Genomic DNA, 72,089 nt, shown 5'->3' with positions numbered 1-72,089 from the left:
TGTAGCTTAGTCACCGCAGGCTGCGCAAAACCTGCCGCTTCAGTGGCTTTCAACCGGGTCTCAAGTAGATGCTGCTGTTCTCCCTTCTGTCATTTCCGGCTCGCTGAATAGGAAATAGGTAATCCCCTAGCAAAGGCCTTCGCTCTCTCCCACAGCATAGATGGACTACTAGCCATGCCTGAGTCTCCGTCAAAAAGTATTCCACAAATTTGGAATCCTTAAGGAGAAAAGGTTCCAAACGCCAGTGCCGCAAACCTAGCCCTTCACTCTTGGCGTTAACCTTCAAATATACTGCCGCATGATCAGAGATACCTATATTCCCAATTTTACAACCCATAATCGAATCCAAAAGGGCCAAGGGAGCCAGAAAGAGGTCAATCCTCGTGTGACATTCATGTGGGTTTGAAAAAAATGTGAAGTCCCTGCCGGTAGGGTGAAGACATCTCCAAATATCCACCAGCCCAAATCCTCGCATAAGTCAACCACTTGCTTGGCCTGTGAAGAAATAGGTAGGGGCCAACAAGGCATCCTGTCCACTGTTGGATCCAAAAGATACTTAAAATGCCCCCCATCCTCATGTGCCGTGTTCCAAAGGCAATCAGTTTAGAGAAAGCACGAATCAGAAATTTGAGAGGATGCGCCGGAGGACAGTAGACATTTAAAATGCCATATTCCTCCCCATGTATCAGGACCTTAAGTATCACAAACTGTCCCTGCTCATCTTTCACCTGCTCTAATAATGTGAGCGGAAGATTTATCTGGATAAGTACCGCCACTCCCCTACTTTTAGTGGTAAAGGGTGAAAAAAAAATACCTGGTCATAAACCCCTGTTGTAATTTCAGAAAATCAAGATGGATTTCCTGCAACAAATCGATATCAACCCTTTCCCTCTTAGGGCTAGAGAATACCTTTTGTTCTTTTTAACAGGCTAATGACTTCCCTTGATATTCCAGGTACACCATTTAATAGGACACTTCGCCATATCCCCTTTCAGAGACCCTTGAACCCCTGGGAGAGTGAACCCTGCTTAAAAAGCGCTGAGCACAAGTAAATAAAGACTCAGAGTCAAAGAATTATGTATACATAAACTACTCTGTCTTGACTACAAAGAACTATTACTCCCAAAAAATTAGCCAGCCCGGAGTCAGTGCTCTTACCAAGGAGACTCTAAATTTTCTGGTTATGTATATTAAGCCAGCCAGCAGAGAATCAGTGCCCTAAACTGAGGAGACTCTAAATGTTCTGGTTTTATATATATTTCACCAGCCGGCAAAGAGACAGTGCCCAAAACTGAGGAGACTCTAAATCTCCTGGATAACTATATTTATTTAACTAGCCAGCACAGAGTCAGTGCCCTAAACTGAGGAGACTCTAAATCACCTGGTTATATCTGCATTTATCCATCCAGAACACAGTCACATCCCTGAGCTGTGGAGATTCTAAATCTCCTAGTTATGTATATTTATTTAACCCCCCAGGCAGTGCCCTAAACTGAGAAGACTCCAAGATTCCTTTTAATATACACCTAAACAGTCAGCACAGAATCAGTTCCCTTAACTGAGGAGAGTCTCAATCTCTTGCTTGTGTATATTTATTTAACCAGTCAACCCAGAATCAGTGCCCTAAACTGTGGAGACTAAATCTCCTGGATAAATATATTTATTTAACCAGCCAGCACAGGGTCAGTGCCCTCAGCTGATGAGACTCTAAGTCTGCTGGTTTCGGGCACTGACTGTGTGCTGGCGGGTTAAGATTTAGAGTCTCCGCAGCTGAAGGCTCAGTCTATGTGCTGGATGGATAAATACATATTAATAACCAGGAGATTTAGAGTCTCCTCAGTTTAGGGCACTGACTGTGTGGTGGCTGGTTAAATAAAGGGATACATCCTGGAGATTTAAGGTCTCTTCAGCTTAGGGCATTGACTCTGTGCTGGCTGGTTAAAGATACATAACCGGGGGATTTGGAGTCTGCCCATGTTAGGGCACTGACTCTCTGCTGGTGATTAAATAAATATACATAACCAGGAGATTTAGAGCCTGCTCATTGTTGGGCACTGACTCTCTGCTAGCTGGTTAAATAAATATATATAACCAGGAGATTTAGAGTCTCCTCCGTTTGGGGCACTGACTTTTTGCTGGCTAGTTGAATAAATCTATACAAACAGGAGATTTGGAATCTCCTCAGGTTAGGGCATTGACATTCTGCTGGCTGGTTAAATAAATATATATAACCATTAGATTCAGATTCTCCTCAGTTTAGGGCACTGACTCGGTGTTGGCTGGTTAAATATATTGAAGCAGGAGAATTGAAGCACCGACTCTCAACTCTACATTTTAGTAGTTACATATAGCGAGGAAATTTAGAGTTTCCTCATTTTAGAGCACTGACTCTGTTGGCTGGTTAAATATATATGACCTGTAGATTCAGAGCCCCGTAAATATATATATAAAAAGCTGATTCAGATTCTCCTCTGTTTACAGCATTGACTCTGTGCTGGGTATGTATAACTAGGAGATTTACAGTCTCCCCAGTTTAGGGTTCAGACTCTGTGCTGGATGGATTAATACATATATATAGCCAGGAGATTTCAAGTCTCCTCAGTTTAGGGCACTGCCTCTTTGCTGTCTGTTTAAATATATATATGCAGGATATTTAGAGTCTCCTCAGTTTGGAGCACTGACTCTGGGCTGGCTGGGTCAATATACATAACCAGGAGATGTAGCGAATCCTCACTTTAGGTCACTGACTCTGTGCTGGCTGGTTAAATAAATATATATACCCAGAACATTTAGGGTCTCCTCATGTTTAGGTGACTGACTCTGTGCTGGCTGATTAAATGAATATATGTAACCAGGAGATGTAGAGTCAGCTCATTATAGGGCACTATCTCTATGCTGGCTGGTTAAATACATGTTTACATCCAGGGGATTTAGTGTCTCCTCAGTTTAATGCACTGACTCTATGCTGTTCAGGAGATTTAAAGTCTCCTCAGCTAAGGGCATTAACTCTGTGCTGTCTGTTTAAATAAATAGATATAACCAGGAGATTTAGAGTCTCCTCAGGCTAGGGCATTGACATTCTGCTGGCTGGTTAAATAAATATATATAACCATTAGATTCAGATTCTCCACAGTTTAGGGCACTCACTCATTGTTGGCTGGCTAAATATATAGAACCAGGAGAATTACAGTCTCCTCAGTTTAGGGCACTGACTTGCTGCTGGCTGCTTAAGTAAGTATATATAACCAGACGATTTAGGGTCTCCTCAGTTTAGGGCACTGACTCTGTGCTTGCTGGTTAAATAAATAAATATAACCAGCACATTTAAACTCTGCTCATTATACGGCATTGACCCTGTACTGGCTGCTTAAATACTGACATATAACCAGGATATTTAGAGTCTCCTCAGTTTGGGGCACTGATTCAGTGCTCGCAGGTTAATATATATATATAACCAGGAGATTTAGAGTCTCCTCATTTTAAGGCCCCGACTCGGTGCGAGATGGTTAATTAAATATAACCTGGAGATTTAGAGACTCTTCATTTTAAGGCACTGACTGTGTGGTGGCTGGTTAAAACTTTTATAACCAGAATATTTAGAATCTCCACAATTTGGGGCACTGACTCTGGGCTAGCTGGTCAAATGAATAGATATAACCAGGAGATTTAGAACCTGTTCAGTAAAGGGCACTGACTCTGTGCCTGCTTGGTAAATATATAAAACCAGTATATTTAGCGTCTCCTCAGTTTTGGGCACTCTCTCAGGTCTGACTGATTAAATAAATATATATATTCAGGAGCTTTAGAGTCTCCTCAGTTTAGGGCACAGACTCGGTGGTGGCTGGTTAAATATATATAACCAGGAGACTGAGAGTCTCCTCAGTTTATGGCACTGACTGTGGGCTGGCGACATAAATAAATATGTATAACTAGGAGATTTACAGTCTCCCCAGTTTAGGGTTCAGACTCTGTGCTGGATGGATTAATACATATATATAGCCAGGAGATTTCAAGTCTCCTCAGTTTAGGGCACTGCCTCTTTGCTGTCTGTTTAAATATATATATGCAGGATATTTAGAGTCTCCTCAGTTTGGAGCACTGACTCTGGGCTGGCTGGGTCAATATACATAACCAGGAGATGTAGCGAATCCTCACTTTAGGTCACTGACTCTGTGCTGGCTGGTTAAATATACATAACCTCAAGATTCAGATTCTCCTCAGTCAAGGCAGTTAAATTCTCCACACGTTAGGGCACTGACATTGTGCTGCCTGGTTACATAAATATATATATTCAGGAGATTTAGAATCTCCTCAGTTTAGAGCACTGACTCTGTGTTAGCTGGTTTAACAAATATATAAAACCTGAAGATTTAGAGTCTCCTCTGGTGAGGGCACTGACTCTGTGCGGTCTGTTTAAATATAGTTAAAAATCACCCAACACCAGGTTCTCGTCCAACAGGTTTAATTGGAAGCACACTAGCTTTCGGAGCGACACTCCTTCATCAGGTGATCAGGAATCACGTGGTTAAATATACATAACCACATGATTCAGATTCTCCTCAGTCGAGGCAGAGACTCTGTGCTGGATGGTTAAATAAACATGCATATCCAGGAGATTTAAATTCTCCACAATTTAGGGCACTGACTCTGTGCTGGCTGGTTAAATAAATATATATAACCAGGAGATTTAGATTCTCCTCAGTTTAGGGCTCAGACTACGTGCAAGATGGATAAATAGATATTAATAACCTGGAGATTTAGAGTCTCCTCAGTTTAGGGCACTGATTGTATGGTGGCTGGTTAAAATTTTTTATAACGAGAATATTTAGAGTCTCCTCAGTTTGGGACACTGACTCTGTGCTGGCTGATTAAATAAATAGATACAACCAGGTGATTTAGAGTCTCTAGTTTAGGGCACTGACTGTGTGTTGGCTGGTTTAATATATATAACCTGGAGATTTAGAGTCTCCTCAGTTAAGGGCACTAATTCTGTGATGTCTGGTTAAATATGAATAACCAGAATATTTATAGATTCCTCAGATTAGGGCACTGACATTGTGCTGGCTGGTTAAATAAATATATATAATCAGGAGATTTAGTGTCTCCTCAGATTAGGGCACTGACTCTGTGCTGGCTGGTTAAATAAATATATATAATCAGGAGATTTAGTGTCTCCTCAGATTAGGGCACTGACTCTGTGCTGGCTGGTTAAATAAATATATATAATCAGGCGATTTCGAGTCTCCTCAGTTTAGGGCACTGACTCTGTGCTGGCTGGTCTAATATATATAACCAGGAGATTTAGAGTCTGCTCATTCTAGGGCACTGACTCTGTGCTGTGTAGTTAAATATACATAACCAGGAGATTTAGAGTCTCCTCAGTTATGGGCACTGACTCTGTTCTGTCTGTTTAATATATATAACCAGCTGGTTAATTAAATATAACCAGGAGATTTAGAGTCTCCTCATTTTCGGGCACTGACTCTGTGCTGACTGACTAAATAAATAAATGTAACCAGGAGATTTAGTGTCTGCTCATTGTAGGGCACTGACTCTGTGCTGGCTGGTTAAATAAAAACATATAACCAAGATATTTAGAGTCTCCTTAGTTTCAGACAATGACTGAGGTTGGCGGGTTAAATAAATATATATAACAAGGAGATTTACTGTCACCTCGGTTTAGGGCTCAGACTATGTGCTGAATTTATAAATACATATAAACTACCAGGAGATTTAAAGTCTCCTCAGTTAAGGGCACTGACCCTGTGCTGTCGGCTAAATATATATAACCAGGAAATTTAGAGTCTCTGCAGGTTAGTGCACTGACTGTGTTGGCTGGTTAAATATATATACCCAGGAGATTTAGAGTCTCCTCAGGTGAGGGCAGTGACTGTGGGCTGGCGGGTTTAATAAATTATATAACCAGGATATTTAGAGTCTCCTCTGTTTGGAGCACTGACTCTGTGTCGGCTGGTTAAATATATATATAACCAGGATATTTGGAGTCTTCTCAGTTTTGGGCACTGACTTTTTGCTGGCTAGTTAAATAAATATATATATAACCAGAACAATTAGAGTCTCCTCAGTCAAGGGCATTGACTCTGCTGTTTGTTTAAATATATATAACCACGAGATTCAGATTCTCCTCAGTCTATGGCACAGACTCTGTGCTGGATGGTTAAATAAACATGCATATCCAGAAGATTTAAATTCTCCACAGTTTAGGGCACTGACTCTGTGCTGGCTGTCTTATATATATAAAACCAGGAGATGTAGAGTCTGCTCATTCTAGGGCACTGACTCTGTGCTGTGTATTTAAATATACATAACCAGGAGATTTAGACTACACTATTATGGGCACTGACTCTGTTCTGTCTGTTTAATATATATCACGAGCTGGTTAATTAAATATAACCAGGAGATTTAGAGTCTCCTCATTTTCGGGAACTGACTGTGGTGGCGGCTGTTTAAAACTATTATAACCAGAGTATTTAGACTCTCTTCAGTTTGGGGCACTGACTCAGGGCTGACTGGTTAAAAAAACAGATATAACTAGGAGATTTAGAGTCTCCTCAGTTTAGGGCACTGACTTTCTACTGGCTAGTTAAATAAATATGTCAAACCATGAGATTCAGATTCTCCTCAGTCTGGAGCACTGACACTGTGCTGGCTGGTTAAATAAATATCCATAACCAGGAGATTTAGAGTCTCCTCAGGTTAGGGCACTGATTGTATGGTGGCTGTTCAATTTTTTTTATAACGAGAATATTTAGAGTCTCCTCAGTTTGCTGGCTAGTTAAATAAATAGATACAACCAGGAAATTTAGAGTCTCTAGTTTAGGGCACTGACAGTGTGTTGGCTGGTTTAATATATATAACCAGGAGATTTAGAGTCTCTAGTTTAGGGCACTGACTTTCTGCTGGTGAGTTAAATAAATATATGTAGTCACGGCATTTAGACTCTGCTCATTTTAGGGCACTGACGCTGTGCTGGCTGGTTATATGTAACCAGGAGATTTAGAGACTCCTCAGTTAAGGGCACTGGTTAACTATATATAACCCGAATATTTATAGACTATGCAGATTAGGCCACTGACTGTGGGCTGGCCGGTTAAATAAATTTATATAACTAGGAGATTTACAGTTTCCTCAGTTTAAGGCTCAGACAATGTGCTGTTGTTTAAATATATTCAACCAGGAGATTTAGTGTCTCCTCAGGTTAGGGCACTGACTGTGTTGCCTGGTTAAATATTTTAGGTCTCAGACTATGTGATGGATGAATAAATACATATATATATAACCAGGAGAAAGTCAGGAAACTGAGGAGACTCTAAATCTCCTGGCTATATATAATTAACCAGACAGCACAGAGTCAGTGCCTTAACTGAGGAGACTCTAAATCACCTGGTTATATATATTTAAACAAACAGCACTCAGTCAGTTCCTTGAATTGAGGAGACTCTAAATCTCCTGGTAATCAACCAGCCAGCACAGAGTCAGTGCCTTAAAATAAGGAGACTCTAAAACCCCAGGTAATTTATGTGTATTTATCCATCCAGCACGTAGTGTGAGCCCTAAACTGAGGAGATTCTAAATCTCTTAGTAATATATATATTTAATTAATCCACCAGCACAAAGTCAGTGTCCTAAACTGAGGAGACTCTAAATTTCTGGTTATATATATTTAAACAGACAGCACAGAGACAGTGCCCTTTACTGAGGAGAATCTAAATCTCCTGTTGTTTTGAAATTAGTCAACCAGCATAAAGTCAGTGCTGACTCTGTGTTGGCTGGTTAAATAAATATATGTAACCAGGACATTTAGAGTCTCCTCAGTTTGGGGCACTGACTCTGGACTGGCTGGGTAAATCGATATATAACCAGGAGATATAGAGTCTGCTCATTTTAGGGTTCAGACAATGTGCTGGCTGTGCTCATAACTGAGTAGAGTCTAAATCTCCTGGTTATGTATATTTAAATACACAGCACAGAGTCAGTGCCCCAGAATGAGCAGACTCTAAATCCCCTGGTTATGTATATTTAAATACACAGCACAGAGTCAGTGCCCTAGAAAGAGCAGACTCTAAATCTCCTGATTATATATATTAGACAGCCAGAACAGAGTCAGTGCCCATAACTGAGGAGACTCTAAATCTCCTGGTTATGTATATTTAAATACACAGCACAGAGTCAGTGCCCTAGAATGAGCAGACTCTTAACCCCCTGGTTATATATATTAAACCAGCTAACACAGAGTCAGTGCCCTTACCAGAGGAGACTCTAAATCTCCAGGTTATATATATTTGTTTAACCAGCTAACACAGAGTCAGTGCCCTAAACTGAGGAGACACTAAATCCCATGGTTATATATATTTATATAACCAGCCAGCCCAGAGTCAGTATCCCAAACTGAGGAGACTGTAACCCTCCTGGCTATATACATTTAACCAGCCAGCACAGAAGAGACGCTAAATATTCTGGTTATATATATTTATTTAACCAGCCAGCAGCAAGTCAGTGACCTAACCACTGTGCCACCGTGCCGCCCAGTTTGTGGGCGGCACGGTGGCACAGTGGTTAGCACTGCTGCCTCGCAGCGCCAGAGACCCGGGTTCATTTCCCGACTCAGGCGACTGACTGTGTGGAGTTTGCACGTTCTCCCCGTGTCTGCGTGGGTTTCCTCCGGGGGCTCCGGTTTCCTCCCACAGTCCAAAAGATGTGCAAGTCAGGTGAATTGGCCATGCTAAATTGCCCGTAGTGTTAGGTAAAGGGGTAAATGTAGGGGTAGGGGTATGGGTGGGTTACGCTTCGGCGGGTCGGTGTGGACTTGTTGGGCCGAAGGGCCTGTTTCCACACTGTAAGTAATCTAATCTAATCTAATCTAATCTAAACGGAGGAGACTGTAATTATCCTGGTTATATATATTTAACCAGCCAACACCGAGTCAGGCCCCCAAAGTGAGAAGATTCTATATCTTCTGGTTATATCTATTTATTTAACCAGCCAACCCAGAATCAGTGCCCTAAACTGTGGAGACTCTAAATACGCTATTTATAAAAAATTTAACCAGCCACCACACAGTCAGTGCCCTAAAAATGAGGAGACTGTAAATCTCCTGGTTATGTATTTATTTAATCAGCTAGTATAGAAACAGTGCCCAAAATGAGCAGGCTCGAAATGTCCTGGTTACATCTGTTAATTTAACCAGCTAGCCCACAGTCAGTGCCCTAAACTGTGGAGATTTTAAATTTTCTGGTTATTTATATTTAAACAGACAGCACAGACTCAGTGCGCTTTACTGGGTAGACTCTATATCTCCTGGTAGTATATATTTGTTTACCCAGCCAGCCCAGAGTCAGTATCCCAAACTGAGGAGACTCTAACCTCCTGGCTATATACATTAAAACAGACAGCGCAAAGTCAGTGCCCTTATCTGAGGAGACGCTAAATCTCCTAGTTATATATATTTATTTAACCAGCCAGCACAGAGTCAGTGCACTAAATTGAACAGAATTTAAATCTCCTGGTGACATGCATATATTTAACCAGCCAGCACAGAGTCAGTGACCTAAAGTGAGGATTCTCTACATCTCCTGGTTATGTATATTGACTCAGCCAGCCCAGAGTCAGTGCTCCAAACTGAGGAGACTCTAAATCACCTGGATATATATATTTAAACAGACAGCAAAGTGGCAGTGCCCTAAACCGAGGAGACTCGAAATCTCCCGGCTATATATATATGTATTAAACCAGCCAGCACATAGTCTGAACCCTAAACTAGGGAGACTGTAAATCTCCTAGTTATATATATTTAGTTAAGTCACCAGCCAACAGTCATGTGCCGTAAACTGAGGAGACTCACAGTCTCCTGGTTATATATATTTAAACAGCCAGCACCGAGTCTGTGCCCTAAACTGAGGAGACTCGAAATCTCCTGGATATATATATTTATTTAATCAGCCAGACCTGAGAGAGTGCCCAAAACTGAGGAGATGCTAAATATACTGGTTTTATATATTTAACCAGAAGGCACAGAGTCAGTGCCCTTTACTGAACAGGTTCTAAATCTCCTGGTTATATCTATTCATTTAACCAGCCAGCCCAGAGTCAGTGCTCCAAACTGTGGAGACTCTAAATATCCTGGCTATAAAAGTTTTAACCAGCCACCACACAGTCAGTGCCTTAAAATGAGGAGTCTCTACATCTCCAGGTTATATTTAATTAACCATCTCGCACAGAGTCAGGGCCTTAAAATGAGGAGACTCTAAATCTCCTGGTTATATATAATTAACCTGCGAGCACAGAATCAGTGCCCCAAACTGAGTAGACTCTAAATATCTTGGTTCTACTACAGTATTTAACAAGCCAGTATAGGGTCAAAGCCATATAATGAGCAGAGTTTAAATGTGCTGCTTATATTTATTTATTTATTCAGTCAGCACAGAGTCAGTGCCCTAAATATTCTGGTTATTTATATTTAAATGGACAGCATTGAGCCAGTGCCTTAAACTGAGGAGACACTAAATCTCTGGGTTATATATATTTATTTACCCAGCCAGCCCAGAGTCAGTCCCCTTAACTGACGAGACTCTAAATCTCCAGGTAATATATATTTAACCAGCCAGCCCAGACTCAGTGCACTAAACTGAGGAGACTCTAAATCTCCTCCTTATATATATTTAAACAAACAGCACAGAGTTAATGCCCTTAACAGAGGAGATACTAAATCTCCTAGTTACATTTCTGTATTTAACCAGCCAGCAGAAAGTCAGTGCCCTAAACTGAGGAGACTGTAATTCTCCTGCTTCTATATATTTAACCAGCCAACAACGAGTCAGTGCCCTAAACCGAGGAGAATCTGAATCTAATGGTTATATATTTATTTAACCAGCCAGCAGAATTTCAATGCCCTAACCTGAGGAGACTCTAAATCTCCTGGTTATGTATATTTATTTTACCAGCCAGCATAGAGTCAGTGCCCTAACACGAGCCGACTCCATATCCCCTGGTTATGTATCTTTAACCAGCCAGCACAGAGTCAATGCCCTAAGCTGAAGAGACCCTAAATCTCCTGGATGTACCCATTTATTTAATCAGCCACCACACAGTCAGTGCCCTAAACTGAGTAGACTTTTCTTTAGACTGTGACGTCCAGGAATGGACAACGGAGAACTACAAACCTGTGTGTACAGAAAACCGACAAACACTGACCAAATACTTAACTACACCAGCAACCATCCCAACACACACAAACAAAGCTGTATCAGAACACTATTCCAACGAGCCACCTCACACTGCAGCACAGACGAACTTCGGAAAACAGAGGAGATCCACCTATACAACGTATTCAAGAAGCACGGATACTCAAAAAATACAGTGCACAGATTCCTCAAGGACAAACCACGACAAGCAGACCAAACACAGCCATAAACCCTAACCACCTTACCATACATCAAAGAAGTTTCAGAAATGACAGCCAGACTACTAAGACCCCTCGGAATCCTAGTAGCACACAATCCCACCAACACTCTCAAACACAAACTAACAAACTTAAAAGTACAACCCATTACAAAACCAATGTCATCTACAAAATTCCATGCAAGGACTGCCACAAACACTATGTAGGACAAACAGGAAGAAAGTTAGCCACCAGGGTACACGAACACCAGCTAGCCACAAAAAGACATGACCATCTCTCGCTAGTAACCCTACACACGGATTAAAAAAAACACCATTTCGACTGGGACAACACATCTATCCTGGGACAGGCTAAGCAAAGGCATGCCAGAGAATTCCTAGAGGCCTGGCACTCCAACCACAACGCCATAAACAAACAAATAGATCTAGATGCCATCCAACAACCCGTCTGAAAACAAACAGGAAGTGACATCACCACAAACCCCAGGAACCCCATCCAGAAGAAAGATATCAATGGAAGGCAAGAGACAACAGCTTCGCTTCACTTGGAGGTCGCCACTGATGATGTTACCTAGCCAGGTAATGAAACATCTGGATATCAAACCTACAGCTCAGTGAGCAAACCTACACCCTAAATCTGCCAGATGTTGCAGCGACAAGCAGGGGTGACATATGGAAGAGGTAATAGTTGTTTGTGATCTGCAGGATGGCACAGAGACAAGCAGGAGTGAAATCTGGAAGAGGTAATAGTTGTTTATAATCAGAACGATGTTGCAGAGTCAAACAGGAGTGAAATAAGGAAGCGGTAATAGTTGTTTCTGGTCTGCAGATTTTTACAGGGACAAGCAGAATGGAATCTCGATGAGGTAATAGCTGATTATAATCTGCCAGAAGTTACAGAAACAATTCGGAGTGAAATCTGTTCGAGATAATTGTTGTTTATGATCAGCATGATGTAACAGAACAAGCAGGAGTGAAATCTGGTAGAGGTAATATATTTTTATTGGCTGCAGGATTTTACTGAGACAATGAGGAGAGCGTAGATTCACGAGGTCAATTCCTGGAATGGCGGGACTATCTTATGTTGAAAGATTGGTGCGACTGGGCTTGTATACCCTTGAGCTTAGAAGATTGAGAGGGGATCCGATTGAGACAGAGAAGATTATTAAAGGATTGGACACTGTGGCGGCAGGAAACATATTCCCGCTAATGGGTGAGTGCCGAACCAGAGGACACAGCTTAAAAATATGGGGTAGGCCATTTAGAACAGAGTTGAGGAGAAACTTCTAGAACCAGAGAGTGTTGGGTGTGTGGAATGCTCTTCCCCAGAAGGCAGTGGAGGCCCAGTCTCTGGATTCATTTAAGAAAGAGTTGGAAAGAGCTCTCAAAGATAGTGGAATCAAGAGTTATGGAGATAAGGCAGGAACAGGATATTGATTAGGAATGATCAGCCATGATCATATTGAATGGCGGTGCAGGGTCGAAGGGCTGAATGGCCTACTCCTGCACCTATTGTCTATTGTCTACATTCTCAGAGCTGGGGAAAGGAGGTTTAAACGCTCTGGGGGACCATAACAATCATCATTTGAAGATGGATTGATTAACCATAGGCCAGCGAGCATGGATTTATTCAGGGAAAAACGTGTATGATGATCTTGACAGATGCCCTCCAAAGGAAGGCGATGACCGATGGAAGGAGTCCTTGTGATGTAGATTAACTGGATTACAGGATTAGTGCTCATGTGCCTGACTGGGATAGTTCAACTGAGACAAGATGCTCTGTAGAAATTCCTCAAGATTCCTTCCAGAGCAGCTTCCAGACACACGGCACTATCATGTGGAATGCTGAACACAGCAGATACACGGGAACACCACTAGTTGACAATTCCACATCAAGCCACTCCCCACCCTGGCTTGGAAAAACATCTCAGTCCCACAAGTGCCATTGGTTAGAAATCCTGGAACTCCCTCCCTTACATCATTGTGGGTTTATCTGCCCCAAATAAATGGCAGCAGTTCAAGGCAATAACTCACCGTCACCTTCACCAGAGCAATTATATCTGAGCAACCCGTGGTGACCCAGCGGCAATGACCCAAACACATTAATGAGTCACAAAATAAAGCTCAGTATTTGGGACCCGTGTGCTCCAGTGCTGAGTATCTGAACAAATTGGGTCTATATTCTAGAAAATTGAAAGGCAATTTCATTGGAATGTATCTGATTCCGAAGATGCTTGAGAGATTAGATGCTGAGAAATTAATCCTGTGGGTCTGGGAGTCTGAAACACAATAACAGTCTCAGAAGTTGCTGGAAAAGCTCAGCAGGTCAGGCAGCATCTGTGCAGAGAAATCAGTGTTAATGTTACAGCATCCACAGTTCACTCGGGTTTGATTGACACCCTCTCAGGGTAAGGGGCAGGTTATTTGGGACTGAGATGAGGAGACAGCTCTTCACTCTGAGGCCTCTGAGTCTTTAATATTCTCTCTCCCTGAGGATTGTGGATTCTCCCTCACTGAGTACATTTCAGATTGGAATAGACAGATTGCTGGTGTCTTAGGGAGTCACGGGATATGGGGAGTGGATAGGAAACCGGATTTGAAATCTCAAACCAGCTCTGATTGTATTGACTGCCAGAACAGACTGAACAGTTTAAACAGGCTGTATAGTCTCCTCCTGCTCACATTTTCTGAGCTCTTAGATGTTTACCTAACCAACTCCCAATCCCTTTGGATTTGGTTCCATGAAACCGTTTATCATTAAATCTCTGCAGCCTCCACCCTATTACACACCATCTCATTCTTTCTTCAGCGTTATCCCCATTCCAATTGCTCAGAAATCATTACTTTTCTAACTTCCTTCCGCCTGCTGAATCCCTCCACCCTCATAACACACGGGTTATCCTTTCCCTTCTCCCTATAGATGCTGCCTGACCTTATCGGATTTCTCAGCATGGCCTGTGTTTAGTTCAGAGGGAATGACATCTCCCTGTTCCTGTGAGAGGATACATTCCCCAATCCGACTCCTTGATATTCCGTTTGTTCACAAAGAAAAGAGGGACACATTTTCCTCATTCCTGAAGAAAGGCTTATGCCCGAAACGTCGATTCTCCTGTTCCTTGGATGCTGCCTGACCTGCTGCGTTTTTCCAGCAACACATTTTCAGCTCTGATCTCTGAATTTGGAACGGGCATCTGATATTGTCACATTAGTGCAGTTAGAACCAAATGGGAGAGTTTCAGTTTCACAGTAAATGGGAGAATTGGGACACGACAATACTTGATGCGGGAATGAGAGTAGGGCACCCCTAACTTGGACGAGGGCATCTGCAGTCCTCACTTTCTCCCAGAATTGCACATTATGTACCAAAAGTGGCTGAAACATGACCTCCCAACTCCTTTACACAATTAACTGAGCAATAAAGACAAAAATGCCAAACACCTTCTTCGCTATCCTATCGAAATGTTAGTCCACCTTCAACGATCTATGAAGCTGCACTCCAGGTCTATTTGTTTAGCTACACCCCATACCTTGTGAATAAATCAATGAATAAGTGAATAAGTCCTGCTCTCTTTTGCCTTTCCAAAATGCAGCACCTCACATTTATCCAAATTAATCTCCATCTGCCACTCCTCAGCCCATTGGCCCATCTGATCAAGATCCCGTTGTCCTCTGAGGTAACCATCTTCACTGTCCTCCACACCTCCAATTTTACTGCCATCTGCAAACTTACTAACCATTCATCCTATGGTCACATCCAAATCATTTATAAAAATGACAAAACAACAATGGACCCAGTACCGATCCCTTGTGGCACACCACTGGTCACAGGCCTTCTGTCTGAAAAGCAACCCTCCCCCACCACCCTCTGTCTTCTACCTTCGAGCCAGTTCTCTACCCAAAGGGTAATTCTACTGCCACAACATACAAATTTGAAATTATGACGCCAGTTTCAAAAGTCCAACAAGAACCTATTCCTGATTGGGGAATCAGGCCAGGGAATCAATAAAAAGAAATGTGCAAAGTTCGGTAAATTGGAGATTCAGTTCAGTGCATCACTAAATGAAAACAATTCAGCAGGGCACCTGTACGTGGAAGAAGTGTTTCAGGGAACAATTAAATGGGAGGAATTGAGGCAGGGCAACAGTAATTGGAGAATTTATGCAGCGGCCTTTATATTGGGCAGGATAATACTCAATGGGAGAGTTGGTGCAGTTTCAGGATTTGTGCAGGATTGGTAAATGGGAGAAATGGTGCAGAGCAGCGGAGTCATAAATAGAGCCATACAATCATAGAGATGTACAACATGGAAACAGACCCTTCAGGCCAACTTGTCTATGACTCAATTTTAAAATTCTGGCAGCACTCCACGAAATTGGAGAATCATTCCAAGGAACTACTAAATGGAAGGATTGGGAAAGGGCTTTTCAAAATCAGGGAATTTGGAACAGGGCATCTGATATTGTCACATTAGTGCAGTTAGCACCAAATGGGAGAGTTTCAGTTTCGCAGTAAATGGGAGAATTGGGACACGACAATACTTGATGCGGGAATGAGAGTAGGGCACCCCTAACTTGGACGAGGGCATCAGTCAGTACGAGGATTGGTGTAAGGCAATACTGAATGGAGAATTTGTTCAGGATGTCAGTAATTGGGAGAAATTGTGCTAGGCAACAAAGAATTGGAGAATTGATGCGAGACATCAGTAAATGAGAGAGCTGGTGCACAGTGGAGCTAAATTAGAGAATTGGTGCATGGCAACAGTAAATGGGAAAATTAGAGTAGCGCACCCTTAAATGGTCGAATCGGGCTCGGGCATCAGTAAATGGAAGAATTAGTGCAGGGATATGAGTAACTGGGAGATTTGGTGCACAGTGTCATCACATTAGAAAATTGGTGCAAGTGCCAATATATTGGAAAATTGGAGCACATCATGTCTAAATTGGGGAAGAGGAGTCAGGGAATCAATAAAAAGAAGAAATGTTGCAAGCATCGGTAAATTGGGGATTCGGTTCAGTGCATCACTAAATGAAAACAAATCAGCAGGGCACCCGTACGTGGAAGATGTGTATCAGGGAACAACTAAATGGAAGGAATTGATGCAGGGCATCAGTAATTGGAGAATTCATGCAGGTGCCTTTAAATTCTAAGTGGGAGGACTGGGGCAGGATAACCTCAATGGGTGAGTTGGTGAAATTCCCGAATTAGTGCAGGATTGGTAAATGGGAGAATTGGTGCAGGGAAGCGGAGCACTAATTACAGCCTTAGAGATGTACAGCATGGATACAGACCCTTCAGTCCAACTTGTCCATGCCTAAATTTAGAATTCTGTCAGCTCTCCACTAAATTGGAGAATCATTGCAAGAAACTACTAAATGGAAAAATTTGGAAAGAGCTTATCGAAATGTGAGAATTTGCAACAGGGCATCAGATAATGGGTAATTAGTGCAGTTCAGCACTAACTGTGTGCGTTATGCTGTGTTGCACTAAATGGGAGAATTGGGGCAGGGAGATTTAGAGTAGCGCACCCCTAATTTGGGCGAGGGCATCGGTCACTATGAGGATTGGTGTAAGGCAAAACTGAGTGGAGAACTTGTTCAGGATATCAGTAATTGGGGAAATGGTGCTAACCAACACTGAATTGGAGAATTTGTGTGGGGTATCTGTAAATGAGAGACCTGGTGCAGGGAGCTGATAACTTCGAGATTTGGAGCAAATGGGAGGACACGGGCAGTGAATCAGTAAATAGGACAAATGTTGCAAAGGATTTGTGGTCCAGATTCAATACACGAAATGGGGGAGTTGGTGCAGTTCACCACGAAAGGGAAGATATGTGCAGGTTGGGTAATTTGGCGATATGATGCAGGGATTGCCAAGATTAGAGAATTCTGTCAGCGGTCGACTAAATGGGAGAATTGGTGCGGGGAAATACTGAATGGAAGAACTGGTGCACAGTGGGGCTAAATCAGAGAATGGGTGCGTGGCACCAGGAAATGGGAGAATTAGAGTAGGGCACCCTTAAATGGTAGAATCGGGGTCGGGCATCAGTAAGTAGAAAAGGTAGTACAGGGGTATGAGTCAATTCGAGATTTGGTGGGAATCAATAAATGGGAGATTCGGTGCACAGTACCATTACATTGGAAAATTGGTGGGAGTACCAGCGCATTTTCTATAATACAGGAGGAAGCAGAGATGCTGCACCAGCTCCTTTATTTTCTATAATACAGGAGGAAGCAGTGATGCTTCTCCAGCTCCTTTATTTTCTATAATACAGGAGGAAGCAGAGACGCTGCTCCAGCTCCTTTATTTTCTATAATACAGGGGGAAGCAGTGACGCTGCTCCAGCTCCTTTATTTTCTATAATACAGGAGGAAGCAGTGACGCTGCTCCAGCTGCGTTATTTCCTATAATACAGGAGGAAGCAGTGACGCTGCTCCAGCTCCTTTATTTTCTATAATACAGGAGGAAGCAGTGACGCTGCTCCAGCGCCTTTATTTTCTATAATACAGGAGGAAGCAGTGATGCAGCTCCAGCTCCTTTATTTTCTATAATACAGGAGGAAGCAGTGACGCTGCTCCAGCTCCTTTATTTTCTATAATACAGGAGGAAGCAGTGACGCAGCTCCAGCTCCTTTATTTTCTATAATACAGGAGGAAGCAGTGATGCTGCTCCAGCTCCTTTATTTTCTATAATACAGGGGGAAGCAGTGACGCAGCTGCACATCTCTCAGGGTCATTTAGGGTTCACTTCCCTGTACCAATTCTCCCATTTACCAATCCCGCACAAGTCCAGGAACTGCACCAACTCTCCCATTGAGTGTTATCCTGCCCCAGTCCTCCAACTTAGAATTTAATGGCACCTGCATGAATTCTCCAATTATTGTTGCCCTGCATCAATTCCTTCTATTTAGTTGTTCCCTGACACATATCTTCAACGTACGGATGTCCTGTAAATTTTTTTTCATTCAGTGATGCAGGACACTGAATCTCCAATTTACCAATACTTGTGACATTTCTTCTTTTTATTGATTCCCTGGCCTCGATTCCCCAATTTAGACATGCCCTGCTCCAATTTTCCAATATATTGGCACTCCCACCAATTTTCTAATGTAACAGCACTGTGCAGCAGATCTCCCATTTATTGTTTCCAACAAATCTCCCATTTACTCATATCCCTGTACTAATTCTTCCATTTACTGATGCCTTCGCCTGATTCTACCATTTAAGGGTGCGCTGCTGTAATTCTCCCATTTAACTGTTGCCATGCACTAATTCTCTAATTTAGCTCCACTGTGCATCAGGTCTCTCATTTACTGATGGCCCGCACCATTTCTACAATTCAGTGTTGCTTAGCACCATTTCTGCCAATTACTGACGTCCTGAACAAGTTATACACTCAGTGTTGCCTTACACCAATCCTCATACTGACTGATGCCCTCACCCAAATTCCACCAAATCTCCCATTTACTCATATCCCTGTGCTAATTCTTCTATTTACTGATTCTACCACTTAAGGGTGCGCTACCCTAATTCTCCCATTCACTGTTGTCATGCACCAATTCTCTGTTGTCATGCCCCAATTTAGCTCCACTGTGCACCAGGTCTTTCATTTACTGATACCCCACACCAATTCTCCAACTCAGTGTTGCTGAGCACCATTCCCCCCAATTACTGATGTCCTGAACAAGTTCTCCACTCAGTGTTGCCTTACACCAATCCTCATACTGACTGATGCCCTCGCCCAAATTAATGATGGCCTACTCTATATCTCCAAAAAGGTAATGTCCTGTCCTAATTCTCTCATTTAGTGCAACACAGCATAACGCACCCATTTAGTGCTGAACTGCAATAATTTGCCCATTATCTGATGCCCTGCTGCTCTAAAATTCTCACATTTCGATAAGCCCTTTCCCAATTTTTCCATTTCGTAGTTTCTTGCAATAATTCTCCAATTTAGTGGAGAACTGCCAGAATTCTTAAATTTTGGCGTGGACAAGTTGGACTGAAGGGCCTGTTTCTGTGCTGTACATCTCTAAGGCTGTAATTAGTGCTTTCCTTCCCTGCACCATTTCTCCCATTTACCAATCCTGCACTAATTCGGGAATTTCACCAACTCACCCATTGAGGTTATCCTGCCCCAGTCCTCCCACTTAGAATTTAATGGCACCTGCATGAATTCTCCAATTAATGTTGCCCTGCATCAATTCCTTCCATTTAGTTGTTCCCTGATACACATCTTCAACGTTAGGATGTCTTGCTGATTTTTTTTTTCCTTTAGTGATGCACTGAACTGAATCTCCAATTTACCAATGCTTGCGACATTTTTTTTTTATTGATTCCCTGGCCGCTATTCCCCAATTTAGACAGGCTCTGCTCCAATTTTCCAATATATTGGCACTCCCACCAAATTTCTAATGTAACGGCACTGTGCAGTAGATCTCCCAATTATTGTTTCCACCAAATCTCCCATTTACGCATGTCCCTGTACTAATTCTTCCATTTACTGATGCCTTAGCAGATTCTACCATTTAAGGGTGCGCTACTCTAATTCCCCCATTTACCATGTACCCATTCTCTAATTTAGCTCCACTGTGCACCAGGTCTTCCATTCAGTCCTTCCCTGCAACAATTCTCCCATTTAGTAGCCTGCTGCCAGAATTCTCGAATCTTGCGATCCCTGCATCAAATCTCCAAATTACCGATCCTACACATATCCTACACATAGTGGTGAACTGCACCAACTCCCCCATTTCATGGTACACGCTGTTGAATCTCCACCACTAATCCTTTGCAACATTTCTCCTATTTACTGATTCACAGCCCGTGTTCTCCCATTTGCTCCAATTTTCTAAGTTATCATCACCCTGCACCATTTACTAATACACCACACAATTCTCCAATTCAGTGTTGCTTAGCACTATTTCCCCCAATTACTGATGTCCTGAACAAGGTCTCCACTCAGCAATCCTCATATTGACGGATACTCTCGCCCAATTTAGGGGTGCCCTACACTAAATCTCCCAAAAGGTTTCCTACCCCAATTTTCCCATTTAGTGCAACACAGCAATAACTCACCCATTTAGTGCTGAACTGCACTAATTCACACATTATCTGATGCCGTGTTGCAAATTCTCACACTTCGTTAATCCCTTTCCCAATTTTGCCACTTTGTAGTTTGTTGCAATGATTCTCAAATTTAGTGGAGAGCTGCCAGAATTCTTAAATTTAGGCCTGGACAAGTTTGACTGAAGGGTCTGTTTCCGTGCTGGACATCCGTGCCCCACTGCACCAATTTGCCATTATCGGATGCCACGTTCCAAATTCTCTGATTTCGATAAGCCCTTGCCCAATTCCTCAATGTAGTAGTTCCTGGGAATGATTCTCCAATTTCGTGGAGTGCTGCCAGAATTCTAAAATTGAGTCATAGACAAGTTGGACTGAAGGGTCTGTTTCCATGTTGTACATCTCTATGATTATATGACTCTGTTTATGGCTCTGCTACTCTGCACCATTTCTCCCATTTACCAATCCTGCACAAATCCTGAAACAGCACCCACTCTCCCATTGAGTATTATCCTGCCCAATTTAAAGGCACTTGCATGAATTCTCCAATTACTGATGCCCTGCATCAATTCCTTCCATTTAATTGTTCCCTGAAACACCTCTTCCACGTATGGGTGCCCTGCTGAATTGTTTTCATTTAGTGGTGCTCTGAATTGAATCTCCAAATTACCCATGCTTGTAACATTTCTTCTTTTTATTGATTCCCTGGCCCTATTCCCTAATTTAGACATGCTGTGTGCCAATTCTCTCATATATTGACACACAAACCATTTTTCCAAAGTAATGGCACTGTGCATCAAATCTCCCATTTATTGATTCCCACAGTATCTCCCAGTTACTCATATCCCTGTACTAATTCTCCTATTTACTGTTGGCCCGCAATTCTCCAATTCAGTGTTGCTTCCCACCATTTCCCCCAATTACTGACGCCCTGAACAAGTTCACTACTCAGTTTTGTCTTACACCAATCCTCACACTGACTGATGTCCTCACCCAATTTAGGGGTGCCCTACTCTCAATGTCCCAAAAGGTATTTTCCTGCCCCAATTCTGCCATTTCGTGCAACACAGCATAACTCACACATTTTGTGCAGGACTGCACTAATTCACCCATTATCTGATGCCCTGTTGCAATTCTCACATTTCAATAAGCCCTATTCCAATTTTCCATTTAGTAGTTTCTTGCAATGATACTCAAATTTAGTGGAGAGCTGACAGAATTCTTAAATGTAGGTGTGGACAAGTTGGACTGAAGGGTCTGTTTCCGTGCTGTACATCTCTAAGGCTGTAATTAGTGCTCCACTTCCCTGCACCAATTCTCCCATTTACCAATCCTTCACTAATTCGGGAATTTCACCAACTCCCCCATTGAGGTTATCCTGCCCCAGTCTTCCCACTTGGAATTTAATGGCACCTGCATGAATTCTCCAATTACTGATGCCCTGCATCAATTCCTTCCATTTAATTGTTCCCTGAAACACCTCTTCCACGTATGGGTGCCCTGCTGAATTGTTTTCATTTAGTGATGCACTGAACTGAATCTCCAATTTACCGATGCTTGCATCATGTCTTATGTTGTTGATTCCCTGGCCCCTATTCTCCAATTTAGACAAGCTCTGCTCCAATTTTCTCATGTATTGGCACTCACACCAGTTTTCCAATGTAACGGCACTGCGCACCAAATCTCCCATTTGTTTTTTTTTCCACCAAATCTCCCATTTACTCATATCCCTGTACTAATTCTTCCATTTACTGATGCCCGAGCCCGATTCTACCATTTAAGGGTGCGCTACTCTAATTCTCCCATTTACTGATGGCCCGCACCCATTCTCTAATTTAGACCCACTGTGCACCAGGTCTTCCATTCAGTATTTCCCTGCAACAATTCTCCCATTTAGTAGTCCGCTGACAGAATTCTCTAATCTTGCTCTGCTCCAGGTATACTCCAAGTGTAAACAGCACCGGTGGCAAACTGACCCGCCTGTTGTCATCAGGAATAGATTCTTGTTATACTTTTGAGACTGGTGTCATATTGTCAAACTTGTGTATTGGGGCAGTAGGATTACCCTTTGGGTAGAGAACTGGCTCAAAGGTAGAAGACAGAGGGTGGTGGGGGAGGGTTGCTTTTCAGACTGGAGGACTGTGACCAGCGGTGTGCCACAAGGATCGGTGCTGGGTCCACTGTTGTTTTGTTATTTATATAAATGATTTGGATGTGACCATAGGATGAATGGATGAGTAAGTTTGCAGATGACAGTAAATTTGGAGGTGTGGAGGACAGTGGAGATGGTTACCTCAGAGGACAACAGGATCTTGATCAGATGGGCCAATGGGCTGAGCAGAGGCAGATGGAGATTAATTTAGATAAATGTGAGGTGCTGCATTTTGGAAAGGCAAAAGAGAGCAGGAATGATACACTGAATGGTAAGGTACTAGGGGTGTTGCTGAACAAGTAGACCGAGAGTGCAGCTTCATAGATCGTTGAAGGTGGACTAACATTTCGATAGGATAATGAAGAAGGCGTTTGGCACTTTTGTCTTTATTGCTCAGTTAACTGTGTAAAGGAGTTGGGAGGTCATGTTGCCGTATGGGTTCGGCCACAGTTTGCAATTCTGGACTCCCTCCTATAAGAAGGGTGTTGTGAAACTTTAAAGGTTTCAAAAAGATTTACAAGGATGTTGCCAAGGTTGGAGGGTATGTGCTGGAGGGTAATACTGTATAGTTTGAGGCTATTATCCCTGGAGCGTCAGTGACTGACGGGTAACCTCATAGAGGTTCACAAAACCATGAAGGGCCTCATTAGGGTAAAAAGACAAGGTGATTTCCCTGTGGTGGGGTAATACTGTATAGTTTGAGGCTATTATCCCTGGAGCGTCAGTGACTGACGGGTAACCTCATAGAGGTTCACAAAACCATGAAGGGCCTCATTAGGGTAAAAAGACAAGGTGATTTCCCTGTGGTGGGGGTGTCCAGAAGCAGATGGCATGTGTTAACGTTGAGAGGGGAAACTTAAAATGGACCTAAGGGGGACATTTTTCACGCAGAGGGTACTGTGTGCATGGGCTGCCAGAGGAAGCTGTTCTGGCAGTCAATCCAATCAGAGCTGGATTGAAATTTCAAATCCGGTTTCCTATCCACTCCCCATATCCCGTGACTCCCTGAGACCCCGGCAATCTGTCGATCCAAATCTGAAATGTACTCAGTGAGGGAGAATCCACAATCCTCAGGGAGAGAGAATATTTAAAGATTCAGAGGCCTTAGAGTGAAGCGCTGTCTCCTCATCTCAGTCCCAAATAACCTGCCCCTTACCCTGAGAGGGTGGCAATCAAACCCGAATGAACTGTGGATGCTGTAACATTAACGCTGATTTCTCTGCACAGATGCTGCCTGACCTGCTGAGCTTTTCCAGCAACTCCTGAGACTGTGTTATTGTGTTTCAGATTCACAGACACACAGGATTAATTTCTCAGTATCTACCCTCTCAAGCATCTTTACAATCAGATACATTCCAATGAAATCGTCTTTCAATTTTCTACAAGCTCAGCACTGGAGCACACGGGTCCCAAATACTGAGCTTTATTTTGTGATTCATTAATGTGTTTGGGTCATTGCCGCTGGGTCACCACGGATTGCTCAGATATAATTGCTCTGGTGAAGGTGACGGTGAGTTATTGCCTTGAACTGCTGCCATTTATTTGGGGCAGATAAACCCACAATGATGTAAGGGAGGGAGCTCCAGGATTCCCAACCAATGGCACTTGTGGGACTGAGATGTTTTTCCAAGCCAGGGTGGGGAGTGGCTTGATGTGGAATTGCCAACTGGTGGTGTTCCCGTGTATCTGCTGTGCTCGGCATTCCACGTGATAGTGCCGTGTGTCTGGAAGCTGCTCTGGAAGGAACGTTGGGGAATGTCTCCAGTACATCTTGTCTATGGTACACACTGCTGCTACTGAGTGTCGGTGGTGGAGACAGGGAATGTTTGTGGCTGTGGTGCTGAGCAAGCTGCACTGCAAGTTTATTCCACCTAATTATGGAGAACACAACTCCTCTCCATCATCATCAATCCATTTCCCAGACGGACACCCAGTGATTACACGGATCTGTTAATTGTCCCAATGACCATGAGATTGTAACCAGATTGCCCTCTTCCCTGACAATGGACATTCTCATGGACATTCCATCTGTTAAAGCTGGGAATGAGCTGATGGGACACAGACTGTGTTCCAGATGGTTACACCCAGGGCAGTGTCACTCACTGCACACCGATTCTGTCTGTCATTTTGCACGTGTCTCTCTTAACGTGTGTGCGCAATTACCGTGTGTTTTTCTTTCAGTGTGTTTCTGTCTGTGTCTACCCATCTATCTCTGTTTGACTATCTGTGCCTGTGTGAGTATGTGTGTGTCTCATTGTGTGTTTTCGTGAGTGTCTCCATTTTTATGTATCTCTGTGTCTGTATCTCTGTGCAGTGGGCTCCCTGTTGGGAATTAAATGTATTAAAGTGGGGCTTAAACTCGCCTCTATCTGTATCTCTGTGTATTTCTCTTATGTTCAAAGTGACACAATGCTTTTGGTCATGTTGATGCGTGTTTGTGTGTGTATGTGTGTATGTTTCGTGTCTGTGTGTGTGTGACAGATGTCAATGTGTGTGTGTGTGTATGTGTGTATGTTTCATGTCTGTGTGTGTGTGAGAGATGTGCAGAGAAACATACAGCAGAACATAGAGAGACAAATACAATCACACAGACACAAACACACAGACAGATATTGATGGAGACAGCAAAAGAGAAGACACTAACAGAATTCCTTGCTCCTAAAATTAAATGAGAAATTAATAGGTTTTTTTGGGAACATTTGACTTTACTCGAAAGTTGTCCATGATTTTAGCTGGATGGCTGTGCCTTTAACAAATTTGTGATGGAAATAAGAAAAAGTGGCTTAGTTCCCAGAGGGCGAGGTTACCTTTGAAAGGTGAAAGCAGTTTGAATCAATGAACCACTTTTGGCCATCCCTGAGTTTTCCAGTCTTATCACAATGGCCGCTGATGCTAGTGAATTGGGGCGAAGTGCTGTCTTGTTCCAGGATGATGAGTTAGGAATTGTGTAACCTGGAGGATGCTGCTATTAGAAACAATACCAGTCATTGGGAAAAATCCTCTCCCAGAGGAAAGGGGGCTGTGGGATTACTGTTGGCTCTTCAGCACTTTGAAGTCTATCCAACAAAGAACAATGACATACTAAATTACACAGATTGTAATCCACTGGCCTTCTTTACAAAGGTTCAAATAAACAATGCAAGGCCGTTCCGATCGAATCTTTTGTTGTCACCATTTTATGTAAATGTCATACACATTACTGGGTAACTTAATGTGAATTCAGATGGATTGCCCCAAGAGTCAGATACTGGAATATGTAAAAGATTTAAGGAATGCTATGATTGCATAACATTGGAAGAAAGGAGAAAGAATAAATAGATTGCAGTTTTTTGTAAATTTTGTGCATCTTGTATTTTTCAAGTAAATGCGTTTTTGAAATGGCATTTTAGTTTTCTCAGGGCGACTGCAAATCAAACAATTTTTGTTTAAATCTTCAGTTTAATTGTGGACTAAAATGTGAAAAGAGCGACCTTACAAACAGCCGATTAGTGGAAGATTGCTGCATGGTTTGACAGCAATTCACCTGAGAGTGACCCAATGATTGAAGTCTGGTTGGAGATGAACGGAGTTATTCACAGATGGAACTTTGGATTGAAACAAGGAGCTGATTGATAATTGGCTACTAGTTCACCAATGACAAAGGCTGTCTGCCTGCCAACAGTGAAGTGATTGGTTCTCAGGCAGCTAAACAGCTTGGGACCCTGAACAAGATACAGAGAAGTCTTCAGCTGCTCAGGAGCTCTCTCTGTTCTCTGCAGTAAAAGGCAGTTTAATCCTGAAGAAACCTGGTTTGTTTTTGTTTCAGCTGTTCCTATGAGCTCTGCCTTTTAATAAGTGTGTTCGGGACTGTGTATAAGTATTAACCAGTCCTTCTGCCTCTTGTAAGTCAATGAGAGCCTGCAAGATGCAATGCACAAATTTACCAAGGCTCTAAAGGAAGCACATTCCAAAGGCATGACAACTAAGAAATGGAGGGGCTGGGGAAACAGATGAATGGGAAGGTTATTACATGGAGCCAGTTATCAAACCTGGTTAAATGATGAGTGCAAGATTGGGTATATCTAAAAGTAAGGTGTCAACCGGGTGTAGGTACAACACAGAAATACTTGCATGTCAGAAACCATGAGCAGCAAAATAAGTGACTCCTGCACCCATGAATCAGACATAAGCTCTGCAGTCCTGCCACCTCCCATCGTGAATGATGGAGGACAATTTAATAAATCATTGCTTTCACTTGAATGTCAAGACTGAGGGTGATCTAATATATCCTTTCCAAATTATGACAGGTATGGATGTAATGGATAGCCGAAGCCTTTTACACAGGCGACAGGAGACATAGGTTTAAGGTGTTATAGACCAGACCAGACCCAAACCTATTGGCGAGGAGCTTTGATTTATTTGATAATTATGATTGTGACATATACCGAGACATTGTGAAAAGCGTGAAAAGTATTGTTCTGTGTGATATCCAGTACAAATCATGCCTCATATAAGGACATCTGGTTAATATAGTGTTGTGGCCATAGAACAGGTGCAGAGAAGGATGAACACTAATATATGACAGGCCCAGTCATACGTCTGATAACAGCGGGGAGGAAACTGCTCCTGAACCTATTGGTACATGTTTACAAACTGTTGTATCTTCTGTCCAATGGAAAAAGGTGGAAGAGAGTATTGCAGGGGTGGGAGAGGCCTTTGATTATGATGGCTGCTTTCCTAAAGCAGTGGGAAGTCGAGACCGAGTTAGATGGAAGGAAATGTGATTTGGGTTATGGACTGGGTTGGGTTCATACCTCTCTGTAATTCCTTGCAGTACGGACAGAGCAGGTACCATACCAAGGTGTGATGCATCTGGATAGGATGCTTTCTACAGTGCAATATAAAAATTGGTCAGAGTCATTGCCGAAATGCTAAATTTCCTTCACCTTCTGAGGAAGTAGAGGCATTGATGAGCTTTCTTGGCTGTAGAGCTGACCTGGATGGACTGATTGCTGGTAATATTCATTCCTCAGAACTTGAAGCTCTCAATCACCTCCACATCAGCACCAATGAGAGAGACCAGGGTCTGTCCTTCAGTCCACTTCCTGAAGTCAATGACCAGTTCCTTTGTCTTGCTGACATTGAGGGAGAGATTGTTGTCTTTACACCATACCACTAAGCTCACTTTCCTGTACTCTGACTCACCGTTATTTGAGATCCTACCCACTATGGTGGTGTCATTAGCTAATCTGTAAATGGAGTTGGAGCTGAATGTGGCCATACAGACATGAGAGGGTAAGAAATATAGAAGGGGGCTGAGTACACAGCCTTGCAGGGCACCAGTATTGTGGATTATCATAGAGGAGGTGTTCTCAACCATCCTTATTGATTCTGATCTGCAGGTCAGAAAGGTGAGGATCCAGTTGTAGAGGTGAGGAAAGAGTCCCAGGGCTCAGACTGTGTGGATGGGTCTTGTTTGCATTATGGTGATCAAGGCAGAGCTAAAGTCAATATCTCGGAGTCTGACGTAGGTGTCCTTGTTATCCAGACGTTCCTGGGATGAGTGAAGGGGAGGAAGATGGTGTCTGCATGGATCTATTTCGATGGGAGGTGAATTATAGTGGACTAAGGCATTCTGGGAGGCTGGAGTTAATGTGTGCCATTCCTAACCTCTCAAAGCACTTCATAGATGGGTTCAGCCATGACTGTATTAAATATCGGAGCAGGCTCGAGGGGCCGAATTCCTGACTCCTGCTCCTTTTCCTTGTGTTTGTTTGTTCCTTACAGCACAGAGGGAGACATGTTACCGAATGGCCCTGGCAGTCAATGAAGATTCAAATACACAAGGTGCCTCAGTGTGACACTTGGTAAATGCCCGTTTTCTGGATAAAATGCTCCTGATTCCACGCCAAAACTCGGACAGATTCTGCGCAAGTCTTCATAATTACAATTCAGTAGCAGACCTGTTATGTTATTTTATGTGTATTTCCATCGTTTTTAATGGTTGAAGTTTGGAAAGTCAGACAGACTGCTGACATTTTTAATTGTCTCAGGGCACTGACTTTAAACAGATTCTTGAATCCACATGTTAATCAATTGAAACATTGTAACATAGTTCTCCATATCCTGCTTTTGCTGTTTAATTTGGAAATTAACATTTCCTCAATGCAGGAATACATGAATGGAAAAGGCTTTTCATTCATTTGCCCCTCTCCTGTGCTGACTGAATTCCAGACTCAAACTGAAGCCTTCCCTGTTCCTGCACCCAGTTTAACATTGTACCATTTAGTTTAGATTGTCCCTCCTCTAACATCCAAAATACATCGGTTCCAATCTCGCTTTATTTCATCTGCAGGAGGCCGAGAGATGATAATGTACAAAGTGTAAGGTATGTCTTAATCTGCAAAGCAGGACAAATGTTTTCAGAAGTGTCAGTCAGTTAGCCATTTTAGGTTTGTTGAAAGCAGCCATTTCATGTTAGCACAGCACTGACAGTGACTTTATAAACAGAGAAAGGCAAGACCGAGTGGGGACTTGGGAGTCCATGTGCAAGTGAATGCAGCGAAGATTCACAGAACGATAGCTGGACAGCACGGGTTGAATGGCCAGGGAAATGACACAAGCCCAGGATGGTGTCACTGGGATTTAGAAAGATCAAAAGTTATGTAAGTTTGAGATTTATGACAGGAAATGTTGTGTTAGATAGGGAGAAAATATTTTAGTTGTTTCTGGAGGCTCATTGTCGAGTAACCTAACAATAGACTGAAGCCCTTTGGAAACTCAGGCCATGTTCAGCGTGAGGTTAGGTTGTTTTAAACCACCCGATACTGTCCCCATTAAACTCTCGCAGAAAAAGGGTCCACATGGGGTTAGGTACAGAGTAAAGCTCTCTCTACACTGTCCCCATCAACCAATCCCAGGACAGGTACAGTATGGAGTTAGATGAGGAGCAAAACTCCCTTTACATCGCCCCCATGAAACCCTCCCAGGATAGGGACCATAAGATAATAAGACGTCGGAGTGGAAGCAAGGCCATTCAGCCCATTGTGTCCATTCTGCCAGTTAATCATGGCTGGTGGGCGTTTCAATTCCACTTACCCACACTCTCCCAGTAGCCCTTAATTCCCTGCGAGATCATTTCCATGTCTCCTCATTTCCATTCCAAACTGACTCCCTCTAATATTAAAGCTGTGCCCATGGGTCCTAATCTCCCCACCTAACAGAAACAACTTCCCAGCATCCACCCTTTCTAAGCCATGCATTATCTTGTAAGTTTCTATTCGCTTTCCCCTCAACCTTCTAAACTCTAATGAATACAATCCCAGGATCCTCAGCCAATCGAATGTTAGGCCTACCATTCCAGGGATCATCCTTGTGAATCTCTGCTGGACATGCTCCAGTGCCAGTATGTCCTTCCTCAGGTGTGGGGCCCAAAACTGGACACAATATTCGAAATGGGGCCTAACTAGAGCTTTATAAAGTCTCAGAAGCACATCGCTGCTTTTACATTCCAACCCTCTTGAGATAAATGACAACATTACATTTGCTTTCTTAATCACAGATTCAACCTACAAGTCAACCTTTCAAGAATCCTGGACTCGCACTCCCAGATCCCTTTGTACTTTGGCTTAGGACTTTTCTCACCATTTAAAAAATAGCCCATGTCTGTATTCTGTTTTCCAATGAGCAACACCTCGCATTTGTTCACATTGAATTTCATCAGCCATTTCCTGGACTACTCTCCTGAACTGTCTTAATCTTTCTGCAGCCTCCCCACCTCCTCAGTGCTACCTGTCTGTCCACCTAATTTCGTATCATTGGCAAACTTCGCCAGAATGCCCCCAGTCCCTTCATCCAGATCATTAATATATAAAGTGAACAGTATACCGTTTTGGATACTTGTGGCGGGGATGACTTACCAGGGGTAAGTAACGGGGCTCAGGTCTCTGGCACGGAGCCTGTCCCCGTTACTCAGAAGGGAAGGGTGAAGAAGAGCAGAGCAGTAGTAATTGGGGACTCTATAGTTAGGGGCACAGATAGGCGGTTTTGTGGGAACGAGAGAGACTCACGATTGGTATGTTGCCTCCCAGGTGCAAGGGTACGTGATGTCTCTGATCGTGTTTTCCGGGTCCTGGAGGGGGAGGGGGAGCAGCCCGAAGTCGTGGTCCATATTGGCACCAACGACATAGGTAGGAGGAGTGCCGAGGATGTTAGACAGACTTTCAGGGAGCTAGGTTGGAAGCTCAGAGTTAGAACGAACAGAGTTGTTGTCTCTGGTTTGTTACCCGTGCCAATTGATAGAGATTCGAGGAATAGGGAAAGAGAACACTTAAATGCGTGGCTAAAGGGATGGTGCAGGAGGGAGGGATTCCGGTTTTTGGATAACTGGGGTTCTTTCTGGGGACGGTGGGACCTCTATAAACAGGATGGTCTACACCTGAACCTGAGGGGCACCAGTATCCTTGGGGGGAGGTTTGCTAGTGCTCTTGGGGGGGGTTTAAACTAACTCTGCAGGGGCATGGGAACCCAGATTGTAGCTTCAGGGTGCAGGGCCTGGAGTGTAGGGAGGTTAGGAACATGGCATCAATTTCCAAGGAGGGTGTCTGTAAACAGGAAAGTGGCTTGAAGTGTGTATACTTCAATGCAAGAAGTATACGAAATAAGGTAGGTGAACTTGCAGCGTGGGTTGGTACCTGGGACTTCGATGTTGTGGCTATTACGGAGACATGGCTAGAACAGGGACAGGATTGGCTGTTGCAGGTTCCAGGATTTAAATGTTTTAGTAGGGTCAGAGGTGGGGGTAAAAGAGGGGGAGGTGTGGCATTGCTTGTCAAAGATAGTATTACAGTGGTGGAAAGGACGATGGATGAGGACTTGCCATCTGAGGTAGTTTGGGCTGAGGTTCGGAATAGGAAAGGTGAGGTCACCCTGTTAGGAGTCTTTTACAGGCCTCCCAATAGTCCTAGAAACGTAGAAGAAAGGATAGGGAAGGTGATTCAGGAGATGAGTGACAGTAATAGGGTGGTGGTTATGGGGGACTTTAACTTTCCTGATATTGATTGGGAAAGCTATAGCTCAAGTTCGTTAGATGGGTCAGTGTTTGTTCAATGTGTGCAGGAGAGTTTCCTGACACAATATGTAGACAGGCCAACAAGAGGTGAGGCCATACTGGATTTGGTTCTGGGTAACGAACCAGGCCAGGTGTTAGAATTAGAGGTAGGTGAGCACTTTGGGGATAGTGACCATAATTCGGTGATTTTTACTCTCGTGATGGAGAGGGATAAGTGTGTACTACAGGGCAAGAGTTATAGCTGGGGTCAGGGAAATTATGATGCGGTGAGGCATGACTTAGGATGTGTGGCTTGGAAAAGTAGACTCCAAGGCAAGAGTGTAAATGATATGTGGAGCTTGTTCAAGGAGCAACTATTGAGTGTCCTTGATAATTATGTACCTGTCAGGCAGGGAGGAAAGGGTCGTGCGAGGGAGCCGTGGTTTAATAAGGAATTGGAATCCCTTGTTAAATGGAAGAGGGCGGCCTATCTCAAGATGAGACGTGAAGGTTCAATTGGGGCGATTGAGAGTTATAGGGTAGCCAGGAAGGACCTGAAGAGAGAGCTAAGAGCAGCAAGGAGGGGACATGAAAGGTCCTTAGTCGGTAGGATTAGGGAAAACCCTAAGGCTTTCTATAGGTATGTAAGGAATAAAAGAATGACTAGGGTAGGAATAGGTCCAGTCAAGGATAGTAGTGGGAAGTTGCGTGTGGAGGCGGAAGAGATTGGGGAGACACTGAATGAATACTTTTCTTCAGTATTTACTCAGGAACAGGGCATTGTCGTCGATGTGAATACTGAGTCACAAATAAGTAGAATGGATGGCTTTGAGGTATGTAGAGAAGAGGTGTTGGAAATCCTGGAAAAGGTGAAAATAGATAAGTCCCCTGGGCCTGATGGCATTTATCCTAGGATTCTCTGGGAAGCAAGGGAGGAGATTGCAGAGCCATTGGCCTTGATTTTTATGTCCTCTTTGTCTACAGGAGTAGTGCCAGAAGACTGGAGGATAGCAAATGTGGTTCCCTTGTTCAAAAAGGGGAGTAGGGATAACCCTAGTAACTATAGGCCGGTGAGTCTTACTTCTGTTGTGGGCAAAGTCTTAGAGAGAATTGTAAGGGATAGGATTTATGCACATCTGGATAGGAATAATGTGATCAAGGATAGTCAGCATGGTTTTGTGAAGGGCAGGTCGTGCCTCACAAACCTTATTGAATTCTTTGAAAAGGTGACGAAGGAGGTTGATGAGGGGAAAGCGGTAGATGTGGTATATATGGATTTTAGTAAGGCGTTTGATAAGGTTCCCCATGGTAGGCTACTGCAGAAAATACGGAGATATGGCATTGAGGGTGAGTTGGAGGTTTGGATTAGGAATTGGCTGGATGGAAGAAGACAGAGGGTAGTAGTTGATGGCAAAGTTTCTTCATGGAGTGCCGTCACTAGCGGTGTTCTGCAAGGATCTGTTTTGGGACCATTGCTGTTTGTCATTTTTATAAATGACCTGGAAGAGGGGTTAGAAGGTTGGGTGAGCAAGTTTGCGGATGATACGAAAGTCGGAGGAGTTGTTGACAGTGAGGAAGGATGTGGCAGGTTACAGCAGGATATAGAGAAGCTGCAGAGCTGGGCAGAAAGGTGGCAAATGGAATTCAATGTAGCTAAATGTGAGGTGATTCACTTTGGGAAGAATAACAAAAAGATGGGGTACTGGGCTAATGGTCGGATAATTGGTAGTGTGGATGAGCAGAGGGATCTTGGTGTCCATGTACACAGATCTCTGAAAGTTGCCACCCAGGTAAATAGTGCGGTGAGGAAGGCATATGGCGTACTGGCTTTTATTGGTAGAGGAATTGAGTTCCGGAGTCCTGAGGTCATGATGCAGTTGTATAAAACTCTGGTGCGGCCGCATTTGGAATATTGTGTGCAGTTTTGGTCGCCATACTATAGGAAGGATGTGGAGGCACTGGAACGGGTGCAGAGGAGGTTTACCAGGATGTTGCCTGGTATGGAAGGAAGATCGTACGAGGATAGACTGAGACACTTGGGGCTGTTTTCATTAGAGAAAAGAAGGTTTAGGGGTGACTTGATTGAGGTGTACAAGATGATTAGGGGGTTAGATAGGGTTGACAGTGTGAACCTTTTCCCGCGTATGGAGTCGGGTATTACAAGGGGGCATAGCTTTAAATTAAGGGGGGGTAAATATAGGACTGAAGTTAGGGGTAGGTTCTTCACTCAGCGAGACGTAAGTTCATGGAATGCCCTGCCAGCAGCAGTGGTGGACTCTCCCTCTTTATGGGCATTTAAGCGGGCATTGGATAGGTATATGGAGGATAGTGGGTTAGTTTTGGTTAGGTGGGCTTGGATCGGCGCAACATCGAGGGCCAAAGGGCCTGTACTGCGCTGTATTCTTCTATGTTCTATGTTCTATGTAACAGCTGCAGTCCCAACACTGAACCCTGTGGGACACCACTTGTCACTAACTGCCATTCTGAAGAAGAACCTTTTATCCCACCTCTCTGCCTTCAGTCAGACAGACAAACCTGAATCCATGCCAGGAGCTCACCTCGAACACTATGGGCCTTCCCCTTACTCAGCAGCCTCCCATGAGGCACCTTATCAAAGGCCTTTTGGAAGTCTAGGTCGATAACAGTCACAGAGACAATAAAACACTTTCTCCTTATGACCAAAAACTGATTGTCTTCCATCCACTGGTGTCCCGGTCTTGTGTGGGTCACAGATTGAGCTCTGAAACATCTCCAGGACAATCTCATCCTGTACCTGTGGCTCTGGCTCTGTATTAGTGTCTGTAACTCTCCCTGTTTCTAAAATTCCCTCCATTCCCTACAATGCCGGATATATTCCAAAACAGTTCGATTCCCTGTAAAACATTTTGGGATACCCTTAAGATATAAAACAGAAAGTGCTTTATAACTGCCCACTCCCTCCGTTTAAATGAGGATATTCAGTGTATTTCTGCTACATTTATATTGTCCGTAAATCACACAGAACATTCACACCCAGGGACCGTGAACAATCCGGAAGGTCCATGAAGTCTCGGTCTTTATTGCAGGCGATTGGCCATCGACAGTAAGGAAGCCTTCCTGTGACTGTTTCACTGAGACAGCATCAGGAATCCTGTGGCCCACTTTGATCCTCACACTGACTGTTCATCGTCTCTGCAAATAAAACCACATTTTCAAGATGCAGGAATGTGAACAAAAACAGCTACTGATGTGCATCCCCAATGTAATCACTGATACTTTTCAGGGGGGAGGTTTTCAGGAGGACATTAAACTGACAGAAGCACGGAAACCAGGAGCAGGAAGAGACCATTCAGCCCTTCCAGCCTGCTCTCCCATTCAGTGTGGTCATGTCTGACTCTCTGTCTCATTGCTATATTCCCAATTTCTCTCCAAACCCTGTGATATCATTAAGCAGTTAAAACATTATCAATTTCTTTCCTGAATATGCTCAGTAACCTGTGCTCCACAGCCTTCTGTGGGAGAGAATTCCTCAGGCTGATCACTCTGGGTGAAGATAATTCTCTTCCTCTCTACTTGAAATGGGTGAGCCCATGTCCTGAGACTGTGATGCTTGTTCTGAGAATACCTGCCCAGGGGATACAGCCCACCCTCTGTATCTCGTCTGTCCAACCGTTAGAATTGGATACATTTCCATCAGATCCCCCTCTCATTGTCCTGAATACATGCCCAGATAAACCAACCTCTCATGGGACAGTCCTGTCATCCCCGGGACCTGCTGAGTGAAGCTAATGAGCTGTCAGAGAAAGTGGTGGAGGATGGTACAATGGCATGTGGTTCACGTTTGTAGGAGGAAAAGAAATAAAAAACAGAATGACTCGGTTGAAAATAGTGAGAAGTTATTTAATATCATTATCCAGAGGGATTTATGGTATCAGAAATGTAACTGATAGTGGAGTCAATGAGGAGGAGGATAAATGTTACATTGTCAGTTATTTCCAGCAGACTGGATAAGGACAAGGAGGTAGTCTGCTGTGAAACTTTCTCAGCCAGGTTTTCCATTTCATTGAAGATATTAATATCTCTTTGGATCCTCTGTCACACAATCGCTCTGTAACACATTCTACACACAGCATCACTGGGGTCTCTCACATTGAGGATGGCTCTCTTCCACTCTGAGTGAGTCACTAGGTGGCTGTACAGACCAATGCTGCTTATTGGGATGGATTCCTGAAACAGGGAACGTTTCCGGGTTGGAGGTAGTTACAGAGATAGAGGCGGTGCACACTCATGGATACTTCAGGTTGGGTGAAATCATTGACATATCTGATAGCAAGATAACATTAAAATACAGATTTGAAGGCAAGACCAATATGAAACGCAGATGTTGCTGGAGACAGCGCAGTTCAGATGGAATTCACATGGAGTTACCTAATGGATGGCAGACACTTCAGCGACATGAAGCCGACTGACAATAAAATCATGGTTAACATGTCAAGTCTGAGTCTGAAATTTCCAGTAATGGTGTAAGAACAGGGTGTAGGAAGATTTAAACAGCATGTGGATTGATGCAGTAATTAAACACAAACAAACACACTTGATGCTGAGACCTGGTTGGAAGTTATCCAAAAGCTCGGATTTAAAACTGAGATTGGGAACTTTCTGAGACAATTCCCGGGAAGGTGTGGAGTATGTGATCTGCTGTCAAGTGATGACATTGACCCCTGTGCTGAATATAGACTCAGTTCCTGGAACTGTCTCCAGCTTTTCTCCCAATCCTTTAGACAGGCTCCTTGGACTGAGATACTTAATGTTAACAATCATCTACACAAATAATCTGTCTCGATTACCAGCCCCCCCACCCCTCATCTCCCCCACTTCCCAATCACCCGAGCACTCTCAATAGGCAGTCAGAGAAAAGAATATCCCCCGCACCAGCGACGAGAGTGAGAATCCGAATTATATCAATAATATGGATGGTTTTATTAACATAAGAAGCATTCCAGCATCGACATGGATTCTCATTTTGAAAACAGAAATGTTGTTTGTTTTCTCGGATGGAGCTGAGACCTGAAAAAGCAGAGTTGGAGTCGACACCCTGGATCACTTCCTCTGATCCAGAAGGAAGCAGAGACCCTGCTCCTGCTACTTCCCACCTGGTTATCTTGGACAAATCGTGGCTCTTTCCCCTTGCTCCACTGACCTTTGGTCTGTGCAGTGTCTCCAGCTCATTCACACTGGTCCCCAAAATGTTAAATAAAACAAAACAGGAATTGCGACTCTGCAGGTTTGGCAGCATCTGCCGGAGAGAAATCAGAGTGAATGTTTCAGGTCCAGTGACCCTCTTCCAGGACAGAAATATTACCTCTGCTCTCTGAATGGGAAACCTGTGTCCTTATCTTCATCTTCTTTCGGTTCTCTTGATATCTGCTAAATATTCTATCTTCTCTGATCTCTCTGACAGATTTGCATCTGTAGAAGGGTTCCCTTTGGTCCTCCAGGGTCATTTCTTGCCCATCACCCACGGGACTTTGAGCTTTTGTCAGATTTATGCAGTGATTAGTTCAATAACTCTGGAAACTGGATATTTCACCGCTCTATTGAACTGAGCTCTGAACTTGGGCAGAGCTGCCATATAAATAAGGGTGTTTGTGCAGCAGCTTACATTGCGCAGCATGTACCCAACTTGTTTAAAGATGTCATAGTCATAATCATTTAAATGATCCGTGACATCAAGGATATATAAAGCATATAACAGCCAGAGAAGGATGAAGTTTCCAGATATGGTGAAGAGTAAAATGACTGTCTTAATTCTACTCTTCATCGCGGGGTCAACCTGCTTCCCTTCCTTACTCTGACCCCTCGGTCTTGATTTAAATAAAATGCGTGCGATTGTCAGAACATTGAGGAACACAATGAAAAAGAATGGCCCCAATGGGGTTAGAGCCACAGCAAATGAGCGGAATCCAATCCAGCGAGAGTCAGTGAAGTAGCTTCGCTTATTCCTGCAGTAAAATGGTATGTTCCCGATTATCTTTCTGGGCTCAAACCTAAAATACCAAGGGACATTTTTTAAACAAAGCAGAATCCCGGTTATTGAGAGAATTGCAGATGCGTTTTTCCCAGTGCAATATTTAGTTTTCAGTTTGTGGCAACAAAAGCTGACAAACCGATCGAAGGTGAATGCGACGGTGAACCAGACAGAACAGTCTATGGATGCACGGGTCAGGACATGGATAACACTGCACACAGGAGTGATGTCCAAGAAACATACTGGGAAATAATAAAAATTTATTTGCCTCAGTATGACCTCACCGATAATGACCAGTTGATCTGCTGCTGCCATGGCCACCAGATAGCGTGTTGTGCAGATAGCGAGGCTACACTTTCCCTGGGAGAGGATCGTAATAGCCACGAAATTCAGTGGCAAAACGATAATGGAAAAATGACTTCATGTTAATGATCACTCTTTTCTGCATAAATTTAAAGTCGATCTGTATACTTGCTATAACAGGGATATGCGATCACCCAGTATTAAAAGAATTGTGATGTCAACTGTAAATGTGTAACTTGCCAATTTCTAGCTTGAATAGAAACAGGCAGCCGGTGAACAGCATTTGGAATCTAGGATACCAGTCATAAAGGTACCCACCAAAACATGTAACATTTAGCAGGATGAATTTATACCACATGTAGCCATGATTCCCCAAGAAGTATCAATACAGCTGGATAATATGGTGAGAGAATTGGATGGCTCCACACGATAGGGAAATGCTAAAAGTTTAACCATTCTTCTTTTCATTGCGTATTCCCCATGTGTGTGTGTGCGTGTGTGTGTGTGCCCCCTCTCTGAAACTCTGTGTGTGAGTGTGTGTGTGTCCGTGTGCCCCTCTCTCTGGGACTGTGTGTGTGTGTGTCCCTCTCTCTGAGACTGTGTGTGTGTGTGTGTGTGTGCATGTGTGACTGTGTGCGTGTGTGACTGTGTGTGTGCGCCCCTCTCTCTGAGACTGTGTGTGTGTGTGTGTGTGTGGGTGTGCCTGTGTGCATGTGTGACTGTGTGCGTGTATGACTGTGTATCTGTGTGTGTGCGTGTGCCTGAGGCCATTCCGAGATTCTGAAAAGTGAAGTAAATCTCTACAGTGAATCCTAGCATTAACTTATGAGGAGGAAAAAAATCATCACAGCTGTTAAATATCAAAAAAGGACATATATAAATCGATTGTTATGAAAGAGAAAAGGGGTATGCGGACAGGTAGAGAAAGTTTTTTTTTAATGATCAGTTTGAGGGCAGATGCAGTTCAACTACAAAGGGATAATGATCCGAGGCAGTGATAATCCATGGTGTTAAAATGTGATTTCCAGGCAGAGGCAAATGCTGACTCTCGAAGCACAATGAAAGATGAGGGAAGTGGGGTCGTTGTAAATCTGGTCAAGCGCGAACCCCAATCATCTGTAAATATGATGGAGAATGAGGGGCAGACCCTGTTGGTTGGAGCAACATTGTGGATGCCCGGACGTAGGGGTGACAGTAAAAGAAAATTGCCACCCGCAGCAAAGCTGCATTAATGTTCCTCAATTATCAACACATAACATCCAAGAAGATAACTGCAGTGAATTGACACTGGATTCTTTACTTTCAATTGGATTCCTGCAAGTTTTTGAAAATTAATAATATGCTGTTCATCATTCAGTTTAAAATGTAAAGATGTAGGAGCCGTATACAAAGGCAGAAAGTCGAGGTAAACTGGGTGTTGTGGAGATGCTCGGGCTGGTCCCCAGGGCACCTTCAGCAAAATAAACTGTCCAGGCCTACACTGTAACTTCAGTGTTACAGAAGGTTTCGTGTGGACAGGTACCTACATTGAAAGAAGTGAACATTAGTTTCAGTCCCATGTATATATGTTTGTGTGATCCTATAAGAGGAGATGGAAGGAAGTAGGAGGGAATGAAACTCATGCACTCAAACAGAAATGTACCAAGTTCTCTGCTACTACTCTGCCCAGGACCTTAAGAAACTACACAGAGTTGTGAACACAGGCCAGATCTTACACATACCAACCTTCCACCCATTGACTGAATGTACATTTCTTGTTGCCGCAGAAAGCCAGCCAACACCATTAAAGACCCTCCCACCCCAGTTAAACTCTCCTCCAACCTCTTCTGTCAGTCAGGAGACACAACCATAAACACACAGAATAACATGTTCAAGACTAGCTTCTTCCCCACTGTTATTTGAATTCTGAATGGACGGTTCAAATTTTAAACCTCATGTTGATCTTGCTTCTTGTGCACCTTCCTTGTAGCTGTCCCTCTGTATCCCTCACTCTGTTCAATCACCCGGTGGCCTTTGTGTCTTTGCACTGAAGATTCGCTGCACGGCAAACAGAACAAGTTTCTTTCCCACAGAACAGAGGTAAATGTGACAATACAATAATAAATTAAATCAAAATCAAATCAAATCAGGATTGAGAAAAAAAGGTAAATGGCAGAGATGATGGAAGAGTAACCCTGTCTATCAGCAGGGCCAGTGGAATACCTTGTGAGGCAAGACACATTGCATGGTGTCTATAGCTGAACAGTGTGAAATGCCTGAGGATGGCTTGCTCAATGTTGGAGGGGTTGCTGCAATTTCAAAGGGACCAGCATGGGATGCTGCATCACTGGGAAAGTTGCTGAAATGGCAGAGATGCTGCAACAATGAAAGATACCCCGAACAGTAACAGAATTTGGGACAATGGCAGTCAGGGTCATTGTTGGAGTCAATGGCTCTGGGGGAAGTATTGGTTGAAAAGACAATGGTCCACCTGGGAGTTGGAGAAGGTTTGGAGACCGAGAGACTTACAGCACAGAAAGAATAATGCACGTTGGCCTATAGAATGCATGAACCTATTGCCTCAGAATTCTCATCCAGTTTTCCAGCATTAAGCCCGTAACTCTGGCCCATTCCAAGTGTACATTTAAAGAGTTCTATGCTATCAGGGATTTGCTTCTCCTACCCTTACAGGAAGTAAGTTCCACATTGTCACATCACTTCCGGTGGAAAACTCAAATCCCTGCCTCTTTGCATCTTTGCCCCTGGTCATTGACCCGACCACAAGGGGAAAACACATTTCCTTCTGTGCTGTCTATGACTCTTATAATATTATACATTTAAATGATGCCCCCTATCAATCTCCCCTGCTCCTTGGAAAAGAACTCCAGTCCATCCAATCTCTCTTCGTACCGAAAACATTATAACCTTGGAGTGATCCTGGAAACTCTCCACCCTTTTCAGGGCAATCGCAATACTCCCTATAATGTGGATTCCAGAACTGCACACATCATTCTAGCTGTGATCTAGCCAACATTTCATACAATGCCAACATACTTTCCCTGCTCATAAACTCTTCGTCTTTAAAGGGCAAAACTGTCCTGGTACCTTCTTAACAATTTCATCAACCTGTCCTGCTACCTTAAGATCTTCATGTGCACGAAGATTCCTCTGCTTCTCAGAGCTTCCCAGGTTTCTACCATTCATAATGTGTGTAGCAATTGTACCAACCTCCACCACTTCCTCTGGCATCTCATTCCATATACTTAACACCCTCTGCGTGAAAAAGTTGTCCCTTGTGTTTTGTGTCCTGTCAAGTGCATCAGCTCACATTCATAGATTGAATTCCTATTTCTAACAATTTTTGCATTACCAGTGAACTTATCCTGGAAATCCCCTGATATGCAGAGTTCACAGCATTTCTGAGTTCCACCCTTTGTCTTTCATGGAACATTGTGGCCCGAAAATCTCCTTAGTTCCTTCTTCAACACATCCCACTGCTCTGACATGGATTTACTTAAACGTTTCTGCTCTCGGTCTAATCACACCCGATCTTATTCCCCAGTTTAGAACTTTGATTTCCCCCTCATCCTTGCCTTTTTCCATGTTAATCTTGAGTTATAATTACTGCCTGCAAAATGATTCCTCACTGAGAGGTCAGCCCAGCTTCATTCCCGAAAAATAAATCCAGGATCACAGTCAAAGTGGGGGAAGGTAAAGGAACAGCCTGGGATTGTCCAGGTGAAGCTATGAACTGTGTTGTAGGAAAGAGAGATTTAAACACCCTCCAGTTTATCCAGCAGACAGCAACAGAAGGATAAGCGGTTCCAACAGCTGCCAATTGTTCCAGACTCAGAGGTAAAGCAGGAACACCCAGGAATAGTGACGGATTATGGGGTGGGGGAGCTATACCATTCAGAATGGCGGAGAACTGGAATCTAATAAATATTATCCAACCTGAACATTCGGGGGGAAGCCATGGGATATCGTCAAGGGTCATTTGACAGAAAATGATTTGCTCTCTCACTGAGAATGGGTCATGCCCACTGTGGGTTTAAGGAATGCTCAGGTTTGTTGTATATTTTACAGTTGAGTGGATAGCCACGGTCAGAAAGGAAAGTCATCCTCAGTGTGCAGCTCTGTACTCATTCAGGAAAAAAAAACTCCTTGCAGGTGGGATACGGGAAGCGGAACGAAGAATGCCATGAAAAATCCAATGTTTAACAAGTTCGAGGGAACTGGGTATTTATTTTTAATTCTATTTCGATCCTATATTTTGGAACCCGAGAATGTACACCTGACCGTTACACTTGTCTGTCCCCATAGGGACACCCTCCATCCACAAACAGCAGGCCCCACTGCAGGTTACAGCTTTGAACCGAGACATGGATGGAACGAGCTGCGAGAGGCAGTGGTGATGGTGGGTAAAATTAAACATTTAAAAGGCATGCGTATATGAACATGAAGGATTTAGAAGGATATGGGCCAAATGCTGGCAAATGGGACGAGGTTAATTTGCGATATCTGGTCAGGATGGAGGAGTTGACAAAGGGGCCATTTCTGTGCTGCATGATTCTATAAGAAGAAAATTATTCCTCAAATCTTCATCACTCCCATAATTGGAAAGGTCAATCCATGCTCCTCAACAGTGACCCAAGCCGACAGCGGATTCTGAACATCCAACAGTCAGAGCTAACAGAATCTGAAACCCACACGGTGTAAAGGAGATTAACCAGCTCAAAACCCTTTTACTGTAGTGCTCCCTAAAGTAGGAAGGAGGAAATGTGCTGCTATCAATACAACTGCACAAACACAGATACACGCAGGAATGTGAGAACACGGGGTTTATGAGATTCACTGCACTGACTGACCAAGATCCATTGCAGTTCTATACTTGCTGACATTTCCAATAACTCCTTCCCTGACAGTAGCCTCCAGTCTAAGATGCGACTCAGGAATTCATTGCATTTGACGAAGGATAATCATGCAGTAAAGCAATGAAACAACAGATTAAAAAAAAATATATCTAATTTAACTGTCTGATATTTCAACGAGGGAGTGGGTATAACATTGAATATTACATCAGAATGCAAATCTCTTCAATAACAAGGAAAACCAGGAGAGATGTCATCCACAAATTGTAAATAATTATAGACACTTACCAGGAACACCAATGATGGCAAGAATCATGTAGAAAACTTTCTGGGCTAATTGAATTGGCAGATGCATTTTCAGTGGAGAGTGGCAATCCTTTATTTCTGCACATAAAAATGCAAACATTAAACTCTGCGGTGTTACATTCTCTGCGTGTTTCCATTATATTCTGTGTGATCTCCACTGGGAGATTGGTGTTGCAGCTCTGATGATGACAGCTTTATCATTCCCAGTTGGTAGAAGATGTTTCTCACTGAAATTGGTTTGTGACAGGTAAGGGATGACCTCATCGAGGGAAGAATCATCATTGGAAACTGTGTTAATTGCTGTTGGATGCATTCCTCCAATTTGTCAACTCTCTGGAGACAGTTTTTAATCAATCTGCTCAGAGATGTAACACTGCACCTATGGAAAAGACAGAACTTGAAGCCAGGGCCAGCGGCCCAGAGCTGGGGACACTGCCCCTTTACTAGTCCATTCACTGTACATCATGGAGCTCTGTACCAATGCAAATAGGAACTTCAAGGCCGGATCATATCACGTTAAGGATGTGTAGCCGCTGTCTCATTAGAAAACCCAGTAATTGTCGCCACTTTATGAACAGAGAGGCAGCCTGCTGTTGTAATAATGCTGCCTTCACATAAAGAGATTACATTGCTTTCTAGTGGATGGATGTGATTTTGTTTGCTGCATCAACCCTGTTTTCCTCTTCCTTAATGCCCCACTAACATCGAAATTTGCTTTCTAATTTGTGTTGGATTTTTGTCCAGCAGCTTGGTGTTGAGGGAATGTACCTCACATTGTCTCCGTGATGTCAGTCATGACCATTTATTGTATGAATCCCTGACATTGGCGAGCCCTCTACCGTAGCTCTACCATGGGCTGTCATTACCCATGTCTCAGATAATTCCCATCATCCTAGATTACTTGTAGGAATGTAGTTGACCTGTCATTGTACCATGTCCGTCCCATCTCTGTGTTGGAGAAATTCAGGTCCCCTCATTGTCACCCTCCTGCCGTGGCATGGATTTGCTTTTCCCAGTTGCTGATGCAATACCGTTCTGGTATAATCTAGTTCCAAACCAGGCTCAGACGGATCACTTTCGCTCCTCACAAAGTATACTTTGTTTTTTTTAAAAATTATCTCATTCTGCCATTTGCCCTTTTGAAAATAACCTGAATGTCCGTTTGCCTTCCTCCTCTCTGGGAGGGGGTTAGCTTAACTCCATTTTATTGGGCCAGATGACCCACAATTTTGATGACACCTATTAAATAAAATCACTTCCAAACAAAACAGAAATGCCCAGCCTCTCCAAGCTATCAACATAGCTGATATCCGCATTCCTGGGACAATTCTTTTAAAGCTGTGCAGCGTTCACACATCCCTTGGAAAGTTCGGTGCTCAGGTCTATATGTGACACAATAAGTGCAGCATATCCCCAAGTACTTCAGGGCCCCAATTCATAAGCAGTTGCTGACATCAGTATTGGCTCAGAAATGTTTGGCAGGTCAGGTCATATTGGGACCACTGATGGAACCTTCATGTCCCAAACCAGAAGCCGAGAAACCAAAGAGAATCTGCCCCGGCCCAGGGAGAAGTGGATAGCATTGAACCACATTGGGAATGGGGCAGTATGGAGACGCACTTGGTGCCCTGTACAACAGTGACAGAAATTAACTTGTTTCAGACTGGCAGGTCAATTGGAACCAGCTTAGATCGGAGGGTCTAACACTCCCCTCACTGAGTTTATCCAGACACCCAAATGCAGCACGATTCCTATCATCCATTTTATCCCCATCACAAACACTCTCTCCATCGATCAATCTTTTTCCTTCAAAGAAATTCTCTCAAAGTGAGCAAGGTACAACCTTCCCTGAGAAACCCATGCTGACTCTCCTGGATTTATCACTCCCTGTTGAAATAACCATTTAGAGAATCTCTCAGAGTTTTGCCAGCTCTGGAAGTGTAACAGCAGCTGGTATCCCATCCTCAAACGTTTGGAAAACTTCTGACAGATGGATCTCATTGACTTCATCTCGGGGTTTTCCATTGAACATCACTTCAAAGGTGCCACCCTGCGATGGCTGAGATCTGAACCCATACCAACTACTTGGAAGGCAGCCATGCTGCCCACTATACCCCTATCCTCCTGCCAGCTGGGTGCTCGCTATTCTCAAACACACTTAACAACACCCACATCATCACCAATTGAATTGGGGCTGAAATAAAAACAGAAATAGCTGGCGAAACGGTCCTGCTGGGTTTCTCCAACAATCTCCATGTTGGGATTTCGGCTCTCCAGGATCTGCAGGACTTTGTAATCCCAGAGACGTTGACCCACCGAAGGGGATATTGGGCCAGGTGACGGTCTACCTCATTCATTGGGGCAGATGTCAAGGAGCATCTTAAACCGGAGAGGGATCAGGGGGATTGGAGCCGTTTATAGAGAGAGTACAGAAGGTAACACAGCTCAGCTCAAAGCATGGCACTTAATGCTGCCCCGATTAAAATATTGAAGATGGCAGAGGGGCAGATGAGCTGAGACAGGGTGGGAGCTGGGCGATATTGATGATGTGGAAGGACAGTGTGTGCATCTGATAACATTCTGTCAGTCTGAGTAATAGCAGTCATTCCTGGCACTGGATTCACTGAGGGGTGAAGGGTCAGTGAACAGAGCGGACTGTCCCTGTAAAACTGGTTGGAAACAGAGTGGCTGAAACAGAGGGCGAGAAACAATGAGCGAGAAACAGAGGGGCTGAAACAGAGTGCTGGATTTTGGGAAAGCAAATCTTATCAGGACTTATACACTTAATGATAAGGTCCGAGGGAGTGCTGCTGAACAATAAGACCTTGGAGTGCAGGGTTCATAGCTCCTTGAAAGTGGCGTCACAGATAGATAGGATAGTGAAGAAGACATTTGGTATGCTTTCCTTTATTAGAACATAGAACATTGAACAGTACAGCACAGAACAGGCCCTTCAGCCCACGATGTGCTGACCACTGATCCTCATGTATGCACCCTCAAATATCTGTGGCCATATGCATGTCCAGTAGTCTCTTAAATGTCCCCAATGACCTTTCTTCCACAACTGCTGCTGGCAACGCATTCCATGCTCTCACAACTCTCTGTGTAAAGAACCTGCCTCTGACATCCCCTCTATACTTTCCTCCAACCAGCTTAAAACTATGACCCCTCATGTTAGTCATTTCTGCCCTGGGAAATAATCTCTGGTTATCGACTTTATCTATGCCTCTCATTGTCTTGTATACCTCAATTAGGTCCCCTCTCCTCCTCCAATGAAAAAAGTCCAAGCTCAGTCAACCTCTCTTCATAAGATAAGCCCTCCAGTCCAGGCAGCATCTTGGTAAACCTCCTCTGAACCCTCTCCAAAGCATCCACATCTTTCCTATAATAGGGTGACCAGAACTGGACACAGTATTCCAAGTGCGGTCTAACCAAAGTTTTATAGAGCTGCAACAAGATCTCACGACTCTTAAACTCAATCCCCCTGTTAATGAAAGCCAAAACACCATATGCTTTCTTAACAACCTTGTCCACTTGGGTGGCCATTTTAAGGGATCTATGTATCTGCACACCAAGATCTCTCTGCTCCTCCATACAGCCAAGAATCCTATCCTTAATCCTGTACTCAGCTTTCAAATTTGACCTTCCAAAATGTATCACCTCACATTTATCCAGGTTGAACTCCATCTGCCACCTCTCAGCCCATCTCTGCATCCTGTCAATGTCCCGCTGCAGCCTACAACAGCCCATTATACCGTCAACGACACCACCAACATTTGTGTCATTGGCAAACTTGCTGACCCATCCTTCAATCCCCTCATCCAAGTCATTAATAAAAATTACAAACAGTAGAGGCCCAAGGACAGAGCCCTGTGGAACACACTCACCACAGACTTCCAGGCAGAATATTTTCCTTCTCCTACCACTCGCTGTCTTCTGTTGGCCAGCCAATTCTGTATCCAGACAGCTAAGTTCCCCTATATTCCATTCCTCCTGACCTTCTGAATGAGCCTACCATGGGGAACCTTATCAAATGCCTTGCTGAAGTCCAGATACACCACATCCACAGCTCGACCCTCACCAACTTTTCTAGTCACATCCTCAAAGAACTCGATGAGATTTGTTAGGCATGACCTGCCCCTCACAAAGCCGTGTTGACTGCATTTCATCAAGCCCTGCTCTTCCAGATGGTCATAAATCCTATCCCTCAGAAACATTTCTAACACCTTGCAGACGACAGACGTGAGACTTACTGGTCTGTTATTGCCAGGGATTTCCCTATTTCCTTTCTTGAAGAGAGGAATTACATTTGCCTCTCTCCACTCCTCAGGTACGACTCCAGTGGAGAGCGAGGATGCAAAGATCTTCGCATGTGGCGAAGCAATTGCATTTCTCGTTTCCGAAAGCAGCCGAGGACAAATCTGGTCCGGGCCTGGCGACTTGTCAATCTTAATGTTTGACAAAATTTTCAGCACATCAGCTTCCTCTATCTCTGTCCATTCCAGCATGCACACCTGCTCTTCAAAGGTTTCATTCACTACAAAGTTCGTTTCTTTCGTAAAGACAGAAGCAAAAAACTTATTTAGGGCTTCCCCTACCTCCTCAGACTCCACACACAAATTCCCTATGCTATCCCTGATCGGCCCTACTCTTTCTTTGACCATTCTCTTATTCCTCACCAAAGTGTAAAATGCCTTTGTGTTCTCCCTAATCCGTTCTGCCTAGCCTTTCTCGTGCCCCCCTCCTGGCTCTCCTCAGACCATTTTTGAGCTCCTTCCTCACCTGCCTGTAATCCTCTAGAGCTGAGCTTGACCCTAGCTTCCTCCACCTTATGTAAACTACCTTCTTCCTTTTGACAAGAAGCTCCATCGCCCTCGTCATCCAAGGTTCCTTTATCTTACCCCTTCTTGCCTGTCTCAGAGGGACTTGCAACAACTGTTCCTTAAACAGTCTCCACATGTCTATAGTGCCTTTATCATGGAACAATTGCTCCCAGTCCATGCTTCCTAACTCATGTCTAATCGCATCATAGTTTCCTCTTCCCCAATTAAATATCCTCCCATTTTGCCTAATCCTCTCCTTCTCCATAGCTATGTGGAATGTGAGGCACTTGTGGTCACTATCAACAAAATGCTCTCCCACCACAAGATCTGATACCTGCCCTGGCTCATTTCCGAGCACCAAGTCTAGAATGGCCTCTCCCCTCGTCGGCCTGTCAACGTACTGAGTTAGGAAACCCTCCTGAACACACCTTACAAAAACAGCTCCATTCAAATCTTCTGCTCGAAGGAGGTTCCAATCAATATTGGGAAAGTTAAAGTCACCCATTACAACAACCCTACTACGTCCACACTTTTCCAAAATCTGCCGAGCTATGCTTTCTTCCATCTCCCTGCTGCTATTGGGGGGGGGCCTGTAGTAAACCCCTAACGAGGTGACTGCTCCCTTGCTGTTCCCTAATTCCCACCCATACTGACTCGGTAGGCAGATCTTCCTCAACAATGGGAGCTTCTGTAGCTGTGATACCCTCTCTGATTACTAGTGCTACACCCCCTCCTCTTTTTCCCCCCTCCCTATTCTTTTTAAATGCTCTAAACCCTGGAACATCTAGCAACCATTCCTGCCCCTGAGAAACCCATGTCTCTGTTATGGCCACAACATCATAGCACCAGGTACTGATCCATGCTCTAAGTTCATCACTTTTATTTCTGATACTCCTTGTGTTAAAGCAAACACACTTTCACTGATACCTTGGTTCCTTGCCAGGAAAATCCTTCCCACTAGCTGGTCTACCTCTTGCTATTGCCTCATCTGCATCAACTCTCACCTCCGGTATACAGCTCAGGTTCCCACCCCCCTGCCATACTAGTTTAAACCCTTTCGAACTACTCGAGCAAACCTTCCACCCAGGACATTGGTCCCCTTCCAGTTCAGATGCAACGCGTCCTTCTTGTACAGGTCCCACCTTCCCCAGAAGACATCCCAATTATCTACATATCTGAAGCCCTCCCTCCTACACCAGCTACACAGCCACGTATTAAGCTGCGCCCTCTCCCTGTTCCTCACCTCGCTATCTCGTGGCACCGGTAGTAAACTAGAGAACACTACTCTGTTTGTCCTGCTTTGCAGCTTCCATCCTAACTCCCTGAAATCACTTTTTATATCCTCGATCCTTTTCCTGGCTATATCATTAGTGCCAATACGAAACACGATTTCAGGCTGTTCGCCCTCTGCTTTTAGAACCTTATACCACGATCGGAGACGTCCCGGACTTACTGTGTTCCTATCTCCCTGACCCCCTCACACTTACTGCGCCACTATCACCCTGACACCATCACACTTACTGCGTCACTATCACCTTGTTCCCCTCACACTTACTGCGTCACTATCACCCTGATCCCCTCACACTTACTCCTTCACTATCTCCCTGACCCCCTCACACTTATTGCGTCACTATCACCCTGACCCCATCACACTTACTGCGTCACTATAATCCTGACCCCTCACACTTAATGCCACACGCTCACCCTTACCCCACACACTTACTGAATCACTATCATCCTGACCCCTCAAACTTACTGTGTCACTATCACCCTGACACCATCACACTTACTGCGTCACTATCACCCTGATCCCATTACACTTACTGCATCACTATCACCCTGATCCCATCACACTTACTGCGTCACTATCACCCTGATCCCATTACACTTACTGCATCACTATCACCCTGATCCCATCACACTTACTGCGTCACTATCACCCTGATCCCATTACACTTACTGCATCACTATCACCCTGATCCCATCACACTTACTGCGTCACTATCACCCTGATCCCATCACACTTACTGCGTCACTAACTCCCTGATCCCATCACACTTACTGCGCCACTATCACCCTGATCGCCTCACATTTACTGCGTCACTATATCCCTGACCCCCTTACACTTACTGCGGCACAATCTCCCTGACCACTGCACACTTTCTGCGTCACTATCACCCTGATCCCATCACACTTACTGCGTCACTATCACCTTGACCCCTCACACTTACTGCCTCACTATCTCCCTGACTCCATCACACTTACTGCGTCACTATTTCCCTGATCCCCTCACAATTAGTGCATCACTGTCACCCTGATCCCCTCACACTCACTGCGTCACTATCACCCTGATCCCCTCACACTTACTGCATCACTACCTCCCTGACCCCTCACACTTACTGCGTCACTATCTCCCGGACTCCTCACAATTCCTGCATCAGTATCACCCTGACACCCTCACACTTACCGTGTCACTATCACCCTGATCCCCTCACATTTACTGCGTCACTATCTCCCTGATTCCTCACACTCACTGGGTCACTATCACCATGACCCCATCACACTGACTGTGTCACTATCACACTGACCCCCTCACACTTACTGCGTCACTTTCACCCTGATCGCCTCTCACTTACTGTGTAACATCACCCTGACCCCATCACATTTATTGCGTCACCATCTTCCTGACCCCCTCACACTTACTGCGTCACTATCACTCTGACCCCCTCACACTTACTGCGTCACTATCTCCCTGACGCCCTTACACTTACTGCGTCACCATCACCATGACCCCCTCACATTTACGGCGTCACGATCTCCCTGACCTCCTCACACTTACTGCATCACGATCTCCCTGACACCCTCACACTTACTGCGTCACTATTCCCATGACCCCCTCACACTGACTGTGTCACTATCACACTGACCCCCTCACACTTCACTGCGGCATTATCTCCCTGATTCTCTCACACTTACTGCCTCACTATCTCCCTGACTCCATCACACTTACTGCGTCTCTATCTCCCTGATCCCCTCACAATTAGTGCATCACTATCACCCTGATCCCCTCACATTTACTGCATCACTACCTCCCTGACCCCTCACACTTACTGCGTCACTATCTCCCGGGCCCCTCACAATTCCTGCATCAGTATCACCCTGACACCCTCACACTTACCGTGTCACTATCACCCTGATCCCCTCACATTTACTGCGTCACTATCTCCCTGATTCCTCACACTCACTGGGTCACTATCACCATGACCCCATCACACTGACTGTGTCACTATCACACTGACCCCATCACACTTACTGCGTCACTTTCACCCTGACCCCATCACATTTATTGCGTCACCATCTTCCTGACCCCTCACACTTACTGCGTCACTATCACTCTGACCCCCTCACACTTACTGCGTCACTATCTCCCTGACCCATCACACTCACGGTGTCACTATCACCATGACCCCATTACGCTTACTGCATCATGATCACCCTGACACATTCACACTTACTGCGTCACTATCACCCTGACCCCATCACATTTATTGCGTCACCATCTTCCTGACCCCTCACACTTACTGCGTCACTATCACTCTGACCCCCTCACACTTACTGCGTCACTATCTCCCTGACCCATCACACTCACGGTGTCACTATCACCATGACCCCATCACGCTTACTGCATCATGATCACCCTGACACATTCACACTTACTGCGTCACTATCACCCTGACCCTATCACACTTACTGCATCACTATCACCCTGACCCCCCACACTCAATGCATCACTATCACCCTGACCTCCTCACATTTACTGTGAAACTATCTCCCTGATCCCCTCACACTTACTGCATCACCAATCCCTGAACCCCTCACACTTACTGCGTCACAATCTCCCTGATCCCCTCACACTTACTGCATCACTATCACACTGATCCCCTCACACTTACTGCGTCACTATCACCCTGATCCCATCACACTTACTGGGTCACTGTACCCCATTCCCCTCACACTTACTGCGTCACTATCATCCTGACCCTTCACACTCAATGCATCACTATCACCCTGATCCCCTCACACTTACTCTGACACTGTCTCCCTGATCCCCTCACACTTACTGCATCACCATCTCCCTGAAAATCTCATACTTACTGCGTCACCATCTTCCTGACCCCTCACACTTTCTGCGTCAATATCACCCTGATACATTCACACTCATTGCTTCATTCTCACCTAACCACCTCATACTTACTGTGTAACTATCTCCCCGACCCCTCACGCTTACTGTATCACTATCACCCTGACCCCCTCACAATTACTGCGTCACTATCTCACTGACTCCTCAAATTCACTGCGTCACCATCACCATGACCCCTTCACACTTACAGAATCACTATCACCCTGACCCCATCACACTTACTGCTTCACTATCACCCTGAGCCCATCACACTTACTGCATCACTATCACCCTGAACCCCTCACGTTTACTACGTCACTATCTCCCTGACCCCTCACACTTACTGGGTCACTATCAATCTGACCCCCATCACACTTACAGCGTCAACATCACCCTGACCCCCTCACACTTACTGCATCACTATCACCCTGACCCCATCACACATACTGCGTCACTATCACCCTGACTCCATCACACTTACTGCGTCACTATCACCCTGACACCCTCACACTTACCATGTCACTATCACGCTGATCCCCTCACACTTACTGCGTCACTATCTCCCTGGTCCCAACACCCTTACTGTGTCACTATCACGCTGATCCCATCACACTTACTGCGTCACTATCTCCCTGATCCCATCACACTTACTGCGTCACTATCACCCTGAGCCCATCACACTTACTGCGTCACTATCACCCTGATCCCATCACTCTTACTGCATCACTACCTCCCTGACCCCTCACCCTTACTGCGTAACTATCACCCTGATCCCCTCACACTTACTGCGTCACTATCTCCCTGATCCTATCACCCTTACTGTGTCTTTATCACCCTGATCCCATCACCCTTACTGCGTAACTATCTCCCTCACCCCTCACACTTACTGCATCACTATCACTCTGACTCCCTCACACTTACTGCATCACTATCACCCTGACCCCCTCACACTTACTGCGTAACTATCTCCCTGACCCCTCAAACCCACTGCGTCACGATCACCATGACCCCTTCACACTTACTGCATCACTATCACCCTGACCCCATCACTCTTACTGCGTCACTATCACCCTGACCCCATCACACTTAGTGCATCACTATCTCCCGGACCCCTCACACTTCCTGCGTCACTATCACCCTGACCCCATCACATTTATCGCGGCACTATCACCATGACCCAATCACACTTACTGCGTCACTATCACCCTGACCCCATCACACTTACCGTGTCACTATCACCCTGATCCCCTCATACTTACTGCGTCACTACTTCCCTGATCCCATCACCCTTACTGTGTCACTATCACCCTGATCCCAACACAATTACTGTGTCACTATCTTCCTGATCACCTCACACTTACTGCGTCACTATCACCCAAACTCATTCACACTTACTGTGTCACTATCACCCTGATCCCATCACCCTTACTGTGTCACTATCAGCCTGACCCCATCACACTTAGTGCATCACTATCACACTGATCCCCTCACACTTACTGCGTCACTCTCACCCGGACCCCTTACACTTCCTGTGTCACTATCACCCTGACACCCTCACACTTACCGTGTCACTATCACCATGATCCCCTCACAATTACTGCGTCGCTATCTCCCTGATCCCATCACCCTTATTGTGCCACTATCACCATGACCCCATCACAATTACTGTGTCACTATCATCCTGACCCCATCACACTTACTGTGTCACTATCTCCCTGATCCCCTGACACTTACTGCGTCACTGTCACCCTGACCCCTCACACATACTGCATCACTATCACCCTGACCACATCATACTTACTGCGTCACTGTCACCCTGATCCCCTCACCCATACTGTGGCACTATCACTCTGACCCCATCACACTCACTGCGTCACTATCACCCTGATCCCCTCACACTTATGTTTCACTATCTTCCTGACCCGATTACACTGCGTCACTATCACCCTGATCCCATCACACCTACTGCTTCACTATCATCCTGACACACTAACACCTGCTGCATCACCATCACCCTGACCCCCTCACACTTGCTGCGTCACTACCACCCTGACCCCCACACACTTCGTGTGTCACTATCATCCTGACCCCATCACACTTACTGCATCATTGTCACCCTGATCCCCTCACTGTTACTGCGTCAATATCACCCTGACCCCATCACACTTACTGCGACTCTATCACCATGACTCCCTCACATTTACTGAGTCACTATCACCCTGATCCCCTCACACTTACTGTGTCACTATCACCCTGAACACATCACACTTACTACATCGCTATTCCTCTGACCCCATCACAATTACTGCGTCACTATCACCCTGTCCCCTCACACTTACTGCATCACTATCACCCTGACCCCCTCACACTTACTGCGGCACTATCACCCTGACACTAACACACTTAGTGCGACACTATCACGGTGACCCGATCACACTTGCTGTGTCACTATCACCATGTACCCATCACACTTACTGCGTCACTATCACTCTGACCCCATCACACTTACTGCGTCACTGTCACCCTGATCCCCTCACACTTACTGCGTCAATATCACCCTGACCCCATCACAGTTACGTGTCACTATCTTCCAGACTCGATCACACTGCGTCACTATCACCCTGATCCCATCACACTTAGTGCATCACTATCACCCTGACACACTAAAACCTACTGCATCACCATCACCCTGACCCCCTCACACTTACTGTGTCACTACCACACTGACCCAGTCACACTTAGTGTGTCACTATCACCCTGAACCCATCACACTTACTGTGTTACTATCTCCCTGACCCCATCACACTTACTGCATCGCTGTCACTCTGACCCCATCACACCTGCTGCGACACTATCACTCTGACGCCATCACACTTACTGTATCACTATCACCCTGACCCCAGCACACTTACAGCGACGCAATCACCCTGACTCCCTCACACTTACTGAGTCACTATCACCCTGATCCCCTCACACTTACTGCGTCACTATCTCCCTGATCCCATCACACTTACTGCCTCAATATCACCCTGACACCATCACACTTACTGCGTCACTATCACCCTGCACTCCTCACACTTACTGCATCACGATCACCCTAATCCCATCACACTTATTGCGTCACTATCATCCTGATCCCCTCACACTTACTGCATCAACATCACCCTGACTCCCTCACGCTTACTGTGTCACTATCACCCTGAATCCATCACACTTACTGTGTCACTATCACCCTGACCCTCTCACACTTGCTGCATCACTATCACCCTGATCCCCTCACACTTACTGCGTCACTATCACCCTGACAACATCAAACTTACTGCGTCACTATCACCCTGATCCCCTCACACTTACTGCGTCACTATCGCCCTGACCCCTCACACTTACTGTGACACTATCACCCTGACACCTTCACACTTACCGTGTCACTATCACCCTGATCCCATCACACTTACTGCGTCACTATCTCCCTGATCCCATCACAATTACTGCATCACTATCACCCTGACCCCTCACACTCAATGCATCACTATCAGCCTGATACCCTCACACTTACTGTGACACTATCTCCCTGATCCCCTCACACTTACAGCGTCTCTATCTCCCTGACCCAAGCACACTTATTGAGTCACTATCTCCCTGACACCCTCACACTTACTGCGTCACAATCTCCCTGATCCCCTCACACTTACTGCGTCTCTATCTCCCTGACCCCATCACACTTACTGCGTCACTATCTCCCTGTGCCCTCACACTTACTGCATCACTATCACCCTGTTCCCAACTCACTTACTGCGCCACTATCTCCCTGACCCCATCACACTTACTGCGTCACTATCACCCTGATCTCCTCAAACTTACCGCGTCACTATCACCCTGACCCCTCACACCCACTGCACCACTATCTCCCTGATGCCCTCACACTTACTGTGTCACTATCACACTGACAACCTCAAACGTATGCGTCACTATCACCCTGACCCCATCACACTTACTGCGTCACTATCACCCTGATCGCCTCACACTTACTGCGTCACCATCAGACAGACTGCCTCACACTTACTGTGTCACTATCAGCCTGATGCTCTCACACTTACTGCGTCACTATCACCCTGATGCCCTCATATATTCCCTTAAAGACTTACCTTGAGTGTGGGAGCCCTCCATTTCTGTTTTGCAGCCGCAGCAGCAGTGTGAAGGACGGGAGCTTGCACTAGGGGCCTGTCGGGAGTGGTCAGTCACTAAGTTGAGCTTTCACATTTGAAATCACAGAGCAGAGGTTTCTGGGAATGGAGGGACTTGTTCCATCCAGAAAGATCAGTCAGTGTTTTTGAAACCTGAGACCCTACCATTGTAGGGCCTCCCACCCAACCACCTCCTCTAACCTTAGAGACCAGGGACACGTCAGCTAAGTGTCTCTTCTTTTTGACTTTCTGATAAGGGGACAAGCAGGGATGGCAGTGCAGGGAGAGCAATGTTCCTCCTGCATGATGTTTGAGGTGAGGGATGCCATTAGTGTCTCATCCCAAGTACATCTGCAGGAAGTGCACTCAGCTCTCGCTCCTCCAAGACCGTGTTAGGGAACTGGAGCGGGAGCTGGATGAACGTCGGATCACTCGGGAGGCAGAGGATGGGATAGGTTAGAGTTGCAGGGAAGTGTTACTCTTAGGCATGGAGAGAGCTTGGTGACTGTTTAAAGGGGAAAAAACAGTCAGTGGAGGGATCCCCTGTGGTCGTTCCCCTGAAAAACATGTATACCAGTTTGGATACTGTTCAGGGGTATGCAGTGGGGCCCAGGTCTCTGGCACAGAGCCTGTCCCTGTTGCATAGAAGGGAAGGAGGGAAAGGAGGAGAGTGTTAGTCATTGGGGACTCAATAGTTAGAGGCTCAGATAGAAGGTTTGTTGGAAATGAAAGAGACTCGCAGTTGGTGTGTTGCCCCCCAGTGCCAGGGTCCGTGATGTCTTGGATCGTATCTCTGGGGTCCTGAAGGGAGACGGTGACCAGCCTCAAGTCGTGGTCCATGTAGGTACCAACGACATAGATAGAAAGAGGGATAGGGATGTAAGGCAGGATTTTGGGAGCTAGGGTGGAAGCTGAGAGCTAGAACAAACAGAGTTGTTATCTCTGGTTTGTTACCCGCACCACGTGATATCGAGGCAAGGAATAGGGAGAGATATCAGCTGAACACGTGGCTGCAAGGATGGTGCAGGAGGGAGGGTTTCAGGTACTTGGATAATTGGGGCTCATTCTGGGGAAGGTGAGATTTGAGTCGTCATTATCTACAGGTTCAGTACCAGAGGACTGGAGGATTGTAAATGTTGGGCCCTTATTCAAGAAGGGCAGTAGAGATGACCCAGGTAATTATAGACCAGTGAGCCTTACTTCGGTTGTAGGAAAGGCTTTGGAAAGGATTATAAGAGATAAGATTTATAATCATCCAGCAAGCAACAATTTGATTTCAGGTAGTCAACATGGTTTCGTCAAGGGCAGGTCGTGTCTCACCAACCTCAGTGAGTTTTTTGAGAAGGTGGCCAAGCATGTAGATGAGGGTCGGGCAGTTGATGTGGTGTACATGGACTTCAGTAAAGCCTTTGATAAGACAATAGACAATAGACAATAGGTGCAGGAGTAGGCCATTCTGCCCTTCGAGCCTGCACCGCCATTCAATATGATCATGGCTGATCATTCCTAATCAGTATCCTGTTCCTGCCTTATCTCCATAACTCTTGATTCCACTATCTTGGAGAGCTCTATCCAACTCTTTCTTAAATGAATCCAGAGACTGGGGCTCCACTGCCCTCTGGGGCAGAGCATTCCACACAGCCACCACTCTCTGGGGGAAGAAGTTTCTCCTGAGCTCTGTCCTAAATGGTCTACCCCGTATTTTTAAGCTGTGTCCTCTGGTTCGGCACTCACCCATCAGCGGAAACATGTTTCCTGCTGCCAGAGTGTCCAATCCTTTGATAATCTTATATGTCTCAATCAGATCCCCTCTCAGTCTTCTAAACTCAAGGGTATACAAGCCCAGTCGCTCCAGTCTTTCAGTGTAAGGTAATCCTGCCATTCCAAGAATTGACCTGGTGAACCTACGCTGCACTCCCTCAATAGCCAGAATGTCTTTCCTCAAATTTGGAGACCAGAACTGCACACAATATTCCCGGTTTGGTCTCACCAGGGCCCTGTACAGCTGCAGAAGAACCTCTTTGCTTCTATACTCAATCCCTCTTGTTATGAAGGTCAGCATGCTATTAGCCTTCTTCACTACCTGCTGTACCTGCATGCTTACCTTCATTGACTGGTGTACAAGAACACCCAGATCTCTCTGTACTGCTCCTTTACCTAAATTGATTCCATTTAGGTAGTAATCTGCCTTCCTGTTCTTGCCACCAAAGTGTATAACCATACATTTATCCACATTAAACTGCATCTACCATGCATCTGACCACTCACCTCACGTGTTCAGGTCACCCTGTAATCTCCTAACATCCTCCTCACATTTCACCCTGCCACCCAGCTTAGTATCATCAGCAAATTTGCTAATGTTATTACTAATACCATCTTCTATATCATTAATGTATATTGTAAAAAGCTGCAGTCCCAGCACGGATCTCTGTGGTACCCCACTGGTCACTGCCTGCCATTCCGAAATGGAGCCGTTTATCACTACTCATTGTTTCCTGTCAGTCAACCAACTTTCAATCCAAGTTAGTACTTTTCCCCAATAGAATGCGCCCTAATTTTGCTCACTAAACTCCTATTTGGGACTTTATCAAAAGCTTTCTGAAAGTCCAGGTCTGGAACACAGTGCCTGAGAGAGTGGGATAGGCCGGATTAATCCAGGGGTTAGGGTCTGGAACACAGTGCCTGAGAGTGTAGTAAAGGCCGGATGAATACAGGGGTTAGGGTCTGGAACACAGTCTCCGAGAGTATGGGGAAGGCCGGATTAAACCAGTGGTTTGGGTCTGGAACAAAGTGTCTGAGAGTGTGGGATAGGCCGGATTAATCCAGGGGTTAGGGTCTGGAACACAGTGCCTGAGAGTGTGGGATAGTCCGGATTAATCCAGGGGTTAGGGTCTGGAACACAGTACCTGAGAGTGTGGGGGAGGCTGGATTAATCCAGGGGTTAGGGTCTGGAACACAGTGCCTGAGAGTGTAGTAAAGGCCGGATGAATACAGGGGTTAGGGACTGGAACACAGTCTCCGAGAGTATGGGGAAGGCCGGATTAAACCAGTGGTTTGGGTCTGGAACAAAGTGTCTGAGAGTGTGGGATAGGCCGGATGGATCCAGGGGTTAGGGTCTGGAACACAGTCTCCGAGAGTATGGGGAAGGCCGGATTAAACCAGTGGTTTGGGTCTGGAACAACGTGTCTGAGAGTGTGGGATAGGCCGGGTCAATCCAGGTGTTCGCTTCTGGAATACAGAGTCTGTGCGTGTGGGATAGGCCGGGGTAATCCAGGGGTTAGGGTTTAGTAACACAGTACCTGAGAGTGTGGGGTAGGCCGGGTTAATCCAGGGGTTAGGGTCTGGGACTCAATGTCTCAGAGTGTGGGATAGGCTGGAAAAATCCAGGGGTTAGGGTCAGGAACACAGTGCCTGTGAGCATAGGAAAGGCTGGATTAATCCAGGGGTTAGGGTCTGGAACACATTGCCTGAGAGTGTGAGATAGACCGGATTAATCCAGAGGATAGGGTCAGGAAAACAGTGCCTGAGAGAGTGGGATAGGCCGTTTTAATCCAGGGGGTTAGGGTCTGGAACACAGTGCCTGAGAGTGTGGGATCGGCCGGATTAATCCAGAGGATAGGGTCAGGAAAACAGTGCCTGAGAGAGTGGGATAGGCCGGTTTAATCCAGATGATAGGGTCTGGAACACAGTGCCTGAGAGAGTGGGATAGGCCGTTTTAATCCAGGGGGTTAGGGTCTGGAATACAGTGCCTGAGAGAATGGATTAGGCCGTTTTAATCCAGGGGGTTAGGGTCTGGAACACAGTGCCTGAGAGAGTGGGATAGGCCGTTTTAATCCAGGGGGTTAGGGTCTGGAACACAGTGCCTGAGAGTGTGGGATCGGCCGGATTAATCCAGAGGATAGGGTCAGAAAAACAGTGCCTGAGAGAGTGGGATAGGCCGGTTTAATCCAGATGATAGGGTCTGGAACACAGTGCCTGAGAGAGTGGGATAGGCCGTTTTAATCCAGGGGCTTAGGGTCTGGAATACAGTGCCTGAGAGATTGGGATAGGCCAGGTCAATCCAGGGTTGAGGGTCTGGAATACATTGTCTGAGAGAGTGGGATAGGCTGGATTAATCCATAGATTAGAGTGGGGAACACAGTGCCTGAGAGTGTGGGGTATGCCAGGTCAATCCAGTGGTTATGGTCTGGAACAGTGCCTGAGAGTGTGGGAGAGGCCGTTTTAATCCAGGAGTTAGGGTCTGGAATACGTGCCTGAGAGAGTGGGATAGGCCAGGTCAATCCAGGTGTTAGGTTCTCGAATACAGTGTCTGAGAGTATGGGATAGGCCGGATCAATCCAGGTGTTAGTGCGTGGAACACAGCGCCTAGGAGTGTGGGATAGGTTGGATTAATCCAGGGGTTAGTGTCTGGAACACAGTGCCTGAGAGTGTGGGATAGGCCGGATTAATCCAGGGGTTAGGGTCTGGAACACAGTGCCTGAGAGTGTGGGATTTGCCGGATAAATCCAGGGGTTAGGATCTGGAACACAGTGCCTGACAGTGTGAGGTAGGCCAGATTAGTCCAGAGGTTAGGGTCTGGAACACAGTACCTGAGAGTGTGGGATAGGTGGGAATAATCCGGGGGTTAGGATCTGTAACACAGTGTCTGAGAGTGTTCGGGAGACCGAGTCAATCCAGGGCTTAGGGTCTACATAGAACATAGAACAATACAGCACAGAACAGGCCCTTCGGCCCACGATGTTGTGCCGAACATTTGTCCTAGCTAAGCACCCATCCATGTACCTATCCAATTGCCGCTTAAAGGTCACCAAAGATTCTGACTCTGCCACTCCCACAGGCAGCGCATTCCATGCCCCCACCACTCTCTGGGTAAAGAACCTACCCCTGACATCTCACCTATACCTTCCACCCTTCACCTTAAATTTATGTCCCTTTGTAACACTCTGTTGTACCCGGGGAAAAAGTTTCTGACTGTCTACTCTATCTATTCCTCTGATCATCTTATAAACCTCTATCAAGTCACCCCTCATCCTTCGCCGTTCCAACGAGAAAAGGCCTAGCACTCTCAACCTATCCTCGTACGACCTATTCTCCATTCCAGGCAACATCCTGGTAAATCTTCTCTGCACCCTCTCCAAAGCTTCCACATCTTTCCTAAAGTGAGGCGACCAGAACTGCACACAGTACTCCAAATGTGGCCTAACCAAAGTCCTGTACAGTTGCAACATCACTTCACGACTCTTGAATTCAATCCCTCTGCTAATGAACGCTAATGAACACAGTTCCTGAGAATTTGGGATAGGCCGTTTTAATCCAGGGGTTAGGGTCTGGAACACAGTGCCTGACGGAGTGGGAGAGGCCAGGTCAATCCAGGGTTGAGGGTCTGGAACACATTGTCTGAGAGAGTGGGATAGGCTGGATTAATCCAGGGATTAGGGTCTGGAACACAGTGCCTGAGAGTGTGGGATAGGCTGTTTTAATCCAGGGGTTAGGGTCTGGAACACAGTGCCTGAGGGAGTGGGATAGGCTGGATTAATCCAGGGGTTAGGGTCTCGAACAGAGTGTCTGAGAGTGTGGGATAGGCCGGATTAAGCCATAGGTTAGGGTCTGGAACAGTGTCTGAGAGTGTGGGGTAGGCCAGGTCAATCCAGGGGTTAGGGTCTGGAACACAGTGTCTGAGAGTGTGGGGTAGGCCAGGTCAATCCAGGGGTTAGGGTCTGGAACACAGTGTCTGAGAGTGTGGGTAGGCCGAGTCAATCCAGTGGTTATGGCCAGGATCAGTGCCTGAGAGTGTGGGATAGGCCGTTTTAATCCAGGAGTTACGGTCTGGAATACGTGCCTGAGAGAGTGGGATAGGCCAGGTCAATCCAGGGTGGAGGATCTGGAATATATTGTCTGAGAGAGTGGGATAGGCTGGATTAATCCAGGGGTTAGGTTCTGGAACACAGTGCCTGAGAGTGTGGGGTAGGCCAGGTCAATCCAGGTGTTAGGGTCTGGAATACAGTGTCTAAGAGTTTGGGACAGGCCGGATCAATCCAGGGGTTAGGCTCTGGAACATAGTGCCTAAGAGTGTGCAGGAGGCCGGATTTATCCAGGGGTTAGGGTCTGGAACACAGTGTCTGAGAATGTGGGTTAGGCCAGATTAATCCAGGGGTTAGGGTCTGGAACATAGTGTCTGAGAATGTGTGTTAGGCCGGATTCATCCAGGAGTTAGGCTCTGGAACACAGTGCCTGAGAGTGTGCGGAAGGCCAGGTCAATACAGTGGTTATGGTCAGGAACAGTGCCTGAGAGCGTGGGATAGGCCGTTTTAATCCAGGAGTTAGGATCTGGAATATGTGCCTGAGAAAGTGGGATAGGCCAGGTCAATCCAGGGTTGAGGGCTGGAATACATTATCTGAGAGAGTGAGATAGGCTGGATTAATTCAGGGGTTAGGTTCTGGAACACAGTGCCTGAGAGATTGGGATAGGCCGGATTAATCCAGGGGTTAGGGTCGGGAAAACAGTGCCTGAGAGTGTGGGATAGGGCAGTTTCATACAGGGATTATGTCTGGAACACAGTGCCCGAGAGTATGGTGGTGGTCGGTTTAATGTTGGGGTTAGTGTCTGGAACACAGTGCCTGAGAGTGTGGGGAGGCCGGATTAATCCAGGGGTTAGGGTCTGGAACACAGTGTCTGAGAATGTGGGTTAGGCCGGATTCATCCAGGGGTTAGGCTCTGGAAAACAGTACCTGAGAGTGCGGGAGAGGTGGGAATAATCCGGGGTTTAGGACTGTAACACAGTTCCTGAGAATTTGGGATAGGTCGGATTAATCCAGCGGTTAGAGTCTGGAACACAGTGCCTAGGAGTGTGGGATAGTCTGGATTAATCCAGGGGTTAGATTCTGGAACACAGTGCCTGAGAATATGGGTTAGGCCGTTTTAATTCAGGGGTTAGGGTCTGGAATACAGTGCCTGAGAGAGTGGGATAGTCCGGATTTATCCAGGAGTTAGGGTCTGGAACACAGTGTCAGAGAATGTGGGTTAGGCCCGATTAATCCAGGGGTTAGGCTCTGGAACACAGTGCCTGAGAGTGTGCGGGAGGCCGAATTAATTCAGGGGTTAGGGTCTGGAACACAGTGCCTGAGAGATTGGGACAGGCCGGATTAATCCAGGGGTTAGGGTCGGGAAAACAGTGCCTGAGAGTGTGGGATAGGGCAGTTTCATACAGGGATTATGTCTGGAACACAGTGCCCGAGAGTATGGTGGTGGTCGGTTTAATGTTGGGGTTAGTGTCTGGAACACAGTGCCTGAGAGTGTGGGGAGGCCGGATTAATCCAGGGGTTAGGGTCTGGAACACAGTGTCTGAGAATGTGGGTTCGGCCGGATTAATCCAGGGGTTAGGGTCTGGAACACAGTGTCTGAGAGTGTGGGATAGGCCGGATTAATCCAGGGGTTAGGGTCTGGAACACAGTGCCTGAGAGTGTGGGATAGGCCGGATTAATCCAGGGGTTAGGGTGTAGAACAAAGTGCCTGAGAGTGTGGGATAGGCCGGATTAATCCACTGTTAGGGTCTGGAACACAGTGTCTGAGGGTGTGGAATAGGCCGGTCAATCCAGGGGTTAGTGTCTGGAACACAGTGTCTGAGAGTATGGGATAGGCCGGATTAATCCAGGGGTTAGGGTCTGGAACAAAGTGCCTGAGAGTGTGGGATAGGCCGGATTAATCCACTGTTAGGGTCTGGAACACAGTGCCTGAAAGTGTGTGATACGCCGGATTAATCCAGGGGTTAGTGTCTGGAACACAGTGTCTGAGGGTGTGGAATAAGCCGGTCAATCCAGGGGTTAGTGTCTGGAACACAGTGTCTGAGTGTGTTGGTTTGGCTGGATTAATCAATGGTTTAGGGTCTGGAACACAGTGCCTGACAGTGTGGGATAGGGCGGATTAATCCAGGGGTTAGTGTCTGGAACACAGTTTCTGAGAGTGTGGGATAGGCCAGGTTAATCCAGGAGTTTTGGTCTGGAATACAGTTTCTGAGAGTGTGGGATGGGCCAGATTAATGCAGGGTTTAGAGTCTGAAAGAGAGTGCCTGAGAGTCAGGGACAGGCCAGATTAATCCAGGGGTTAGGGTCTGGAACACAGTGTCTGAGAGTGTGGAATAGGCCGGTCAATCCAGGGGTTAGTGTCTGGAACGCTGTGCCTGAGAGTGTGGGATAGGCCGGATTAATCCATGGATTATGTTCTGGAACACACTGCCTGAGAATGTGGGGGAGGCTGGATTAATCCAGGCGTTAGGGTGTGGAACACAGTGCCTGAGAGCGTGGGATAGACCAGATTAATTCAAGGATTTAGGGTCTGGAAGATTGTGCCTGAGAGAGTGGGATAGGCTGAAATAATCCAGGGTTAAGGGTCTGTAAAACAGTTTCTGAGGGTGTGGGTTTGGCTGGATTAATCCAGGTGTTAGGGTTTGGAACACAACGCCTGAGAGTGTGGGATAGGCTGGATTAATCCGGGGGTTAGGGTCTGGAACAGAGTGCCTGATAGTGTGGGATACGCCGGAATAATCCAGGGGTTAGGGTGTGGAACACAGTGTCTGAGACTGGGGTATAGGCCGGTCAATCCAGGGGTTAGTGTCTGGAATGCAGTGCCTGAGAGTGTATGATAGACCGGGTCAATCCAGGGGTTAGTGTCTGGAATGCAGATTAATCCAGGGGTTATGGCCTGGAACACAGTGCCTGACAGTGTGGGATAGGGCGGATTAATCCAGGGGTTAGGGTCTGGAACACAGTGTCTGAGAGTGTGGAATAGGCCGGTCAATTCAGGGGTTAGTGTCTGGAACGCTGTGCCTGAGAGTGTGGGATAGGCCGGATTAATCCATGGATTATGTTCTGGAACACACTGCCTGAGAATGTGGGGGAGGCTGGATTAATCCAGGCGTTAGGGTGTGGAACACAGTGCCTGAGAGCGTGGGATAAACCAGATTAATTCAAGGATTTAGGGTCTGGAAGACTGTGCCTGAGAGAGTGGGATACGCCGGAATAATCCAGGGGTTAGGGTGTGGAACACAGTGTCTGAAACGGTGGGATAGGCCGGTCAATCCAGGGGTTAGTGTCTGGAATGCAGTGCCTGATCGTGCGGGATAGGGCGGATTAATCCAGGGGTTATGCTCTGGAACACAGTGCCTGAGAGTGTGCGGGATGCCAAATTAATTCAGGTGTTAGGGTTTGGAACACAGTGCCTTAGAGATTGGGATAGGCCGGATTAATCCATGGGTTAGTGTCTGGAAAACAGTGCCTGAAAGTGTGGGATAGGCCGGATTCATCCAGGGATTATGTCTGGAACACAGTGCCTGAGAGTGTGGTGATGGTCGGTTTAATGCTGGAGTTAGTGTCTGGAACACAGGATCTGAGAGTGTGGGGATGCCAGATTAATCCAGGGGTTCGGGACTCGAACACAGTGTCTGAGAATGTGGGATAGGCCGGATTAATCCAGAGGTTAGGGTCTGGATCACAGTGTCTGAGAATGTGGGGGAGGCCGGATTAATCCGGGGGTTAGGGTCTGGATCACAGTGTCTGAGAATGTGGGGGAGGCCGGATTAATCCGGGGGTTAGGGTCTGGATCACAGTGCCTGAGAGTGTGGGATTGGCCGGATAAATCCAGGGGTTAGGATCTGGAACATAGTGCCTGAGAGTGTGGGATAGGCCGGATTCATCGAGGGGTTAGGGTCAGGAACACAGTACCTGAGAGTGTGGGATAGGTGGGAATAATCCGGGGGTTAGGATCTGTAACACAGTGTCTGAGAGTGTTCGGGAGACCGAGTCAATCCAGGGCTTAGGGTCTACATAGAACATAGAACATAGAACAATACAGCACAGAACAGGCCCTTCGGCCCACGATGTTGTGCCGAACATTTGTCCTAGCTTAAGCACCCATCCATGTACCTATCCAAATGCCGCTTAAAGGTCACCAAAGATTCAAACTCTGCCACTCCCACAGGCAGCGCATTCCATGCCCCCACCACTCTCTGGGTAAAGAACCCACCCCTGACATCTCACCTATACCTTCCACCCTCCACCTTAAATTTATGTCCCTTTGTAACACTCTGTTGTACCCGGGGAAAAAGTTTCTGACTGTCTACTCTATCTATTCCTCTGATCATCTTATAAACCTCTATCAAGTCACCCCTCATCCTTCGCCGTTCCAACGAGAAAAGGCCTAGCACTCTCAACCTATCCTCGTACGACCTATTCTCCATTCCAGGCAACATCCTGGTAAATCTTCTCTGCACCCTCTCCAAAGCTTCCACATCTTTCCTAAAGTGAGGCGACCAGAACTGCACACAGTACTCCAAATGTGGCCTAACCAAAGTTCTGTACAGTTGCAACATCACTTCACGACTCTTGAATTCAATCCCTCTGCTAATGAACGCTAATGAACACAGTTCCTGAGAATTTGGGATAGGCCGTTTTAATCCAGGGGATAGGGTCTGGAACACAGTGCATGAGAGTGTGCAGGAGGCCGGATTTATCCAGGGGTTAGGGTCTGGAACACAGTGCCTGAGAGATTGGGATAGGCCGGATTATTCCAGGGGTTAGGGTCTGGAACACAGTGCCTGAGAGTGTGCGGGAGGCCGAATTAATTCAGGGGTTAGGGTCTGGAACACAGTGCCTGAGAGATTGGGATAGGCCGGATTATTCCAGGGGTTAGGATCAGGAAAACAGTGCCTGAGAGTGTGGGATAGGGCAGTTTCATACAGGGATTATGTCTGGAACACAGTGCCCGAGAGTGTGGGTTCGGCCGGATTAATCCAGGGGTTAGGGTCTGGAACACAGTGTCTGAGAGTATGGGATAGGCCGGATTAATCCAGGGGTTAGGGTGTAGAACAAAGTGCCTGAGAGTGTGGGATAGGCCGGATTAATCCACTGTTAGGGTCTGGAACACAGTGCCTGAAAGTGTGCGATACGCCGGATTAATCCAGGGGTTAGTGTCTGGAACACAGTGTCTGAGGGTGTGGAATAGGCCGGTCAATCCAGGGGTTAGTGTCTGGAACACAGTGTCTGAGGGTGTGGGTTTGGCTGGATTAATCGAAGGCTTAGGGTATTGGACACAGTGCCTGAGAGTGTGGAATAGGCCGGTCAATCCAGGGGTTAGTGTCTGGAACGCTGTGCCTGAGAGTGTGGGATATGGCGGATTAATCCAGGGGTTTTAGTCTGTAATACGTTTCTGAGAGTGTGGGATGGGCCAGATTAATGCAGGGTTTAGGGTCTGAAACAGAGTGGCTGGGAGTCAGGGATAGTCCAGATTAATCCAGGGGTTAGGCTCTGGAACACAGTGCCTGAGAGTGTGCGGGAGGCTGAATTAATGCAGGTATGATGGTCTGGAACACAGTGCCTGAAAGTGTGCGATAGGCCGGATGAATCCAGGGGTTAGTGTCTGTAACACAGTGTCTGAGTGTGTTGGTTTGGCTGGATTAATCGATGGTTTAGGGTCTGGAACACAGTGCCTGACAGTGTGGGTTTGGCCGGATTAATCCAGGTGTTAGGGTCTGGAATACAGTGCCTGAGAGTATGGGATAGGGCGGATTAATCCAGGGGTTAGTGTCTGGAACACAGTTTCTGAGAGTGTGGGATAGGCCAGATTAATCCAGGAGTTTTGGTCTGGAATACAGTTTCTGAGAGTGTGGGATGGGCCAGATTAATGCAGGGTTTAGAGTCTGAAAGAGAGTGCCTGAGAGTCAGGGACAGGCCAGATTAATCCAGGGGTTATGGCCTGGAACACAGTGCCTGACAGTGTGGGATAGGGCGGATTAATCCAGGGGTTAGGGTCTGGAACACAGTGTCTGAGAGTGTGGAATAGGCCGGTCAATTCAGGGGTTAGTGTCTGGAACGCTGTGCCTGAGAGTGTGGGATAGGCCGGATTAATCCATGGATTATGTTCTGGAACACACTGCCTGAGAATGTGGGGGAGGCTGGATTAATCCAGGCGTTAGGGTGTGGAACACAGTGCCTGAGAGCGTGGGATAGACCAGATTAATTCAAGGATTTAGGGTCTGGAAGACTGTGCCTGAGAGAGTGGGATACGCCGGAATAATCCAGGGGTTAGGATGTGGAACACAGTGTCTGAAACGGTGGGATAGGCCGGTCAATCCAGGGGTTAGTGTCTGGAATGCAGTGCCTGATCGTGCGGGATAGGGCGGATTAATCCAGGGGTTATGCTCTGGAACACAGTGCCTGAGAGTGTGCGGGATGCCAAATTAATTCAGGTGTTAGGGTTTGGAACACAGTGCCTTAGAGATTGGGATAGGCCGGATTAATCCAGGGGTTAGGGTCTGGAAAACAGTGCCTGAGAGTGTGGGAGAGGCCGGATTCATCCAGGGATTATGTCTGGAACACAGTGCCTGAGAGTGTGGTGATGGTCGGTTTAATGCTGGAGTTAGTGTCTGGAACACAGGATCTGAGAGTGTGGGGATGCCGGATTAATCCAGGGGTTCGGGATTCGAACACAGTGTCTGAGAATGTGGGATAGGCCGGGTCAATCCAGGGGTTAGAGTCTGGAACGCAGTGCCTGACAGTGCGGGATAGGGCGGATTTATCCAGGGGTTAGGGTCTGGAATATAGTATCTGAGATTGTGGGATAGGCCAGATTAATGCAGGGTTTAGGGTCTGAAAGAGAGGGCCCGAGAGTCAGGGATAGGCCAGATTAATCCAGGGTTTAGGGTCTGGAACAAAGTGCCTGAGAGTGTGAGGTAGGCTGGATTAATCCAGGGGATTGGGTCTGGAACACAGTGCCTGAGAGTGTGGGATAGGCCGGATTAATCCAGGGTTTATTGTCGGGAATACAATGTCTGAGTGTATGGTTGTGGTCGGTTTAATACAGGGGTTAGTGTCTGGAACACAGTGTCAGAGAGTGTGGGATAGGCCAGATGAATCCAGGGTTTAGGGTCTGTAAAACAGTGTCTGAGGGTGTGGGTTTGGATGGATTAATCGAATGTTTAGGGTCTGGAACACAGTGCCTGAGAGTGTGGGATTGGCTGGATTAATCCAGGGGTTTTGGTCTGGAACGCAGTGCCTGAGAGTGTGGGATAGGTAGGATTAATCCAGGGGTTAGGCTCTGGAACACAGTGGTAAAAACAATGACTGCAGATGCTGGAAACCATATTCTGGATCAGTGGTGCTGGAAGAGCACAGCAATTCAGGCAGCATCCGAGGACAGGCAAAATCGACATTTCGGGCAAAAGCCCTTCATTAGGAATAAAGTCAGAGAGCCTGAAGCGTGGAGAGATAAGCTAGAGGAGGGTGGGGGTGGGGGTGGGGATAGAGTAGTATAGAGTACAATAGGTCAGTGGGGAAGGAGATGAAGGTGATAGGTCAGGGAGGAGAGGGTGGAGTGGATAGGTGGAAAAGGAGCTGGGCAGGTCGGACAAGTCCGGACAAGTCAGGGGATTGTGTTGCTGGAGGTTAGAAACTAGGGTGAGGTGGGGGAAGGGGAAATGAGGAAACTGTTGAAATCCACATTGATGCCCTGGGGTTGAAGTGTTCCGAGGCGGAAGATGAGGCGTTCTTCTTCCATGCGTCTGGTGGTGAGGGAGCGGCGGTGGAGGAGGCCCAGCACCTCCATATCCTCGGCAGAGTGGGAGGGGGAGTTGAAATGTTGAGCCACTGGGCGATTTGGTTGATTGGTGCGGGTGTCTCTGAGATGTTCCCTAAAGCGCTCTGCTAGGAGGCGCCCAGTCTCCCCAATGTAGAGGAGACCGCATCGGGAGCAATGGATGCAATAGATGATATGAGTGGATGTGCAGGTAAAACTTTGATGGATGTGGAAGGCTCCTTTAGGGCCTTGGATAGAGGTGAGGGAGGAGGTGTGGGCGCAGGTTTTACAGTTCCTGCGGTGGCAGGGGAAAGTGCCAGGATGGGAGGGTGGGTCGTAGGGGGGCGTGGACCTGACCAGGTAGTCACGGAGGGAACGGTCTTTGCGGAAGGTGGAGAGGGGTGGGGAGGGAAATATATCCCTAGTGGTGGGGTCTGTTTGGAGGTGGCGGAAATGTCGGCGGATGATTTGGTTTATGCAAAGGTTGGTAGGGTGGAAGGTGAGCACCAGGGGCGTTCTGTCCTTGTTACGGTTGGAGGGGTTGGGTCTGAGGGCGGAGGTGCGGGATGTGGATGAGATGCGTTGGAGGGCATCTTTAACCAGGTGGGAAGGGAAATTGCGGTCTCTAAAGAAGGAAGCCATCTGGTGTGTTCTATGGTGGAACTGCTCCTCCTGGGAGCAGATACGGCGGAGGCGGAGGAATTGGGAATACGGGATGGCATTTTATGCAAGAGGTAGGGTGGGAAGAGGTGTAATCCTCAGGAGAATTCATACTTTCAACAAACAGTATTTCAATTCCATCTCAAACATCAAAAACTGTAAGTACAACAAACTTTTATCTACCCACCTCCATAACCAGCGCTCCTCAAACATTCCAGAAGATTCCCCTGGCCTCGGAAACGCCATTAGCCATGCGGCTGATGCAGCTGCCACCCCCACGCTGATTGATGATGTCACTTCTGCCCCCATCATGGCCACTCCCACAGCCACTTCCGGCCCTCACATCATCGCCGATGCCACACGCTCAGTGACTTCCGCCACCCCTACTGCCGTGTCTGCCACCACTTCCGACCCCACCAGCGCCACTCACCTGCATTCTGCTGACACGCCCCCCACAGACCCCACTGTCACTATCCGCACCCCCCAGAACCCCGAGGGGAACACTACCCCTGCTCATGACTCTACCCCCATTCCCCCCACCATCACACCCACTCCAGGTACTGGCTCTGACCCCACTCCCAGCTCTACACCCACACCAGCTCCCAGCTCCCAGCCCTGCCGAGTTTTCACCATCCCCCCAGACCTCCCCCTCACTGAGGACGAACGATCAGTCCTCTGCAAAGGACTCACCTTCATCCCCCTCCGTCCACGCATCAATGAATTTAATACACGCCGTGACATCGAACAATTCCCGCCTCAGGCGACTGACTGTGTGGAGTTTGCACGTTCTCCCTGTGTCTGTGTGGGTTTCCTCCGGGTGCTCCGGTTTCCTCCCACAGTCCAAAGATGTGCAGGTCAGGTGAATTGGCCATGCTAAATTGTCCCTAGTGTTAGGTAAGGGGTAAATGTAGGGGTATGGGTGGGTTGCGCTTCGGCGGGTCGGTGTGGACTTGTTGGGCCGAAGGGCCTGTTTCTACACTGTAAGTAATCTAATCTAATCTAATCTGTAAATTCTTCCGTCGCCTCCGCCTCCGAGCTTACTTTCACAATCAGGACCCCGGCCCACCTTCCGAGGACCCCTTCGCCCACCTCCAACACACTGCATCCACCTGGACACCCCGCGCTGGCCTATTACCTGCCCTCGACCTCTTCATTTCCAACTGCCGCCGGGACATTAACCGCCTCAACCTGTCGATCCCCCACCCCACTCCAACCTCTCACCCTCACAACGCACAGCCCTCCAATCCCTCTGCTCCAATCCTGACCTCACCATCAAGCCAGCGGACAAAGGGGGCGCAGTGGTAGTCTGGCGCACTGACCTCTACCCCGCTGAAGCCAAACGCCAACTCGAGGACACCTCTTCCTACCGCCCCCTTGACCATGACCCCACTCCCCATCACCAAACCATCATCTCCCAGACCATACAGAACCTCATCACCTCAGGAGATCTCCCACCCACAGCTTCCAACCTCATAGTCCGGGAACCCCGCACTGCCCGGTTCTACCTCCTTCCCAAGATCCACAAGGCTGACCACCCTGGCCGACCCATTGTCTC

Source organism: Chiloscyllium plagiosum, unplaced genomic scaffold (assembly GCF_037043375.1).
Source record: "Chiloscyllium plagiosum isolate Xiang-an unplaced genomic scaffold, Cpla_swu_hap1 HiC_scaffold_43, whole genome shotgun sequence".
Taxonomy (NCBI): domain Eukaryota; kingdom Metazoa; phylum Chordata; class Chondrichthyes; order Orectolobiformes; family Hemiscylliidae; genus Chiloscyllium; species Chiloscyllium plagiosum.
The sequence above is the reverse complement of the archived record's forward strand: the minus strand, read 5'-3'. Positions refer to the sequence as shown.